The sequence below is a fragment of the Xenopus tropicalis genome, unplaced genomic scaffold (genome assembly GCF_000004195.4).
Source record: "Xenopus tropicalis strain Nigerian unplaced genomic scaffold, UCB_Xtro_10.0 Sca2, whole genome shotgun sequence".
In the NCBI taxonomy this organism is placed as follows: domain Eukaryota; kingdom Metazoa; phylum Chordata; class Amphibia; order Anura; family Pipidae; genus Xenopus; species Xenopus tropicalis.
In genome coordinates, this window is record NW_022279348.1 from 6,860 (window position 1) to 78,948 (window position 72,089).

A 72,089-nucleotide genomic window follows, 5' to 3' on the forward strand; every position below is an offset into this window, starting at 1 on the left:
TGAAGTGAAAAAACACCCATTTTGTGAGGAAAGCAATGCAGTGGAAAATAGTCACCATAGTAAAAGTCCATTGATTTCAATGCGTTTTGTAAATTTTTGGCATTTCAGTTTTCTAAAGAATCTGTGAAACAAGTGGAAAAATTTACGAAGCAGTGAAAATTCTCAAAAATTTCACTGCAAAATTTTGCAGATTCGCTAATGGCAATACAAAGAATTTCACAGCAAATCCAAACCTGGTGAAAAATATTGTTCATCGCTACTCATGGCAAGTTCTGAAGGATTTTCCCACTGCCAAGCTGGAACTTATTTCCAACTGATTTTAAGAAGTTGCCCTCTCCAGATTTCCATGAAGAGATGCTGCCACGACAACAGCACTTTCAGCCATGCATGACTCTAGGGGGCAGATTTAATAAATCTCTATCATTTCAATTTTTTTTTAATTATATTAATTAATAATATCAATCTAATATTCTAATATTTACTAAAAAAAAGTTGCAAGGAAAAGTCAAATTGTAGCCACGAAAATCCCGTCTTCGAAAAAGTTGAGTTTTTGGACAAAACCCAGCATCAAAAAAACAAAATCTCTAAAGAAAAAACTTTCAGGAAAGGGAAGGGACCCCTGCCATTGATTTCTACAAATTATTGAATTGCCGAAATTGCACAGCGGCATTTCTCTGGGACTATTTAAAAAAAATCTGAATTGATTTTAAAATCAGCAAATCTCAAAGTCTACAATTTAATAATTTAGTAGTAACAGCGCTCTTACATATACATCACTTCCAGAGGGTTTGAAAAGTTTTTCCTCATTTATTAAATAGTATTTTTTACAATAAAAGCTGCTCACCTTGTATGGACTCACTTGGTTTTATATACAAATTCAGCAGTGCATAAAAGGCATTCACCTATAGAATAAAGGGGAACATACAAATTCAGCAAAAGGCATTTTCTACAGAATGAAGGGTAACATCTTCCAAGGTTTACACTTAGGGGTATATTTATCATGCTGTGGAGTAAAACATCGGTGATGTTGCTCATAGCAGCCAATTAGATGCTTTGCTTTGGTTTTCTAACTGTTGAAATCTAATTGCTGATTGGTTGACCTGGGCAACATCACTGGTAATGCTTCACTCCGCATTTTACACAGCATTATAAATATACCCCATAGTCTTAATGAAAAAAATGCCAGTATATCCAATCGTTTGAAAAAAAATCTCCATATACTATAAATTATAAATTATAAGTCCTATATATAGTGATAATGGGTGAGTGCAGAGGATCTCTTGTTGTTGTTTCTATGTATTTTGTGGTCACAACCTCATTGCACCCCTGCCTAATGGTTTAAAATTTAGTGGTTGAGCACAACTTTCCCTTTTTTTGCTATAGCTTATACAGGAGCAGTGGCCAGTTCCATGTTGTAGCTCCCACCCTTCTCAGCTGCAGTCAGGTGATCCCATTGGAGCCAATAAAAGGGCAACCATTTGGGGGTTTTAACCTTGAAAGCAAGAAAGTTGCAGGTAAAACTTAGTCCCTTGGCTAAATGTATATTGAAGCAGTAGAATTCTTAATGAATCGCATAAGTCAGTGTAGGCAGTTGGCCAGCTTGAAGTATATTGCAATATATGGACAAACAATCCCTGTTTTGCTTAAAGGGAAGGGCATTTCTTAGTAGCTTAATGCACCGAATGTCTTAAAGTCCTATATATATTGATAATGGGTGAGTGCAGAGGATCTCTTGTTGTTGTTTCTATGTATTTTGTGGTCACAACCTCATTGCACCCCCGCCTAATGGTTTAAAATTTAGTGGTTGAGCCCAACTTTCCCTTTTTTTGCTATAAATTATAACAAGATATAAGCCCCAAACAGTTAAAAACATATTAAAAGGTAAAATAACAAAACCCGGCCAGGGATTCCTAACGTTTCATGCGTTTCGCATCTGGCAGTTGCTGCCTTGTGTGTGACGCGCCTATCACCCCTATGTGGGCGGGGTTCGGGGTGTAAATGACTTGAATTGTTGTTACAGTAGATGAAGGGCTGGTGTGCTTGGAACATGTGCTGTTAATAAACCCAGTTTGCAGTATCATTCTGCGCATGGTATAACTTTCCCTTCATATATTTGTGCTGTTTGGTAACTCCCACAGTGACACCGGCGCCAACAGGTACCGAAGCCAAAAATGGCAAAACATATTTAGTTTAAATAGAAAGAACAACAGAGTTTGCAGCTACTGTGATACAGGGTATGTGGGTCTAGTTTATTGCACTTCAGAAAGAACCTGGGGAATCTGCTTTCCCATATATTTCTATTCACTTTCTATTTACCAGAACACACATAGCATGAAATATTTTGTACTATATGGGGCACATTTACTAAGCAATTTTGAGAAAAAGTCTTTTTCTTTATTTTCAAGATTTATTAATTGGTTTTCGCCAGTACACAAATTTTCCGATATTTTTTTCCTCGAAAAAATTGTGTTTGTCAGAAATTTTTGTTGAAAAATTCTGATTTTGAGAAAATAACTCCCATAAATCATGATTTATTAACCTTTAGGTATCTTCTTTTTCTGGAGTACCATTGAGTCCTATGGAGGCTTAGAATAGTAGAGAAATAGGATAGTCAGTGACAGCCTGTCCTTGGCACATTTTCATGGGAGAATTCATAACATCATTGTTTTCTATTTCACACACTTTCAAGGGGAAGTTAATCCCATCGTTGTTTTCTATTTCACACACTTTCAAGGGGAAGTTAATCCCATCATTGTTTTCTATTTCAAACACTTTCAAGGGGAAGTTAATCCTGTCATTGTTTTCTATTTCACACACTTTCAAGGGGAAGTTAATCCCGTCATTTCACCTTATTTTAAGAGAAAATTAAACACATTATTGCTTTCGAATAATGATCGCTAATGTTCCTAAAATGGCTGCTGTAGCACTTCCTGTTTGGGAAAAATAAAGAGGATTCATGGATATTTACAGCCATATGTATATCAATATTTTCATTCCACCCAACCAACATTATCGTGACATTAGAAAAATGATTGAGTTTTATTAAAAAAAATACCAATTCAAGTTTATACGAGTTTCAAGGCCAGAAAAATTCTAGTTTTAGTAAATCTTTCCCTTAGCATTATAGTTTACAAAAAATGCATCCAAGTGATATTTCCATATTTACCAATGACTAATGTATGAGGGCAAAGGTTTTGCCAAACGTTAGGTTCTCTGATCTCCAGGAATGCGTTAGCCAGCTAGGCTGGGTCCTGTATTACAGGTGGGAGGGGGGAGCAGGTCCCTAAGCAGAGAAGATGTCAGGTCTCCCCCTAGGTAATAAAAAGGGAAGCCCTATGGGCTCTGTTGGGCTGCACACTTGCTGGGGGAGGTGGTGCTGGAGGGCCTGGAATGCAGGAAGGTTCTGGTACAGGAGAAGTAAGTGCTTGGATAGTTTTTGTAATAGTCACTCTAGGATTGAAAGACCGGATCAGGTTAGCTAGTTGGGGGGTGGCAGGGAATTAATGCTGCCCTAAAGCCAGCCTGGGTAAGGTCTGCTGCAGTACAACCGGTTATACTAATATTTTTCCTATATTGTTACTACTAATTATATAACATGTTTTGATTACCCCTGCTTATTATTGCAAGAACTTTGCCCCTCTTGTGCAAGCCATAGGTGGTCACTGTCCATCTGCTCACTGTTTCATGTATATACTCATGTATATCCAAACCTGTATAAAAATGAACTCTTCTCAGTATTGTAGCACAGTGACCCCAGGACATTATGACACAGTGACCATAGGAACATTATGGCATGGTGACCCCCAGTATATTTTGGCTTTAACCCCAGTACATTATGGAATGCTGACCTACAGTATTTTATGTCACAGTGATCCCTAACATAATAGGTTACAGTGATTCTCAGTGTATTATGGCACAGTGACCTTTAGTATGTTATAACTCAGTGATCCCTCTAGTAATATGTGTGGTGACTATGCATACATACCTGCAAGTGTATCATAGTAATATTATTTAATTGTATGAATGTACATAGGGCACAAAATATCTGTATAGATTTAAGCAGTTACTCAGTCAGATATTAAGTTGCTTAAGTTGGGAATGCTTTGAAGTGCCTGTGTGGTGGTTCCCTTGGGATTATATGGTGATAGGTGGGTGATCAACACCAAGATATCCCAGGAAGCCGTCTGGAGGGTCTTTTGCATTTCAAAGTGTAACTGTTTGTACAGTTGTTTATGGTGAGACAGTCCCTTATGGGAACTACCCATCTGACCAACACAATAAGACTCTGATACCTGATTATCTTGTCAGCCAATCAGAACACATCCCTACTTTGGTCAGTGAGATTCTAGGAGTATAACTTGTGAAGCTCTTATACTCAGACACACACATAGATATAAACATAGACACACACAACGATTAGATGTTAGGTCAGGGAGAAGTCCTCTGGAAAAGAACCGTAGTTGTTTCCTTTTACCTGGTTGTGGTAAATATTGGAATCTCCAGTATATTTGTAATAATATACTATATCTACATATATATCTACACTACACAACAATTCCCAACAGAGTTCATTATGGCACACTGATGCCCATACATTAGTATATTAATATTATTATTATTATTAGTAGTAGTAGTATATTATATATTAGTATATTATTATTATTATTAGTAGTATATTAGTGTGGCATTGACCCAATAACTTATGGCACAGTGATTCTGAAAAAATGATGGCCCCGTGACCCCAGTTTAGCAATATTATGACACAGTGAATTCCATACATTATAGTACATTAGCCTTTAGTATGTTCTTGCACAGGGACCTTAGTTCAGTGGCTCAAGTTGCTATGGCACAGAGACCCAGTACATCATTGCACTATGGCAGGGGAGAAGGGGTACAAAGTAAGGGAAAGGGGGGGAAGAGGACAATAAAAGTGGGAGAAGAAAAAATGACAGAAAATGGGGGTAAAAACAAGGGGTGTGAAGCAAATAGTGAAAGAACAGTTGGGGAAAACTGGAGATAGAGAAAATAATGAGGAAAAAACTAGAAGAATAGAAAGAATGATAGGCAAGGCATTGGAGGTGGAGGTGATTGGCTGTACTTATATAGATGACTGTGCCAATGTTGTACCTGTACCCTGCATGCCTTGGGCATCTAGCAGTTCCCAAGTGTAACTGTTGTGTAGCTGTCGTCTTGCCCTTGAGAGTGCCACACTTATTGTGTTGGGTTGAAAACCCCAACAGACTGTTCTTCGACTTTAGCTTATTCTTCCGCTTCTTCTTCTTATTCTTAGCACCCCCCATTTTCTAAACGCTACTCCTCCTACAGTTTTAGGGGTACAATACCCAAACTCCCCACACATCTTCCCCCTATAGCGGAGCAGGTTGCTTGTGCTTTTCTAAGCGATCCGGCCCCCCGTCTTTTTGTGGCACCGCTCCGAACCCCCCAATTTTCCCATTGACTTTGACAGGGAACATTTTCAAACTGCTGCCACACTTACAGCTTTGAAGCTACACCCCCCAAACTTGAATAACATAATCACGGGGTCACCCCGAATGAAGCAGCAACATTTGTTGGATGACCCCAAAGTGGGAGGGGCCAACAACAGCCAATCAAATTTTAATCATTGACTTTAATGGGGAAATTGAAACTGCTGCCAAACTTACAGCTTTGAGGCTACACTCCCCAAACTTGAATCACACAGTCATGGGCTCAGCCTGAATGAAAATAGGATGATTATTGGATGCCCAAAAGTGGGCGGAGATGTGAACAGCCAATCAGATTTTACCTATTGACTTGGCAGAAATCCAACCTGCTGCCAGTCTCACAGTAATAAGACCGGGTACCCCAAACTTTGCAGAGTTAGGCACCAGGTAACTGTGGTTCAAGGTAAGAAAAAGTGGGCGGAGCCACCAACAGCCAATCAGAGTTTACCTATTGACTTTCAATGGGGAAATTCAACCTGCTGCCATTCTCACAGTACTAACACCAGGGTGAAAAGTGGGCGGAGCCACCAACAACCAATCAGATTTCACCTATTGATTTTTATTGGTTTGTTGCCAGGCTTCCCAAACTTTGCATAGTCAGACACTGGGTGACTACGCATTTAAGGTTTTTTGTATTTTTGTAAGTGGGTGGAGCCACCAACAGCCAATCAGATTTTATCTATTGACTCTAAATGGGGAAATTCAACCTGCTGCCATTCTCACAGTATTATCACCAGGGTCCCCAAACTTTTCACAGTTGGTCACTAGAGGACTACAGTTTTAGTTTTGCAAAAGTGGGCAGGGCCACCAACAGCCAATCACATTTTACCTATTGAATTTTATTGGTTTGATGCCAGAGTTCGCAAACTTTGCACAGTCAGTCACTGGGTGACTTTGCACTCAAGGTTAGAAAAAGTGGGCGGGGCCGCCAAAAGCCAATCATTTCATTGTTTTCAGTGGGAAAATTTTAACTGCTGCCATTCTCACATGTTTAATGTCAGGGTCCCCAAACTTTGCAGTTTGTCACTAGGTGACTATGTTCCAAGTTTAGAAAAGTGGGTGGGGCCAACAATAACCAATTAGATTTCACCTATAGACTTCATATGTTTAAATTTAAACTGTGGCCATTCTTTAAATATTAATACTAAGGTCCCCAAACTTTGCAGAGCTAGTCACCTGGTAACTGCAGTTCAGAGTGGGTGGAGCCAACAACAGCCAATCAGATTTTACCTATTGATTTTCAATGGGAAATTCAACCTGCTGCCATTCTCACAGTATTAACACTAGGGTCACAAGGGACCTGCATTTTTAGGTTTTAAAAAGTGGGTGGAGCCACCAACAGCCAATCAGACTTCACCTATTGAATTTTTTTGGTTTATATTTAAAATGTTGCTTTGCTCACACTATTTATGTCAGGGTTCCCAAACAAGTGGGAGGAGCCACCAACAGCCAATCCATTTCCACCCATTAGATTTCATTGGTTTATATTTAAACTGATGCCATTATTTAAATATTAATTCCAGGGTTGTTAAAGTTTCCTGAGTTAGTCACTGGGTATTTGCCATTCAAAGTTAGAAAAAAGTGGGTGGAGCCACCAACAGCCAATCACATTTCACCTATTTACTTTGAATGGTGAAGTGTAAAATGCTGTCAGCCTCACAATTTTTATGCCTGAGTCCCCAAAATTTGCAAAGTTGGTCACTGGGGGACTGCAGTTCAAAAATAGGAAAAGTAGGTTGGGCCACTAACAGCCAATCAGATTTCATCCATTGAATTTTATTGGTTTAAATTTAAAATGCTGTCATTCTCAAACTATTTATGCCGGGGTGCCCCCTGTTTGTCACTGGGTGACTTCGACTCAAAGTTAGAAAAAGTGGGCGGAACCACCAATCATAATTTACCTATTGACTTTTATTGGTTTAAATTTTAATTGCTGCCGTTCTTTAACTATTAATCCTAGGGTCCCTAAACTTCGCAGAGTTAGTCACTGGGTAACTGCAGTTCCAGGTTAGAAAAAGGGGGTGGAGCCACCAACCGCCAATCAGACTTTCAGTGGGGAAATTTAAGTTGCTGCCATGCAGACACTATTAAAACCAGGGTCCCCAAACTTTGCACAGTGGTTTTTACTATATAACTGTGGTCCAAAGTTAGAGAAAGTGGGCAGAGCCCATTCAGTAACTTCATGTTTTTCAACCAAACATGAAGTTTGTTCTCAAACTTCCCTTTCTAGTTCTATACCACTTTTTCTCCTTTGCTATCACTTGGCCTTTAGGATTCTGTTATACTGATACTTGAGTTGTTTGCCCATTTCTTAAATGCCTTTGTCATGTGTCACTGAATTATATAGTAACATAGTAAGTTAGGTTGGAAATAGACACACGTCCATCAAGTTCAACCCTAATGCCCATATATATATATAACCTGCCTAACTGCCTAATATATGGCATATTCTTTTTTTACATGTGCCATAAAAAGTGGTCATTTGGGGTTTTCTGCACTTTGTGCCCTGCCTGTAACTGGTAGATCCCCAATAAGGGAAAGGGGGCAGGGAATGCCTTTGCAGCAAGAAGTAGGCATGTCATAAGCCAATGTGATGAACCAAGGCAGAATTTACTGACAGTAGCAATGACACAAACACTTCAGTTCCAAAACTGGCACTCGGGGTCTTTTCCCCAAATACTGACTCCTTGGTGGGAGAACAGAGTGTCCTCGCTGGCTACCCTGACTGTCTCCTAACTCACTGCCATAAATCTCCTAACTCACTTCCTAGCGCTGACAAGGTGCAGTCTCCTACCTGGTCTGGCTCTGTGGCTGTCAGTCTATTTGCTTGATGTATCAAAGCCCGTAGCTCCTACCCCTCCTTATACAGACTCCTGTAGGGGAATTCCCCAACAGGCCAACCTTAAGGGTGAAGACACACTGAGCTACTAGTAGTAGCTACTTTTTTAAGGCTACTGAACTCCAGAAAATCCCCTGCCATAGACAGTACTGAGAATTGCCTCTGCTAAACACACGTAGAGACAATTATCAGTAAATGATCAGCATTGTCTGTTTTAGTAGCCACAGCAAGCAGCTGCTACTAGTAGCTCTGTGTGTCTTCACCCTAGTGCCACATGCTGGCTGGACTGAATATTGCCCAACTATTTACATTTAAAATAAAATATATATTTCACCTCCTTACATGCCAGAAGAATGAAACATTGTCACAGGTCTCTGGAACTAGTGGGTGCAGGAACGGGGCCCTGTACTTACCATCTGCCCTATGGCAGGCAATAAGGACAAGACTGCACCTCGCACTGGATTGCTATTATCTGGTGTAAAGCGGGGATTGCAGCCAGAGACCAGACAGGAGGGATCTTTAGATGATCTCTGTGCCGTGCACTTTTGCACCTGAATGTTGACCTGTCTGTTAACAACACGTTGAGTCTAAATTTAGTAAAATACAGCCCTAACATTCTAAATATTCAAGCTCATGTATAATATTCAGTTAGAGTTACAATATATCCACTCTGCAAATAATCAGGCTGATATTTATTTATAAATGATAAAGGGACACTGCCCGTGGGTTAGAGAAATAGAGGAGCACTGGAAGAATCTGATTTTCATTATGGAGAAGCCACAGTCACTTTTCCCATATTTCCTAATACACACGTGTCTGTCTGCTCTCTTGCACAGTCAGAGGTCTGGGATTCTGTTCCCCTATATAAAAGCCCTGCAACCCGATGGTTCATTTGTATAAGAAAAGTAGGGATGATCCCCAATTATTCTTATGTTCCCAGGCATTAGCTTTGTGCTGGTGTTAAAGTGCCAGCCCCTACGGTTGCCTTTTAATATGTATAAAGGCAAAAAGGAAGGCTGAAAGGCCAGCAGTGAGACCAAGGCATCGTTAGGGAAGGTGAGTACAGAGCATTTCTTACCTACTTGGGCCCCGGCCAGCCTGAGATGTTACAGCCAGGCATGATGGGGTGATGCCTCTCCCATTTAGCCAATATATATTTGTGGGCAGAACTGATTGAGCTGCTCCCTCGGTACCTTGCGCTCAGCACTGAGGTGGGTTTGTGAGCTGATGCCTGAGGCAGCACAACGATGCCACCCCACCCTGCCCTTACCTCTATAATATGAATTAAATACACAGCAATGTATATATTTACCTTCTGCCAGTGACTCTCGGCTTCTCCTGAAGTCTCTGAATCAGAGCAATAATGTGTTGAGCTTTTTTTGAAAATAAACACTGACAGATAGAGATGTATTTGGCTGACTGGCCGCAACCTAAAGGAAGTGGAAGGTGGGCGTAGATCAACTGCAATCTATAAAGTCTGATGTATCCTGTTCAAGGCAGAGTTATTTGCAGACAATCATTTTGCTTGCTTTTATATGCTTGTCTCCTCCATGTACTGTTTATTTACACAGCCACTTAGAAGTCATTACAGCACAATATAGATAGGTAGTAGCATCTCACAGAATAGGCAGTACTCACAACAAATGGTCTCAATGACTCACTCCCTGCAGGGCACAATGGGTTACTCCCAGCTTTCAGGTTATGGCTTCCAGTGGAACCTGGGCTATCAACTATCTAGCCCTAGGTCTGTACACTGATAACCCTACTCTGAGCAGTATTGTACCTGGGATAATAATCCCTCTACAATTTCTTGTTGGAGCCAGAAGCTGCTCACTAGCTAGCCCTGCCTGTCTATCACACCTAGTGGGATCTATTACAGGAGCTGCCTGACCTGTCTGGGCCTACCTACACCCAGGTTCCACCACAATCGCCCCATCTGCTTACTTAGGGGGAGAGCTTCCACCAAAATGGCTTTCAGCCTCATGGCTGCTCAGCCTTTTATACTATACCATAGTGCCACCTTAACTGGCCAAACTGTGGAACTGCAAAAGGTCATGTAATGACCCAGGAACAGGGACTTACTTCCCATTACACAGAGGACCCTTTATAGCTGTCCAAATAACTAGGGAACTGCCAGTGAGAAAGGGCTCAATTTACTAGTTTCCTACAATGGGTCATCCATGATCCAGATTCAATGTACATTCTATAGGCTGAGAGTCCTAACTATCCTACAGGAATGACTCCCCTAGCAATAGCTGGGGGCAGCTACTAGTCTCATTCACTATGGTGGCCGAAAGAAATATATTAATTCCCAGTGCTCTGACTATGGGGGTCCATATATAGTAAGGAAACTCCCAGCACCCCCCTTGCACATATTAGCAGGAACACTTCCAACAGTAGAGAGGAATTCCAGGTAGTATCTCACAGGGTCGGACTGGGGGGTGCAGGGCCCACCGGGGCTCCCGCCCCAGGGGCCCTGCAGGTGCCCCAGTCGCGTCCCCTAACCCCCCCAGGGGCCCCCCTAACCCCCCCGAAGGGCCCCCGCCTGACGTCCTCCCCGAGCGCGTATAAATTGAACGCGTCGGGGAGGAACAGTCAGTAGCGGGGAGCGCCGGCAAAGGTCGGACTGGGCCGCTGGGGCCCACTAGGGCCGGGGCCCACCGGGATTTTTCCCGGTGTCCCGGCGGCCCAGTCCGACCCTGGTATCTCAGCCCCAAGGTGCTTCATCCTCTCATTCTTCAGGAAGTAGATCACTCTCCCTGTTACATATTGGGGTGCCTAAACCTCCTTCTAGACAGGTGACAGAGTCAGACAGGAACCTGCTCTTGCTGATTGGACAAAGCTGTGGCTCATACATATCTCACTGCAGTACATCAGCAGCCATGTTTTTGTACAAACAGTGTTGGCAAAAAATAAACCATGATCACAAATGATAGCTTTATATTAAAAATATATCCTTTCGGAATTTTTTTTTTACTAAAAAGTAGAAAGTTATGTTGAGCTCATCCTGCTGATTTCTGGGGGCTGCTTCAGTCAAGTGTTCCGGCAAATGATGGTGAGACCCAGTTCTGTGGTTCTGCAAAGTGCAGGAAATGCTGCACCAACTGCAGGTTCCCCTTAGTGTGCCAGTAAGTGTCAGTCGGGGAAGGACTTTACTCTCCTTGCACTTTAGGGCCCCTAGGTTCCAGTTCCAATAGGCCCTCACTGTAACTAGTGCAGATTTAGGGCCCAGTTAGGGATTTAGAGAATTGTTTTATAAGAACCAGAAGGTTCATTAGTCAGGTCCCTTCTCTGATCAGAGTAGGTTAGAGCCCCAGGTTCCCGTGCCCATTAGAGTCAGTCACCCCTGCTTAGTTACTGGCCCAGTTCTACCCAAGAGGAGAACCAGGACTAAATACTGGACACTGTAATCCCTGGGAACACTGGATAGATTCCCATTAACAGGTTATAAATCTAATGTACTGGATCTTATGGGCGTCACACCTTGGATTACAGGTAAGTGGCACCAACATAAAGGGGGGAATTCACAAAAGTGGAGAGAGACCTTTTTTGGAGTAAAAGTGGTGGAAAAACTGGTGGAAAACACTTTCTCCAGATTCACAAACAGAAATCCGCCTAAATTCCGACTCAACCGCCACTTTTCCATTTTTGGTGAAAGAAAGACAGTTTACAGACACTCTTGTGAATTTGTCATTAAAACAATACAATGTTTTAACAAAAAATTTTCCCGACATTTTCAAAATGGAGTAAAGCTCAGTCCAACTCTGTCAAATCAATTCTAAGCTCTTCTGTTTTGTTTTGTTTCACCCAGTTTCCATATCACACCTCTGGTGGGGGCCCCATTGGGGGGTCAGTAACAGGTTAATGGGGATTAGCAGACTATTGTTAGGGGGCAAGTCTCTGTCTAACCCTAGAACAATAGGTGCAAAAAGCCTCATTAACATTTTATAAACAAGTAAAACACTGATTCAAATTTTTTTAATTTATATCTTATATATAAAACCTTTTTACCTCACATTTGCATTGTTATGGGAGTTTTAGCTGAATGAATGAGGCAATAATAACATTATGAGTGAATATATTGTATACATTTTTATTTAAAGGAAAAGTAAAGCCTCCCAGGCAAATTTTAGATTTAGCAGCAGTGCTCCCTCTTTAATCCCTTCACTGACATTTGCCCCAACTAATCTGCGCCCCCATAGCGTGCCCAGAACTGCAGAGCTGCCCAACAGCATTGCCCCCCCCCACCTTTAGCTGCGCCTTTTGTTCCCAGCTGCCATCTTGGGGATCAGCAAGCAGCACATACACACTCGCCCCCAAACTGGGATATTGGGGTACAGGGTTGGACTGGCCCAACAGGGCACTGGATAAAGACCCGGTGGGCCCTAGTCCTGTTTTCACTGGGCATGTTGGCTGGGCAAACTAAAATTACCCCTCAGGAAATGCCCCCAAAGTGCAATAACAAATGACAAATGAAATGCCAAATCCTGCCGGTAAAATCCTTCCCCCGAGGCTCCTGTCGCTGTGGGACTGGGTTTGGTGGCACCGACAGATTTACTAACAGCTTAAGGCAAATTCATAAAAAAATGTCGGTAAAATGACAAAATCTGAAAACTGTCTGTTTAAAAGACAAATTCACAAAAGAGGAGATAGAGGTTTGTGAATGAGGTGGAAAATCTGACAAATCTGTCTCCACTTTTATTTTGTCTCAATATCACCTTACATTAGTTATATGCGGTGCCCCACAGGGGTTAATACATGGTATTACTGTATTGGTTTGTTCTTACTGACATTACTTGTACTTGTTCTCTTATGGTTTGTATTTACCTGTTCCAGTAAAACAGAGAGTTCAGCAGTTACTCTCACTATAAATTCAGCGAGTGGGTTCTCTCTACTTTGTACCCGGCTGTTCTGCCTCCCCATTCTGAGCATTGCAAGTGGGATCTCTGTAACTTATCAAGTTGCCTTGAGAGAGCAATAACGTACAACCCCAGTAGTGCTGGCAGACAGTTGACCCAATCAGAATGGCAGCTTGGAGATCATTGAGAAGTTTATTCCAAACACTCAGATAGGTCAAAAGATCATAATATGATCCACTCCAGCAAATATCTGTGGGTACTAAAATGGAGCCTAGAGATACTGCTGGGGGCGGAGTTAACATCACAGACAGAAAACTGAGGAAACTACGGGGGGAGAGATGGGAACAAATAAATGAAAGGCAAAGCATGAAACAACAATGCCTGTGTAACATGATACAGTTAAAGGAACCCATACCTTGCCCGGCCTCCCAGAAGGGAACAGGTAATTTGGTACAAAAATACATTTGCAGCAAGTGCATTACTAATAATGTGTTAAATATCCCATAACTTCTGATGGTTAAACTAATATAGAGGGAAGTAGAAAAGGACACCATATAGGATAATGGGGGACACCTGACACTGCAGGGCTTTGCTGCTAATTAGTGTTTATTAGTGGGTTCCACTACATGTTCCGGGCAAAGCTCTTTTTCAAGTGAACAACATAACATCTGAATAAATAACATTTAAATGGTCCCAAGACCCAAGTCCAACCCCCCTTAGCACCATTGGTTCCAAGCTGCCCAAGGGAGGGGTTACTGCTCCAGGGCACTCAGTTAGGAGCCAGAGCCCCCCAAAAAACCTTTCAAAGTCCAAATTATTTTTTATACATGGCCCAGGAACTACCAAGCAGTTGGTCTTCCACCACAGTGTAGATTTAATAGAAATACATATACCAGGCACAGGCACAATACAATTACTGCCCATCTTAACTGATAGCTATTTCCTACTTGGTGCCTTACCACATGCTGACCAAGTCTCACTGGGGCAGTTCATTTATATCTGTAACGGAACAGAGGTTGCCATTAGAAGTGTGTAGTGTACAAAAAACATTTTACACTCCGTGCATCATTTAAACCATTAGGCGCTAAACTGTTCAGTTTTTTATCCATACTGCCTCTTTTTGCAAGAGTTTTGTTATATTCCCCCCCTTGAGGGGTATTTAAATACCTCTAGCACCATCCAGCGCAGTTGTGATTGGTTATGCTTTAATTGGTGGAAATGTCTGGAAACTGCTGTATCGCTAGCGGATCTTTCTTTAAAATATATAATGTCCCCCTTATGTTCCTTTATCCTGGTCTTGACACGTCTATTAATTTGGCCAAAATACCCCTTGCCCCAAGGGCATTTAATCATGTAGATCACATTCTTTGTTTCACATGTTAAAAGGTGTTTCAACTTTATAACATAACCCTTTGTTGGATGGTTAAACTTATCACCCTTAATTACCCCAGAGCAGAATACACAATTAAGACATGGTGCTGTGCCCCACTTTGGGGTACCCAGGAATAACTGCTTTCCAACTTTCCTTTTATAATTACTTGGGCATAGGATATCCTTTAATGTACTGCCCCATTTATAGCTAAACATGGGGGGTCTCTATAGTAGTTACCATATTCCTTATCCCCCTGCACTATTGGCCAGTACTACTTAACCAAAGTTTCCAGTTTCTTGCTAACTTCCCAGTATTTGCTCACAATTTGGATCGCAGTTTGGTTTCTCTGCACATTTTTTGTTTTTCTAGTAGGGTGTCCCTTGGAGTTTTTTGTACCTCCTATGCTACTTGTATCAGTTTATGCTTATTGTAACCTTTTTCTTTAAAGTGACCTATCAGCTCCTTAGCCGATATCTTATATTTTTTATCTCCAGATGTTATTCTGCGTGCCTGCATAAATTGGCCCTTAGGAATGGCATTGATAACTGGCATTGATAATTGTTCCATCCCAGATTACTAGCACATCATCCACATAGCGCAGATATGATTTTATATAACCATTGAATCGATGTGCCATGAAATATTTCTGCTCAAAGGTATGTACAAAGATGTTAGCAAATAAAGATGCTACTGAAGAACCCATTGATGTCCCTTTGCTTTTGACAGAAATACTTTCCATTAAACCTGAAGTAGTTTTTACCCAACACAAGGTTAAGGCAGTCAGTTAGAAAGTAGACCATCTGGTGGGGAATATTCGTCTCTTGTAGGGCTTCTTCTACATACCTAATCCCCTCCTCTTGTGGTATAGATGCTCTCTATATCAATGCTGCATAGGATACATTTTTCATTAATCCCATTCATTTGTTTAAATTTATTGAGCAAAGTGGTAGCGTCCTTTAAACATGTGGGGATATCTGTTACTATTAGTTGCAGGTAGCTATCCACAAATTTAGATGTGGTTCAAGCACGGAACCTATACCTGCCACAATAGGTCTGCCCGGCAGGTTAGTTAAAGACATGGATTTTGGGTAAGAAATATAGTACTGGTATTAAGATAAATACAGTAGTAAAGAAATCCCTTTGCTTTAAGTTTATAATATAGGCCAATAGGCTTCTATCACCAGGTTATCCACTCCCTTTTTTATTGTGAATGTGGGGCCACAGTTAATTTCTCTATAGTGTTCTGGGATATTCAACTGCCTATTAGCTTCACCTATGTACATACTTGTGTCCATTACCACAATCGCTCCTCCCTTGTCAGCCTTTTTTTTTTTTTTTTAAAGTTTTTATTTTGCATTTTTCAATTTTAAACAACAACATAAGGGAAATTTCCCTTTGAGGAAAATAAGAAAAGAAGAAAAAAGAGATAAGAAGAGTCAGAAAAAGAAGAAGAAGAAAAGGGGGAGTGAGCTGGAGGGTTGCTATATCCAAGGTTTACATTTATACAAAGCCAAGATGGGGACCTTGTGTCTTTTTTGCTGAGTGTTTCAGGTCGGCTGAGGTGGTGCATCTGCCAGGAGCCATGTCCCCCATATGGCCTCAAATTTGTCCGGGCATCCGCGAGCTTGATACACTAGCTTCTGTTTTGGTAGGGAGTCATTAATGAGCTTTTTCCAAAAGTTCAGAGAGGGTGGTCCTGTAGATTTCCAGTGTAGTAACAATGCCTTTTTGGCATAGTATAGTAGTTGTAAGTAGCACAATTTGGCTGGAGGTCCCAATTGTAGGGTGTCAAGTATACCTAATAAGCATAAACTGGGTGACAATATATTAGGGAGTGCCAGTGCTGACTCAGCGTAACTGAGCACCTCTCGCCAGAATCCCTTTATCACTGGACATTCCCAGAAGAGATGGTAGAAGGTCCCCACCTCGTTGGGGCATTTAGGGCATAGATCAGAGGCCCCAGGATATATTCTAGCCACTCTTTGTGGGGTAAGGTACACTCTATTCAAGAACTTGATCTGTATGTATCTATCTCTACTGGAGATGGTTATTTGGGGTACCTGTTCTAAAGCGTCTTTCCACATCTCTTCCTCCAGGTCTGGTATGTTTTCACACCATTGTTGTTTAACCTTATGGTATTGGGGGGTATTTGTTTGCATTATTACTATATACATGTATGTCAATACTTTAGCCAGATCTGGCCTACGGAGATACCTCTCCAATGTAGTTTCAGTAATTGTTAGCGGCCTTGTAGGGAATTGTGACTGGAAAGCATGCTTTAGTTGCAGGTATTGAAATAACATGTTTGTTGGTAGCTGAAATTCAGCTCGAAGTGCATTAAATTGTTTACATTCCCCACCCACGGTGATGTCTCCTAGTGTTTTTATTCCCGCGGCTGCCCACCTAGCTATTTCAGGCACAGTTTGGAAGTGTAAAAGGTATTTGTTGCCCCATATAGGTGTCCATTTGGACCAGACAGGTTGTTTATTTTGAGCTACTTTGAGTGCTTTCTGAAAGGACTCTACCACAGTATTGATGGGAAGTGTTGTTTGATAGTATGGAGAAATGCCCCTATAGGGTAGTTTAGCTAACGCCTCTAAGGATCCTACGATGGCAGCCTCTAGTACTAATGCTCGGTTATCTAGCCTCGGGACAGTCCACCAATGCACATACACCAGCTGGCTGGCAAGAAAGTATTTTTCAAAGTTGGGCAGGGCCAACCCCCCGCCTGTCAATGGCGCTTGCAGCGTCTGAAACGACATTCTGGGTCTTTCCCCTGACCATATAAAACCTCTTATCACTGAGTCAAGTGCCTTAAAGAAGGTTTTGGGAGGCGCTACGGGTGCGTTATGGAACACATATAAGAATTTTGGCAGGAAGACCATTTTTAGCAAATTAATTTTCCCTGGGACTGAGAGTGGAAGGTTTTGCCACACTAGTGTTTTTTCCCTTAGTCGAGCTAGAACAGGGGAAATATTCAGCTGTCCATACCGTTTTAGTTCCTTATGGATTTGTATGCCCAAATATCTGAATTCTGATACAGTGTTCAGCTGCGTAATTGTACCTAATATATTTTGTGGGAGATTATCTATGGGGAAAACAAGGGACTTGTCATAATTCACCTTTAGACCGGAGTATTTACCAAAGTTAGTTAGTACTTGGATTAGCGCCTGAAGAGAGTTTTTAGGATCTGCTAAGTATAGCAGCATATCGTCTGCATATAAGGACACTTTCTCCTCCAGGTCTCCCAACTGGAGCCCTACTATTTCTTTGCTTTTGCGTATTTGAATTGCTAGCGGCTCAATCGCTAAGGAGAAGAGCAGTGGTGACAGTGGACAGCCCTGCCTGGTGCCCCTTTTTAGATATATAACAGTCGAAAGCATACCTGCTACCATGACTTTGGCTTGGGGGCGAGCATAAAGCGCCCTAATCCAGCCCACAAATCTGGGCCCTAGGCCAAACCGTTGGAGGACCTCCCACAGGTACGGCCAGTATACAGTGTCAAAAGCTTTTTCTGTATCCAGGGCTACTACTACTCTGGTACCCGAGTTTCGGTGACGTATACAGAGATTATTGAAAAGGCGTCTTATGTTTATATCAGTTGCTCTAGCGGGTATAAATCCTGTCTGGTCTGGATGTACCAAGTCTCTTATTACTCCCCGTAACCGTAGCGCTAATATTTTTGCAAAAATTTTCACATCACAATTGAGCAGAGATATTGGTCTATATGATTCACATTTATAAGGGGGTTTACCTTCCTTTGGGATCAATGTGATGTGTGCCTCATAGCAGGAGTCTGGAAGCAGGGAGTTCGGTGTAACCCCATTATATAAAGAGCATAGTTTTGGTGCAATAAATTCTAGGTGCTGCTTGTACCATTCAGGCGGAAGTCCATCTGGCCCAGGGGCTTTCCCTCCGGGTAGGCTATTTATAGCCTCCGTGACCTCTTCCGGTGAAATGTCCCTGTCTAATTCAGTGGCGCTTGGTTCTGCAAGGGTTGGGATGTCTATAGTGTTTAAAAGGGCGGCTAGTCCAGTGTTTGATTGGTCTGGTTGGAAGTCGTATAACGTTTGGTAGTAGCGGGCAAAGCGGTCTACCATTTCCGTCCTAAGGGTGGTCTTAGCCCCATCTTCCAGTAATAGTTCCCTAATGGTCCAGTATGGGGTTTCGCCTCTGGCTAACATGGCTAGTAACTTGCTGTTTTTATCTCCCTTATCATACCAGTGGGCTGCCCTGTACAATTCTGTTTGCGTGTATTTTTCCGTATAAAGTAAGTTTACATCTCTCTGGCATTCATTAAGTCTATGTGCATTTTGATCAGTGTCATCCTCTGCTATTGCGGCCTCTGCCTGTGTCAACTTATCCTGTGCATTCGTCAGGGACTCCTCACATTTCTGTCTGGCCTGTTTAATTAACGATATATACATGCCTCTAGAGTATGCCTTTCCCGCATCCCAGACGATATTAGGTTGGGCTGAACCATCGTTTGCGTCCCAGTACTGAGCTAGTAGTGGGGGGTGTTTTTCTGCTATATACTTGTGCTGTATCCACTTGGGGGACAATCTCCATCTCAAAGATCGAGTATCTCTATCCCATTGAAAGGCCGCCAGCAGTGGTGCGTGGTCTGAGCAGACTCGGGGGAGAAATTTACAGGATGTCAGGCCCTGCAATAAGTCTGGGGTTACCAGTACCAAATCTATCCGTGAGAGGGCAGCTGAGGCTCTAGTATAGCAGGAGTACTGCCTGGCATCTGGGTTACGCCAGCGCCAGGTGTCTGTCAGGCTCAGGGCAGAGGCCCATTGAGCTAGTGCCAGGGTGTCTCCTACGTGGGGTCGTAGGCGATCAGTGTGTGGGTCCATTACCATGTTAAAGTCTCCTGCCCAGAGTGTGGGTATGTGTCCAAATTGAGCTACCTTCTGAGTAATCTCATGTAGGATAAGTATGTCTGCTGGGGGGGGTAGGTATACGTTTACAAATAGATATGGCCTCCCCTCTACTTGCCCCTTAACCAACAGGTATCTACCCCCTGGGTCTGTGATTAATTGTTCCAAGCAAAAGCCCAAAGATCTGCGTATCAATACTGCCACGCCTCTTGAGTATGATGAGTATTTTGCGTGGTACATTATTGGTACCCAGTGTCTCTTTAGTGCTCTAATTCGCTGGCCTATCAAGTGTGTTTCCTGCAGCATTATTATATCGGCACCCGATTTTCTAAGTATGTTCAATACTATGGACCTTTTGATTTTATCGTTCAACCCTCTAGTGTTCCAGGATACTACTGTAAAACCTATTTGTGACATTGCATATCCAAAATACCATATCATGCATTAGTCTTGTTGAGAGGCCACCCGGGAGCCGCTGCACATTTTGGGTTGGTAGATGTGCTTCAGGCTCAGAGGTGCCCTCCCAGCTTCCCAGCCATAGCATACAATTTGCTCTAATTCCCCCCAGCTCTAAAGGGAAAGTAGGAAACAGAAAGAAAAGGAAAGCATAAGTAACAACCCCAACAATCCCCCCACCCGGTATCCTTCCCCAACCTTGAAGATACTTTATCCCAAGCATAACTTGTCTGTGGAAATTCTCCACATTCCCAACCGGGGAATGCCGGAGGTAGACGAGAAAAATACAGAAAAATAAGAAATTAGACCAAGTAGCAACTGCTAGATTGATCCAGCATATAGATGGGGTAGTTCTGCTGCACTTAAACTGGAGTGCTGTACCAATAGCTGTGTATTATTCCGTGCCGGTTCGTGCCGAGTGGTGTGTATCATAGAGCCGAAAACAAAGTGTACATATGATCTGCTCTTTTGGATAAGACCTCTTTGTCTATTGCTTTGTAATCCGTATGTCTCCAGGTGTGGTGTAGGGTTCACCTTCACCATCCCTTGTCGGGTCTGTCGTTGTAATCCGTTAACAGAGGGGTGTTTGTTCCATCGAGCCACCTGCCCGTGAGGCTTGAGCCAGGGTGCCCTGTGGGTTTGCCATCTGTGTAGAGTCGCCACCCTGTCCGGCAATTAGGTGCAAGCGCACCATGAAGTGTATGGCACAGAGAATTCACTGGATCGGGTTCGTGGTCTGCTCTTTTTCTTTCAATGTTGTGCCCTTGGTGGGCTTCGGGCATTGCCAGGCCTCTGTTCCAACCATTCGAGTGCCTGCTCCGGTCTCTCAAAGAACATGGCTTTGCCGCCCTCCATAATTTTAAGCTTGGCTGGGTATAACATGGCGTATTCTAGGCCCAGATCCCTTAGCCGACGTTTGATTCCAACGTATGAGCTACGCTTTTTTTGCACCGTTGTGGAGTAATCTGGGTAGAGTGAAATCTTGGCCCCAGAGTATTGGAGGTCTCCTCTCTTTCGGGCCTCTCTCAGTGCTGTGTCTCTATCCCTGAAGTTGAGCAGTTTGATTAGAAATGTTCGTGGTGGGGCTCCAGGGGGTAGTGGTCTCATTGGGACTCGGTGCGCTCGTTCCACTACATATTGTGGAGAAAATATTTCTTGGCCCAGGAGCTCTTTAAGTAGTTTTTCTGCAAAGATTTCTGGTTGGGTGCCTTCACTACGCTCTGGGAGGCCCAGTATTCTGACGTTGGATCTGCGCTGTCGGTTCTCCAGGTCATCTAAACGGTCAGTCACCGCTTGGAGTTGTATTTTAATTTGGTTTATGTTTTGGGGCAGATGGGCTGTGCGGTCCTCCACTGTTCCCACTCTTTCCTCGAGCTCCCCTGTCCTCTCCCTAATGTTTTGCATGTCCTGCTTAATAACTGAGAGGTCCACCTTTAACTCCTCGACTTTGGAGGTGAACATAGAGGTTAGGGTTGTTTGGCAGTTCAGGATGGCTGTCATGAGGTCTGCTGGGGTTGGTATAGTTTGGCCCTCTGCCGCCAGCTCCGTGGCTGTCGTCTGTGGAGGGGAGGCATTTGGGGAGTGCGGAGAGGAGCTTGCAGCTTCTTGGTTACTGTTGCGGGCATATTGCTCTAGCCGCGCTGCCGCATCCGATTTCACTTTGTGTGTGCTTTTGCCCATTTTTTTTTTTTCCCCCCCAAGCAGTATAGTAGGCACTGTTACTGTCTTGTGTAGCTTTGATTGTAGACCACTACACCTGATTCATGTATTCAGTACAGTCATATAAAATAATAATGGCTGATGCAGCACCTCCCCAGGATCATTGGCAATTACATGGTGCTAGTATGTCCTGACCCTTTCTGGGATTATCACCACCCTTGTTTTACTTTCTCAATAAGTGCACTGGTGTGGTTATGTGGCGTTGGGCCAAATGCAGTCTCTCTAGTGGCTCAACACTGCAAGCTTTGCTGTGTATATAGCTTGTCAGCCTTTTTAATAGTTATTTGTGCATTATATTCCAATGCCACTATGGCCTCCTGCTCAGCTTTGGATAAATTGGGGTAAGGTACATACTTTTTCTGCTTCAGTAAGCACGACCTGTTCAAACGTGTCCATATTAACACTGGTTACTGTGGGCATATATGTACTTTTTTTCTTGAATCCCCCCCATAGTCTCTCCTATTTTACAAAGCTTATTACCCTGTGGGAAACACATCTTTACTCTCAGCTGCCGGGTAAACTTGCGAAAGTCAATCTCCCAAGGACTTTGGAAGTTGAAAATGAGTTAAGGCGGCCATACATGGGCTGATAAAAGCTGCTGACACTTTCCTGTGTATGGTACCCGCCAACAGGCCAGCCTGACCCATATCTGCCCAAAAATCATCCAGTTTTAGATCAGGCTGTAAAAAGACTGATGCATTCATGTATTAATATAGGAAATGCCTTTATATGCAACCCTTGGAGTTGACAACTATGTGACATTATTTTTACACTAGAGGGCGCTGTATGCCAGTTATTCCCATTCTGCTCATGGTTGGGATGCTGACAGGGATGCTGGGTAACATTTGCAAGTCTGGATTCACCAATGTGGGTAAGATTTATAAAGACAGTTTTCTTGAATTTTTCAGTATTTGAATTTATACCCTATTATTACAAGTTATAGTTTTTGGTAAATGTGTTCTCTTGTTTTACTGGGAAAGCTGGGTTATAGCAACAAGAGCTATAGAATATTTACAGGGATAGACCAGTCTGTAGACAAATAAAAACTTGTTCACACAGCAAGACCAACTTTAGGGCAATTTCACACATTGGCATAAATACAGATTGGATTGTGTGTGTCTGAAATACCCCCCATGTGCTCAGTGACCAATAGTCTCCTGAGACTGATTTTGTCCAATTGTCCGGTTCTTCATCAGGACATTTGGCCAGTGGACTGGGGGGGGGTGAAGTTTGGTTATAAGTTGTAATTATTGTCGGTCTGAGTTATGTTAATTCTTTCTTGTGAAGTTTTTAATAAAAAACATAAAAACCCTGTCTGTTCATGCACATAAGGAGCGAATGGGGGACATGTCTGCATTTTCCCCACTGGTGTTTTGCTGGCAATGTGTGCCATTAGCTTTAGCCAATCAGATAAGGTTAACTTACAGTGGGAAAAATCAGAAAAGCTTCTAGAATTTCCAACTACACAGGCCACTGTTCTAACAAAAACATATTAGATCTTTCACATTTACATTATATTCATTGCTTTACTTTTGGCTCTGCACACAGATCAGGGACTGCACTCTCTGGAGTAGAAGACTCAAAATTCTGATTTAAAAATTGGAATTTCTGCTCTTAAACTTACCATAAGTGCCAGCATGGTTTTATGCGTAACAGATCTTGCCAGACTAATTTAGTCGCCTTTTATGAGGAGGTGAGTAGGAACCTTGATGCTGGAATGGCAGTTGATGTCATCTACTTGGACTTTGCTAAAGAGTTTGATACAGTACCTCACAGAAGGTTAATGATCAAATTGAGGAATATTGGCCTAGAACATAATATTTGTAATTGGATAGAGAACTGGCTGAAGGATAGAGTACACAGAGTGGTTGTAAATGGAACATTTTCTAATTGGACCAGTGTGGTTAGTGGAGTACCGCAGGGGTCAGTCCTTGGGCCTTTGCTTTTTAACTTGTTTATTAATGACCTGGAGGTGGGCATAGACAGTACTGTTTCTATTTTTGCTGATGACATTAAATTGTGCAAAACTATAAGTTCCATGCAGGATGTGCCGCTTTGCAGAGCGATTTGACAAAATTAGATAACTGGGCAGCAAACTGGAAAATGAGGTTCAATGTTGATAAGTGCAAAGTTCTGCCCTTTGGTAGAAATAATATAAACACAAACTATGTACTGAATGGGAGTGAGTTGGGGGTATCCTTAATGGAGAAGGATCTGGGGGTTTTTGTTGATAACAAGTTGTCTAATGCCAGGCAGTGTCATTCTGTGGCTACTAAAGCAAATAAAGTGCTGTCTTGTATAAAAAAGGGCATTGACTCAAGGGATGAGAACATAATTTTGCCCCTTTATAGGTCCCTGGTAAGGCCTCACCTTGAGTATGCAGTGCAGTTTTGGGCTCCAGTCCTTAAGAAGGATATTAATGAGCTGGAGAGAGTGCAGAGACTGCAACTAAACTGGTAAAGGGGATGGAAGATTTAAACTATGAGGTGAGACTGTCAAGGTTGGGGTTGTTTTCTCTGGAAAAGAGGCGCTTGCGAGGGGACATGATTACTCTGTACAGGTACATTAGAGGGGATTATAGGCAGATGGGGGATGTTCTTTTTTCCCATAAAAACAATCAACGCACCAGAGGTCACCCCTTTAGATTAGAGGAAAGGAGCTTCCATTTGAAGCAGCGTAGGGGGTTCCTCATGGTGAGGGCAGTGAGGGGGTTGGGGAATGCCCTTCCTAGTGATGGGGTAATGGCAGATTCTGTTAATGCCTATAAGAGGGGCCTGGATGAGTTCTTGATCAATCAGAATATCCAAGGCTATTGTGATACTAATACCTACAGTTAGTATTACTGGTTGTATATATAGTTTATGTATGTGAGTGTATAGATTGGTAGGTGTGGGTTAAGTGTGCTGGGTTTACTTGGATGGGTTGAACTTGATGGACACTGGTCTTTTTTCAACCCTATGTAACTATGTAACTATGTAACTATAAGTGGCTTTTCCTGCCCCTGTAACTTGCAGGGAGGGGCCGCCTGGGGCGAGTTTCTCAGCTCATGTCAGCAGCGCCCCTGAGTGGGTGGAACCCCCAAGTTAATAAATTGAAATTGCTTTATATTCTTATATCACACTAGGGGGCACATTTACTAATCCACGAATCCGAATCACGAATGGGAAAAAATCGTATTGGGAACGAAAATTTCGTAAGATCGCAAATATCACAAAAATGCTTACGAAAAAATCGTATTAGTCACGATAATATCGTATTGGCGATCCGAAAGTCACAAAATTTTTGTACCAAACAATTGTAAACAGTGGTAAAACTTTAACGATTTTTCCGTGCAAACGTCCGAAAAAGTCGTGCGCCGTACGAAAAAGTCATGTGGACGCCCGAAAAAATCAACGAAAATACGCTCGGAGCGTTCGCATGAACGCTCATGCGTTCGTGCTTTTGTAAATGTGCCCCTAAGTCTGCACGTGAGATTATTTTCCTGTGGTGGAAAAGCAAGTCATTTGTGTCCATTGGGCCCTTGTGCACTCAGGAACCCTATAACCCCTGTAGTGCCAGCCATGCAGGTATAAGTCCCGCAGTTATACTATAAGGATATCTCCTCACAGACATTTAGCTCTTTCTCTGACTTTTAATAGTGAATGAATATTCATGGTCAGATCTCAGTCTGAGCCCAAGCTAGTCCTGCTTATTGTTTTGCCTAAAGAGTAGTTGCTGGCCCTGCTCCATGTTGGATCTTCCCTACAGTATTGCCCATTTGTTCTACGGGAGATTGCCACCTAGCAACAGCTATTGGGTTATGCGGCAGCCTCCCGAAGATACGCTGGAGAAATGTATTTAGCACTACAGCCGCGTTTCTGCTTTCCCCTTCTGATGTGCTTGTGCCTTTACTATGTGGGAGGGAGCACAGGTCTGCTCAGCGCTGATTGGCCAGTATAGAGCAGGAAGGGGAGGAGCTGAATGGGGATTTTTTACCTCAGCGTTCATTGAGGATGCAGTTTCTTTATCTGCTACAGACTCCATGACGTTTCCCCCTCAGTTTCCTTCCAAACACCACAAAAACCAGAGAGTGTAATCTCCTTTATATTTTTAATATGAGGAAAGACTTTTTTTCTCTGTTCTGAATAAAAAGAGCGACGTTAGACTCTGCTTTCTCCCCCTCATTTGGCTGCCCCAGGGGGGGTTCTGTCAGGGTTCAGCCCCACATGGATATTCCTAAGGTTAAACAAGGAGTTTTTAAATGTAAAGATATCTCTTCTCCGTTTGGAGTTAAACTAAGGGGCACATTTACTAACCCACGAACGGGTCGAAATGAGTCCGATTGCGTTTTTTTCGTAAAGATCAGTATTTTGCGATTTTTTCGTATTGGCAATGATTCCCAGGAGTGTGACGCAGGCTCCTCCCATTATTGTTTGGGAATCTGTATGGAATACACTGCAAAGGGCCAAAGTGAGTTTGTAGGTGTAAAAGAAAATAATGACAAGACGTCAGCGGCTCAAGAGAACGGAGCAATCAGTTATGTTCCTGAGTGAGTTGCAGGACTGATACCTTTCTGTTATTGCTCATGGAGGAGGCAGTTTCTTTCACTGCAACAAACTCTATCGCTTTATCTTTTCCCATCTCCCTGATATAGGAAGATAATGTAATTTACACTTGTATACTTGTATTCCTGATATGCCGAAATGAATTGCTCTTTACTTTTACCCACCTCCCAGGGGTGTAACTGCAGAGACAGCAGGCCCTGCCATTGCCGGGGAGCCCAGGAGGGAACAATCGGGGGACACTTCCCTACAGGTTGTACTTGTATAACTGTGTATGTGACAAATAGAAGGAACAATCTATTTTCTATCTGCAGGGATCAGTACTAGGCCCTTATTATTGAGCAATTTTAATATACTGTATTTTGGCAGAATAGATGAACTTACCAATGTCTGTGGCCCTAATATGAATTTGCTATGAGGCCCAGTAACATCTACCTGCTCCACTGCCTCTGTCGGTCGGCATTTTGAGTAATCAGGCCTTATAAAACAAATATAATGGCTTAATTCCTTTCCACCATTCAGTTCAAAGTGACCAATGCTATTGGTCTGTCACCACTTTTAGTCAGTGTGTACCAAGAAGGCCTAGATAATATGTTAATAATATGTTATTGCCTTGAATCTCTCTTATTGCTTCCTAATTGGCTCTAGGGAGCATCTCTATTTATTGGCCAAACCTTCAACCATGTGACCAGCCTAAGAAGGTCTCACCACAGCGGCACTGACTGACTTTAAATCTGCCTTAATGTTCCTCCCTCCTGCATGTTTGGCCTCACTTTACTGTCATAAATATGGATGTTTCGACTTCATAATCCATAATCCATATAAACAGGGCTACTCTGCCTACCAACACCAGTACAAGTATCTGTATTGTATACCCACAGAGATAATCTTTTAAGATGGTTATACTATTTTAGAAGCAACTCACTCTGACTGGGGGCAAGCACTGTCTATCCCCCGGAGCTATTTCCAGTCTCCCACAAAGCTTCACTTCTGTGCAGAGATTTTTCATTTCTCCTGAACTTTCTACTGAAGGAATGAAACTCAAAAAAAAAAAAAAAGAATTTTGAAACAAAACAAGAAACAAAACCTGACAGTTCTCTTTCATCATAGAACAACTCCTGGGCCTAGTAATCCCAACCAATTTATTGTTCAGTTTAGAGGAGTCTCACAACACCAGAACAATGAAAGGGTTCTGGTATCCAATATAGAACATTACCATGTACATTTACTAGAGCTCATGCAGTTTAACTGTACTTGCCCCATATCTAGTCCCAGTACTTCAGATGACCAACAGGAAAGCCATATCACCATTCCATATATTGCTAAGAGCCAGTTTAGCTTCAGAGACAGGCCCTTCACAGAAACATATTGCTCAGAGCTAAAAACATTCAAAGAATGTAAAAATGTATAGCGGACAGAGTAACTCTTCAAGGACATGTAGTATCTATAGAGTATACTATGTGTAATCTCCTACCATATACATCTATTTTGGGATTTCTTAAGCTTCAGAGAAATAAATATAGCCATCCCAATATCATTCCAATCTAACAAATTTGTTGAGAATTTTGCACAAGGGGCAAGTACAGAGGCCTTGGTGCCTCCCTTAGCATGGATTCACAGAGCACTCGGGAACATACTTCAAGACGGGGCAACACATGACCTTATAGTATTTCCATTAACTTCTCAAAATGTGGAATATTTTCTAACAAAGGTTTCAAGGTCTTCTCTTTTTCTCTAACTAAGGGTGTAATTGTGACACAATATATCCAGTTGGTGTAACCTTAATATTTTAAATGGATCTTGATTACAGTTTCCTGTACATTGCTTTTACAACAAACTGTAAGGGGGGCCTTCTCTACAGAGGCCAGTCCATTCTCACTATGAATACATGTAGGGCATCAAACTCACGTTGTCATTCCTATGAAAGGTGCCTGATAACTCTCCTGAGTAGCGCTCAGTATTAAATGAGCATGTCTAATAGCCATGGCTTTCTCAGCTATAGGAGAAGAACTCTCTCTTATACACTTTTCTGACCCTCGGTTGTGTATGACATTATCCTTGAGGGGGTCACAAAAATGTATTTCTGCAGTGTGGTTGAATTACACGCAATATAAGTCACTGATCCTTCCTTGGTCTGTTTAGTTAAAGGACTCTTGATTTTTTACACAGAACTTACTCCTTAAGAGGAACTATTACCCATTATTAATAACTTCCAGATAATTCTGTTTACTATAAAAATGTAATATTATTACTGTCCAGCTTAAGAGACCTTTGGAGGATCCACAACAACAAAGGTTGCTCCAAGATGTCTCTACCTTTCTGTTATAATGAACGTCCCCTCATGGTTTCTTCCAGAACCTTTCTAAACACCATGACATAAGGGGCATTCATAAAAGCAACTTCTAGGTGTGGGCTTCTCTCCCATTAGCTGTTGCTAGGTGGCAATCTCCCATAGAACAAAGAAGTGTTTGCAGGAATCTATGACCTAGCCACCTAGCAACAGCGCCCACCCTTGTCCCACCCTTACATTACATCATGCAATTCTTTCCAGAATTCCTAGCAGTTGTGATTTCCTAGTGAATTCTTCTTCTCCTTCATGTCTCTCTTGGCTTACACCAAAATTCTAGGAAGGATTTGGATTATCGATCCAAACCCAAAGGAGAACTAGGAAGGATGCTACTTTTATCATTCTGAAGGTACTGGATTTCTCTTCCTTCAATGTGGTTTCGTTAATTTTACAGTGAATGTTGTGCTATGGGTAGTTAAATGCTATACAGATCTATTTCAAGGGGCAATAGCCTTATCTGTCACTTCTTTTATTCTAAGTCCATTTCTAAGACAATTACAAATTGTCATCGTCATCTTTTATCATTTCTTTAAAATCTCGGTTCCTTTCAAGGACACTCCTCTATTTTATGCATTGTCATCCAGCAGACTCCCGGTAAAAAATCTAACTTCCCCATTCAGCTCCTCCCCTTCCTGCTCTACACTGTCCAATCAGCGCTGAGCAGACCTGTGCTTGCTCCCACATAATAAAGACACAAGCACATCAGAAGGCAGAAAGCAGAAACGTGGCTGTAGTCTTTGAGAGGCTGCCGCAAAACCCATTAGCTGTTGCTAGGTGGCAATCTCCCGTAGAACAAATGCTGTTTGTAGGTCATAGATTCCTGCAAACACTTCTTTCTGCTCCACTACCACGATGACTAAAGGTCTCTGTAAGGGTTGAGCCTGGCAGATGTCGGTGGGCACAGGTGATAAAACTGTAATGTTGTCATTGCCTGGAAACCAATATTTAGTACGTGACAAGGGGCCAGAAAGTTCTCTGTTAGGTTCCACATGAGAAAATGGGTTTTTAAAGTATCCCTGGGGTGAAAATTCAAGTTCAGACCCTGCAAGAGGGGGGAGTTACTGCCATTGGTTACTGCCCACAGGCAAATTTGCCCAGTATTGATAAATGACCCCCAGGGAGTGGGGATTTATACATGAGTGGGTAGGGGGATGCCTGTGGGTGGGGGGAAGGGTTTGCTGCGCTGTGCTTGGATTTTTTTGCTGGGGGGCCAGACGCAGAGTAGTTACACCACTGCCCATTTCTATTTAGCTCCCATGCATTGTTCTCACTGGATGCTTCCAGGGGTTCCATCCAGGATAGAAAAGTTAGAAATATATACATAATATTCATACAATCCCCACACTGTCTCACTGTTTATATATATTTAGGGCCCAGAAGTGAGTATTCAGTACAATAGGAAATTACTGTCCCGGTGTCTGACAACAAAGCACAGAAGTCTCTATTTACAGTAATCATGTGATTTATTAGGAATATATTCCTGTTGATTCATTTATATCTACACAACTTGTATCATATTATATTATTCGTTAGTTGAAAACATGCAATTAAAGCCTTAAAACAATCCCAAACCATATTTATTATGGCACAATCACATACAAACAACACATTAGATAAATCTGATAAATCTTTAGTTATTAAAAACAGACACTGAAAATAAAAAAATAAAAATAAAAAACAGAATAAGGTATTAGAATAATTCTGTATACGACAGACTAGAAGTTAATGTTAAAGTCAACAGTTCCTTATAGATGTGTCGTATTGTATTAGATTATAAGATAAAAAATCACAAAACATCTCCTTTAAACTCTGTACTAGATTTTCAGTTCAGCAATGGCATCACCCTTGGTATATTTACTCCACAGTTCAGGGATGGCTCCCAGACCAGAAAACTTTTTATTCTTATGATTCTCTAGATCTTCCTTGAATCGACACACAAACCATTTCCAGTAACATTGCTCTGAGTTATCTGGTGTAATGGACCAATCAGAATATGGGGGCCCTGCTGCTTTGTAATTGTTGTATGGGAAGAGATCATCAGTGGTGGCATCCCGGCGAAATTTCTTATCACTCACTACCTGAGTGGTGCAGATGTCAGTGGCAAACTGGTCTGTATCATGAAAGTGCCACCCAGCTAATGCCTGAGGGCGGTGAAACGGGACACTATGGTCCCCATCATGCCCAGCTATAGTGTTAGTACAAATAGCTTTACAGAAAGGGCACTGGTGCCAACATGTATCAAACTGCTCAAATAATATTTCATGGGGCTTCGTTCTGAAGTTTGTTAAACAAGACTTAGAAAATTCCTCCTTTAGGCTCTGAGTGCCAGTTTCCAGGGCCACAGTAACTGCCTCTTGTAGGAAGCCGACATCTGTTATGTTCTGGTACTGAAGGCTTTTAAAGTCACTCTGTGAAATTTTAATGTCACCAACAAGCTCTTTACAGAATGTACCGACCCATGAATCAATATCACCGCCAGTGAGTGTAACGGCCTCAGTTGATTTCTCAATAGTTCCCTGTATAAGAGATTTGAATTTATCAAGATTTCTGATTAAAATGTTAAAAATCTTTGAATTATCCCTTTGACAATATTCAGTAACAGTTTCCTGCAAAAACACAGTAAATGCAGTTTTGGGATGATCAATATACTGAGTGTATGCTGGGAAATCTTCCTTTTCAGCCAGAGACTTCAAGAGGTGAAGCTCTAATTGAGATCTGTTCCCATTAAGAGCCGGGTGGTTGCATTTCATTTCACTGGCTAAGCCAATAGCTGCCTGGGCATATACTTGTTCCTTTATAGAATCAGTCAGTTTATCACTTAAGATTTCAGCCAGTGATGCAATCGATGCCTTTTCTGCAAAAGAATTTTTAAAGATTTTTAAGAAATGGTTCTTTTTTGTTTCAAAATGGCTGACTGGGTCATTTCGTTTTCTAAATTCATGAGAAATGTGGGTAAATCTCTCTGCTGCTTTTCTGCACAAATAAAGAGAAACAAATACAGTGAATTCCTTCCTGAACCTGAATTTTGGGTGCAGCCTGGTGCTCAGTTCCTTCTCTATGATGCGCAGGATTTCATGAAAGTAGCTGCGCTGATAGTCCATATCATCCCTCTCCTTCTTATCAATATAACTATTAATTCTGTTTCTTAGTTCTTTTGTTTCTCGTATTATTTCAATTATTTCAGTCTCTTTGAGTTTCTCAGATCGTAATCCATGCCACTTTGGTTTTGTCTGGATATAGTTAGAAAACTCCAGATAGAAATCGGTCCATTTATAAGAACTCCTAATGTTGTTGATCAGATCTGTCTCTTGTTTAAAGTAATCTAGAAGGATATTTTCTATGTCCACATTAATGTTAGGTGGATCAAGTATGGGCCTGGAAGCCTTTACTTTATCAATCCAATCACTCCACAGTTTATGAAAATGTTCTTCTATCTCATTTTCATTTGATGCTTGTTGCTTCAGACATAAAGCCAAATCTCTGCTTTTACTTAACAGCTCAACTTCATATTGTTCTTTCATTTGTTCAGTTTCTCTCTTGCTTTTCTTTATGTGAATCTGCTCAGCTAAGTTTTTCTTAACCTCTTCTATGAGATCATTTTTAACTCCTTCAAGTCTGATCTCAGTATTTGCTTTCCACTGGATCAGTATATTGCCCTCTTTCTCATCAGTGAAAAAATTATTTAGGTTGTCCATAATTTTGCTATAGATCTCTTTAAGACTCTCATGTAGAGAAATTCTATCTATACTCTGTAGTTCATGGTTTAGAATCTGGTTTTTGAGTTTGTTCTGCAGATTAAGCATATGTTCTCTCATGTCCCATGTCCATTTACAGTATTGTGTTTCTAGCTTGTTGTAGGCTGCAATCTCAAGAGAATTCTTGAAGCTGAAAACAAAGTTCTCATTCAGCAGAGCATTCCACAAGTCAGTTACACAAACCTTGAAATCTGAAATTGATGAAATATTGCCTTGTGCTTTTCCATGATCAAGTATCATTTTTTTAAGCGTTTGCACATTCTGGCTGTAACTTGGATTGGGCGGAGCCATTGGTGGGTCACCTTCCCAGAGGTGGGCAAAGTACAAAATATGAGTGTTTACATCAAATTTGATCACATCATTAAAGCAAGTAATGTCTGAATGTTCCTGTTCTGCTGCAATTCGTGTCATTTCATCCAGTTTTTCCTGAAGTCGTCGTCGTCCCTCCATATTTTTCTCTGTGGCTGTGATTTCTCCAACATTCTGATGAACAAATAGACACCCTGGCTTGAGATTTACTGATTTCATTCTCAGGAATGCCTGAACAGCTATCTGTAGAATGTCCTGCATTTCAGAAGGATTTTCCCCATAAATGTTAATCAGTGTGATGTTGCCCAGGCCAATTACAAATGTAGCCAACTCATTGTCATGGTTTAAAGTTGTTTCATTGGACAGTTCCATGGCTCTTAAACCTTCAGTATCTATTATAAGTACAAAGTCAAAGTTCATCTCTTGTCTGAGTTTCTCATCAACCTTCACAAGCTGCATGAATGCCCCCCGGGTGCATCTACCTGCACTTACTGCAAACTCCAGGCCAAACATGGCATTAAGCAGAGTAGATTTCCCAGTACTTTGTATTCCAAGAATGGAAAGAACAAAAACCTTCTTATGTCCAAGTATTTCCACCAGTTTATCTAAAACAGCTCCTATCCATCTCAGAGGCACATGTGCAGCATCCCCATCCATCAGTTCTACTGGGTACCCAGAGACCATGAGATTGGCAGCAATTTCTGGTAACAAGTGAAAACCTTTATCATCTTTAGAATCTGTTACTAAAGCCTCATAGATCTGTCCCACTTCTCTGAGGACGTGTTCAAGTCCAAATGTTGAATCATTTATCTGCTTTGATAGACTGTTCAATTTCCTTTCCACTGACAGTTTGTCTTTCTCTTCTTTCTTTTTCTTCTGAATATCTGACCATAAGTCATGAAATCTCTGGTTAAGTTGTGGGAGATTCTCTACAGTTATTTTGTCTAAATGCATTTTAAACCACTGCAGAAAGTACATTTTTGAAAAATCTGAGTGTGACTGTAATATTTTTAGAAAACATGTGATAAACACATTGAGTGGAAATGCTCTTTGTAGCTGATTCTGCCTAATTTCACTCTTCTCTGACTCAATGTTACTGCGTTGCTGCTCGATGCTTTCATTACTGTTTCCTTTATGGCGATTGAGCTCTTTGTCTTTCTGACACCATTTGTGCCACAGATCCCCTTGTAATGGAAGAAATTCTCTCTTTATTTCTACAACTTCTTTCTCTCTTAACAAAGACATTAGAGTCTGAGCTTGTTGTTTTGTAGATTTACATATTTTACTTTCTACATCAACAGTGATACCGTATCCTTTTGCAAGATCCACACAGTCATCCAGAGAACGAGGCCTCTCTGTGTTCCCTATCATGCTTGTAATTGTTATTTTTAGTTCTTGTAGTAATTCTGCCTCATTTTTATTCTTTATACCAATTTTTAATTTATTACCAGCATCTGATAAGATATGTTCTTTGTCAGAAAACAGACATATTAAACATTTAGTAGACTGATAGCATTTCAGTAGAAATTGTCTGCTCTTTGCATCTTCCATATCAGCCTCTGCTAAAAATATGACAATGACGGAGGCAATGCCCAGTAAGAAGCTGACTTGCTTATCATGCTCTCGTAGATCCCCATGGAGATTTGTAAAAGCGACGCAGTCATCAAACATGTCATCATCCCTCCCCCCCGGACAATACCAGGCAATCTCTGCAACACCTTTCATTAGTACCGAGGTCTTTGTGCTGCCTTCACACTGTCGATGGTAAAAGATATCATGTTTTCTCTTACTCATCAAAGAGTTAATAAGTTGGGACTTTGAGGTGCAGGATTCACCAAACCGAAAGAAACTTACAGTGGGTATTTCTGCTTCATTTATATATTTCTCATTGGATTTTTTTATCTGAGTTTCACACTTCTGAAGTTTGTTCTGCCATTTCTTCTGTACATCACAGAATGCCCAGAGTGGGAATTCTACATCCCCAGTATGAGGATCAGGCACCAAGAGGGGAAGGGCAAACTGACAAAATGAAAGTTTTCTGTAGATGAATTGTCTGGTTATATGATCAGCGCAGTGTAAAACTGCCATCTGGAGATCCATAGGGTGGACAGGGTGTGTGTTTGTATTCAGTGTGTTACATTGCACCTCAGTGAGTTTTAAAAAATTGTCAAAACTAGTCTCGCCTGAGTCAGTAACATTCTCTTTGGTTGGTGTCTCTGTAAAATTCACTGGGGTTGTGGGTAATTTTCTAGATTTATCTTCATAACTGTATACTAAATACCTTGCCCGGTAATCAAAACTTAGCAATTTTTGCAAAAATTGGAACGCAGGAGAATTATGAGCAATGTTACGGATGCTATGAAAGTCAGATATATTCAGCTTTTTTGGATAGTATTTTTTAAGATCAGTTTGTTTTAGTAAATTCTGGAAATCCACATTTGTGTGCTCTGGGTTCATTTCAGAAACTATTTCTTTGCAATAAGTTTGACCAATATGTTCCAATTCCTGAAACACTCGTTCTACATTTAATTCTGCATCATTGCTTCTGTTTTGTGATGAAATTAATACCTCAAGGTCTTTTTCCAGACCACTGAAATCTGAATTTTCATAGTATTTTTTTAGACTTTTTGTAATAATATCAGAGAGTGAATTGCCCAGGAATTTAACCATAAAATGAAGACGTTGCATTTTGTCTGTGAATGATGGGTGATCACTGTTTCCCACAATAGTCAAACCAGCAAGCAATACATGGGCCTGGAACTTCAGTTTACTTTGCTTTCTTAGTTGTGTATATTTACGATAGGCTATGTGGATACATTCTTCCATATGTTCTATATCGTGCAGTCCCAAAATGCCTTTAAAGGCGTAATTCTGTAAACAAAACCCTGAATTGTTAGCAGTACAAAGCAACAGAAGTTCTGCATCAAATTCCTTATTGTCTCTCTTGGATTTTAGCAATGAACACAATGCACGATTAATCTGTATTGTTGCTCTTACCCTGGCTTGGTGTGTCTCCTCTGCATTTGGATGATGAATACAGAGCACCCCAAGAATATCTTCCTTTGATTTTTTTACTTTGTCAGTAAATACAGAAACAGAAATATCCTCAGATTCATTTGATTTTGAATCATGGATCCACTTTAAAATAAATGACTTATTTGGAAAATTTTCACAAGAATAAATGTCAGGCTCAAGAAGCTCACGAAAGAGCAATTTTACCATGGGATTCTTAGGGGAAGATTTATATTTCTCAACAACTTTCATCACAAAATTCTGAAAGTCTCCATCAGATAGGCACAGGCCTACCCAAGAACTAGAGTTATTTGTTGCTTGATTTACTGCATGTTTATACTGAAGAAGAGCCATCAGGTGCTCTGTGGCATTGTCCACTTCCCATAACTTCATGCCTTCTAAGACATTAATACTTTTATCCATATCATACAATAGACATTCTCCATAAAATGTCTCTATGGGGAGATTAGTCAGCAGTTTGTATGAATTAGCAAGACATGTTGCAATTGTCAGACAATCTTTAAAATCCTCTTTGTGATTGGACAGAATAATTTCCCATATGGGCATCAGCTGGAGACCTCGGTCAATAACACTCCATGTTTTACTATTGTTTACAAGACCCGCCCTCCATTGTTGTAGAGAATCTGTTATTGGAGGACCTCCAGTTTTCATCACAAAGATTTTTTCAAGAAATTCTGAAATGTTTGATTTATAAATGGAAACTGGGACATTTGAACTTGCCACATCCAGGTTTGCTCCCCACCCATAGTAAGTAGCTGCCACAAAGCCATCAAGGGCTTCAGATATTGTTTTCTTGGCTTCCTGCAACTGTGCAGCCTGAAATCCTTCACTTAATGCTTTCCACCACAATATTCCTCCAAACTGTATAGGGCCCAAGCTGACATGTGACCCAAACCTCTTATAAAAATTTGCACAGTCATTTGTTATTGTTTCTTTGTCTGTGTTAGATTCAATAGTTTTACTCTCAATTTCTTTTAAACATTGCAAAGCTTCTTTAGAAAGTCTGATTTGATCCTTTGTGAAGTAACAGGAAGCGAGAGGAACGCAGTTAAATCTAATTACGGAAACATAAATCTGCTCATTGAGTGACTCACTGCAGTTTGTGTTGCCTTCAGCACCAAGATCCAAAAACCCACCTGGGATGGAACAACTGAGACTTAATCCAAGTTTCTCAACTGACTTTTGAAAATCATTTTCTTTATTAATGGATTCAAATTCTCTCTGCCATAAAACTGGATCTTGTTCCGGCCCAAAAAGCTTGAAACCCTGAGGAACACAAATTAATTTCTCATGTTTTTGAAGCAAATCCTTCCTGTTTTCTGTTATATAAATCCCCTCGAGTGCTAACCCCCCAGATGCCAACTTTAGGATGTCTTCATCTGACAGATTTGTTTTTTGCAAAAATGATTCCTCTATCAGGTCTATTTGCCTCTGGAAGGAATCTATGAAATCAGCGAATCTTTTCCCAGGGGGCGGTAGGTGTTCAGCAGGGATCTGCAGGGCTTTCTTCAGTTCCTTCTCAGTCTGTCTGACACTTTCATCATCTTGACTCTTTCCTTCATCATTTAACCCTTTCAGTTTCTCCAGTATCTCAGCAGCATGTTCATTTCTTGCTTTCAGCATTTTTGAATGAATTTGTTGGGTTTCGGCTAAGTCCGTGCTGCTATCTGGCAGGTTAAAGAGTTTCCGCAAAGCCTTTCTCTCCCAGGGATATTTGACTTTGGCTTCTAGTTCTGTATAATCTTCATAATCACAATATTGTAATGCGTGAGAACTCCGAAGCCCAATCTTTTCTGTAATTAGGGAAATCCAATAATCAGTATCCAGACGAGTGTCACTGAGCTTCTTTGCAAGTTCCTTGCTTATGTGCTTATTCTCCTCTTCCTCCATTGATTTCCTAAAAGAGAATAGGAATTTGCATCAATCTTAAAAAGTCTAGTGTGGTAAATGCAATACCCTGTCCTCAGCGCTCTGTAGCTGATGATGTTCAATAGATAAATAAATAAATAAGGTGATAAAAATGTGATCTTGCTGCTCCTCCTCAAGTCACCCCTTTGACTGGGTCCCAAACGTACGTAGAGAATTATGGCAGGAGCGCATGTGATGAATAAGAACAAAAAACCAATAATAGTGTAATACTGTTAAAACAAATGAAGGGTCAAGTAATAAAGAAACCAAGTCCCAGAGTAAATACGTGAAAGGCTGGTTTATTTTGTGTATCACCACGTGCTATAATACTTTATGCTCACCAGATGGCAATATTGAGTAGGCCAAAGAGATATCCAGAATCAGCTTGCAGCCGTCTCCTCGCATATAGGCACAAAATAGGAGAGAAAGCGGCAGATAGTGCAAATCGTTTATTTAAAAAGTTACCAAATAAAAGAATCTACTTACAAAGTGTAGATAATATACAGGCTTTCAGAAAACTCGACGCGTTCCGCATACTGACAATGGTACGCTTTCTCAAGAGTATTTACAGTATGGCCCCTTTAGGGCCCCTTTTATACAATCCTACAATGTGGGGTAAGTGCCCATCCCCCTCGCAATCAGTGCGGCTGGCATTGATGACGTCACCGCTAGCATGTTACGTTGCCCTTACTAAGCATAAGCGCAATAGCGCTACCCACAGATGGGAAGTCTAGAAGATCTGTCCCTCGCTTAGTTATTGGTAAAGGTCGCGCTGGGATCGGCAAGCATTGCCGTAGCAATGCATCACTAGGTTAAACTGGAAGACATTGTTAATGGATGCCATGGAGGGTCACTGTGTCACAAGAAAAAAGAAAGTGCAGACCATAGTAATAGAAATCTACCGAGCGCTCTAGCGCTAGTCGGGGAGGTATCAAGAATGATACGTGTTGCCGTAGCAACGCGTCTATACTCACATCAGGCCGTGGCAGTTCGTAACTGCATGTAAGGGAGCCTAATGGGGGTGGATGTGCAATAGCCGTCTGAATAATAAGGCTGTGAATGTATAAATTGTAGAGCATACGAGAGTCAGAACTCTCCCTGCACAAGTACACTGTGGGCGACTCTATCCAGCACTCTAGTACTGGTAGTGTAGTATGTCCAATGGGATCGACACGCGTTGCCATAGCAACGCCTCTCACATTAAAGCATAAGTATCTAATGGCATTTTATCAGAGAGATGAGTAACTAATAACAGTGAGTGTGTACAGGTACTGACTCTCTCCAAAAGGTAGGGAGGGTTATATATAGTAGAGATATATATATAGTTATGGTGACCTATATCTAATATGTACATATTTAAAAAACAAAAATGGATATTATAAAAAGATGAATACAGTTAGAGTTAAAATTTAAAACAGTTAGAGTTGAATACAGTAAAAAAAAATAAAAATGAATACTATTATTAAATGGATATTAAAAACAAAAATGGATATTATAAAAAGATGAATACAGTTAGAGTTAAAATTGGATTTAAAATGCCGCTAAATCTAAATCTACATTGAGTCCTTCAGGATGCAATGTATTCAGTTTAAAAATCCAAAAGGTTTCGCGTTGTCTTAATCTAGTGAGTCTGTCTCCCCCTCTTAATTTGGAAGAGATATTCTCCAGTCCCATAAAGAATATCCCTTTTGGATCACTATTGTGAAACAGTTTAAAATGTCTCGATACTCCATGGTTCATTCTCCCTGCTTTAATGTTACGAACGTGCTCATTGACCCTAGTTCCCACCGATCTTATAGTCCGCCCCACATAAAGTTTGTTACAGGGACAAATGAGAACGTAAACCACATATAGTGTGCGACAATTGATGAAGGTCTTGGGGGTGGAATATCCCTCACAATGTGTTTCTTGGGCATAACATAGGAACAAGATGCGCAGAGTTTTTTACCACATTTGTAGGTGCCAATAAGGCCAAATGCATTTTGTCTAGTATGTAAATGGTCTCGACCCCAGACCTTGGAAGGTGCTATTATATTACTGATCGTTCTGGATTTCCGAAAACATACCTTAGGGGTTTGTTTACACATATTGCCCAATAGTGGGTCTGCCGACACAACGTTCCAGTGTCTATGGGAATCCTGCGAATGTGATGAGCAGAGGTGTTATATTTGGTATAAAAATTAAAATTAGAATTGAAATCTTGAGGAGGGGACCCCCCACTCTTAGGCCCATCCTTATATTGCTTATCTAACAGGGTATCTCTATCTTTGTTGGTTGCTAATGATTCCGCCTCACTTAACCAGGAGGGTTTGTATCCCTTTTCCAAGAATCTCTCTTTTAAAACCTCACATTCCTTCAAAAAAATCACCTGGTCTTGAGCAGTTTCTCTTTGCCCTTAAATATTGGGCATATTGGGGATATTTTTTATGCACTGTTTGTGATGACTGCTAGTGGCATGAAGCAACCCATTCCGATCGGTGGGTTTACGGAATAGTTTTGTTTCTATCCTATCACTGGCAATAAAAAGCGTAAGATCTAAGAAATCTATTGTTGTGGTATTGATGTTAGCAGTGAAACTTAAATTGAAAGTATTAGTGTTAATATGATTAATAAATAAATCAGCCAATTCCTTAGGGCCATCCCAAATCAAAAGTAGATCATCGATGTGTAGGGACCCATAGGGTTAAGCTCCCTATGGCTTTACTTCCCTACTTTTCCTTATCTGTACTGTTATTGGGTAGACCCCTCTATGCTCAGGTTACAGTTTATTAAGCTATCCCTTACAGGTTTAGTCCAGGTTGACCACTCCCCTTGGTAGACTATATAGTGTCTTGCACAAGGGAGTGTCTTCCTCTCTGGCTGTTGTTGTCTCAGGCTTCACGTCATTGAGCCTGAGGCACACGGTCTCAGTAAAAGCCACCTGTATCATCTTAAGTCGGGGACAGGGCCCCGTGAGGATAAGACAGTATAGCAGTATATTTCATAGCACCCTCTAGTAGTGGTGAGTTCAGACAGAATTATATAGAAAGAGCAGCCATTTGCTCCATCCAGGACAATAGCAAAGGAGTAGTCTTCCTAACAGGCATTACTGGCCTTAGATTAGGGACACAGAAGTGCTAGGGAAATAGGTTAGCAAATATGCCTTGCCCTAACCTCCAAAAGAGCATGGGACTATGCCGGTGAGCTTTCCTACCTATCACTCTGTTGTTGTTCTACCTGCCCAACCTCTTGATGAGAAGGGATATCCAGGGGAGCATCATATTTCTGCTATTGATCCATCCTTACATCAATTGTATAACTGCATACTGTATACCATCTACTGAGTGAGTATTGATAACCCTGTCTACCATTGTCTGGGACAATAAAGCCTTTTTCTAGTTCATTCATAAGAATCCTCTGGCGTCCTTTTCTATCTATTGCACCACACTACTATAGCTAGTTGTAGTTCAACAACACCCTCAGCTCCATTAATTCCTCCCATATAGCGGAGGCCCACTCCTGTGCATTAAGGTCGCATGTAACACATGCTCTACAGCACGCTACTAGCCTGGGTTGGCCCTATCACAGCCAAATAGGTGTTACAGATGTATCATGTATAAAGAATAATGTGTTGATTGAACTTTGATGAACCCCAGATGTGTATGTCCTCCCAAAAGGACATGTATAAGTTAGCATATGAGGGTGCAAATTTGTTCCCCATTACAGTGCCTTGTTTTTGCAAGTAGAATATGTCATTAAAAATGAAATAATTATGTGTAAGAATATAAGCTATACTATCTGTTAGAAAGGATTGAAGAGTTAGAGGTAAGTCACTGTCCGTGTCTAGTTTGGATTTAATAGCCTCAATACCTTTCATATGTGGAATATTAGTGTAAAGGGCAGATACATCGCACGTAATCCATGTATATGTATTTTTCCAGTTGATGCTCTTTAGTTTGTTGAGCAAATCAACTGGATCCCGCAAATAAGATCTTTGCTTGATAACCACCTCCTGTAGGAAATGGTCAACAAATTCAGAAACGTTGCTGGTAAGTGAGTTGATACCAGAAATAATGGGCCTTCCTGGTGGCTCAAGAGGATTCTTGTGTATTTTAGGAAGGTGATAGTAAATGGCGATCCTAGGATGACGTGTAAATAGGAAATTGTATTCCTTATCCTGAATAGTATTGGCTGACCTGGCTGTTCTCAATAAATTATCCAATTCCTTAGTAAAGGAATTAGTGGGATCTAGTGCGAGTCTTTCATAGACTGACATCCCCTAGGATTCTTTCTGCTTCTTTATAGTAGTCACTAATGTTCTGAATAACTATCCCACCTCCTTTATCAGCTTGTTTGATCACTGTGGTTCCGTAGGGCAATCGATTCCTCATGCGTGAGGTTACTTTTAGGATTGAAAAGCGCGACCTTTACCAATAACTAAGCGAGGGACAGATCTTCTAGACTTCCCATCTGTGGGTAGCACTATTGCGCTTATGCTTAGTAAGGGCAACGTAACATGCTAGCGGTGACGTCATCAATGCCAGCCGCACTGATTGCGAGGGGGATGGGCACTTACCCCACATTGTAGGATTGTATAAAAGGGGCCCTAAAGGGGCCATACTGTAAATACTCTTGAGAAAGCATACCGTCAGTACGCGAAACGCATCGAGTTTTCTGAGAGCCTGTATATTATCTACACTTTGTAAGAAGATTCTTTTATTTGGTTACTTTTTAAATAAATGATTTGCACTATCTGCCGCTTTCTCTCCTATTTTGTGCCTATATGTGAGGAGACGGCTGCAAGTTGATTCTGGATATCTCTTTGGCCTACTCAATATTGCCATTTGGTGAGCATAAAGTATTATAGCACGTGGTGATACACAAAATAAACCAGCCTTTCACGTATTTACTCTGGGACTTGGTTTCTTTATTACTTGAACCTTTATTTGTTTTAACAGTATTACACCATTATTTGTTTTTTGTTCTTATTCTTCACATGCGCTCCTGCCATAATTCTCTACGTACATTTGCATCAATCTTACTGCACATTCTGTTTGTTTAGTTAATAATAAATATAAAATGATTCATTTTGCCTGAAATAAATTAGTTCTGATTAGGGATGAGTAAACTTTTTCACCAAGTATGGATTAGCAAAAAATTCAGTTTTTCACAATTTTGTAAAACTGGTCCATAAAAATCAACCATAGACTATTTTGTGAGGAAATCAATGCAGTGAAAAAGGTCACCATGGTAAAAGTCTATTTATTTCAATGCGTTTTGTGAATATTTGGCATTTCAGTTTGCTAAAAAATCTGTGAAACAAGTGAAAAAATTTGCAAAGCAGTGAGAATTCTCAAAAACCACTGAAGTTAATGGGGGGTTTTCAACCTGTTTTTGTTTTGTTTAAAACGTATTGAAGTCAATGGGCGTCTTTTAAATTTTTTTCTTGGTCTTTTTTCATATGGCAAAAAATTGCACAGCAAAATCTTGCAGATTCACTGATGGCAATACCAAGAATTTCACAGCAAATCCAAACCTCGGGGAAAATATTGTTCATCGCTTCTCATGGCAAGTTCTGAGGATTTTCCCACTGCCAAGCTTATTTCCAACTGATTTCAAGAAATTGCACTCTCCAGAACTCCATGAAGAGATGCTGCCATGACAACAGCACTTTCAGCCACGCGTGACTCTAGGGGGCAGATTTACTAAAACTCTATAATTTCATATTTTTTTTTAAATTTTCAAACTCAACTAAACTCATTTTCCCAAATATTTACTAGACAAAGTCACAAGGTAAAGTCAATTTGTAGCAGCGAAAATCTAAAAAATTTTTTGGAAAAAACCCAGAGTCAAAAAAAAATCTCTAAAGTTTTGAGACAAAAGAGAAAACTTCCAGGAAAGGGAAGGGACCCCTGCCATTGATTTCTACGTGGTCTCAACAAGTGAAACCTGGCAATTTATCGAATTGTTGAAAACTCGGAAAAAGTTTTTGAAAAAAATCTGAATCGATTTTAAAATAAAGAATCGATAGTAAATGAGCCCCTAGGTCTCTGGAAACCTAAGGACCCACTGGCCACTTTTTTCCTTATGTCAATTGCCTTCTTTCCAATCAACACACACTGAGGGTTATAAAGGCTATGGGGCTGATTCAAAAATAACAAAACATAGTACTAGGTAAATGAGGTAAAAATTCTTTCCTGTTATAGTAGAGGCTCCGGGTGCTTATGCCCCAGACCTTCAGCTTCAGGGAGCCAATCAAAGGAAATTAAAAAAGACAGGCAGGCACTCCAAAATAAAGTCTTATGTAGCTCAATAAGATGAAGTAGTATAGTTTATTTAAACTTACACATAATGCTACAAAGCCTTACGCGTTTCGTACCTAAAGGGTACTTAGTCGTAGGCTAAATAACAATCCACAAATACACATTATTTAAAGCAAAAATAATAAGCGCAATTCAATTTTATTGTGCTAATTAGGCACAATAGTTGTAGAAGAATGGTATCCTTCATTAAACAGCAGTGGTTTTAGAAGAATGGTATCCACTATTAAGCACAATAGTTTTAGAAAAATGGTATCCACCATAAGAAAAAATCATTTTAATTTCAGAAAAATGGTATCTCCCATTAAGTACACAGATTTTAGACAAATGATGTCCACTATTAAGCGCAATCATTTTAAAAAAATGGTATCCACCATTAGGCTGTGGAATGCCCTTCCTAGTGATGTGGTAATGGCAGACTCTGTTAATGCCTTTAAGAGGGGCCTGGATGAGTTTTTGAACAAGCAGAATATCCAAGGCTATTGTGATACTAATATCTACAGTTAGTACTAGTGGTTGTATATATAGTGTATGTATGTGAGTGTATAGATTGGTTAGTATAGGTTGTGTGCTGGGTTTACTCGGATGGGTTGAACTTGATGGACAATGGTCTTTTTTCAACCCTATGTAACTATGTAATGTAACTATGTAAGTAAGTAACTATGTAAGGCACAATAATTTTAGAAGAAATGGTATCTATGATTAGGCATAATAGTTTTAGAAAAATGGTAGTGCTGTAGTGAATGAGATGATACTTAATTGTTTAATTACAATGATAATTTCATCACTTTTATTCTTAAAGCTATACACTTTTTGTTAACCCCAAAAATTTTTCTTTTTGATAGAAAATATAATTTATAGAGCTGCGGTATGGCTATGGGTGCAAAATGTGCACCCTCGTATGCAAATCTCTCCTTAAGATGGTGGGAGGAACAGCACATTTTCAATAATAACTAGTGATGAGCGAAACTGTCCCATTTCGCTTCGCCATAAAATTCACGGAACGGCAAGAAAATTTGCAAAACACGATTTTTTTGTCGCCCGTGTCTTTTTTGCCACCCGCGTCTATTTTTTGGTTGCGCGCTTTTTTTACGGGACCTCGCCCAATTTTGATGCGACTGTGCCCAATTTGACGCAACAGCGACCAATTTGATGCACAACAAAAAAAATCTGTGCAATGAATTTTTCCGCAGCGAATTTTGGTGGAGGTTTCGCGAAACAGTTCGCCAATGGCGAAATGAGGAAATTCGATGCAAATCCATGCCTGGCAAAAAAAATTTGCTCATCACTAATAATAACATATATTTCGATCACATCCAATATTACGGACGTTTCATAGATGATACCATTATTATATGGTCTGGTTCCCCCGACCAATTGAAAGAATTCATCACAACTTTAAATACTAACACATATAACTTGAAATTTACATTTGAGTTAAATTTTGATTCTCTCAATTACCTAAATATTACTTTATCCACTGATAATGAGCACATCATTACCATGATATTTGGAAAGGAACGCTCAGCAAACACTATTTTAAATGCTAAATCTAGCCACCCTCAACACTTGATCCGTAATATTCCATTTAGTCAATTTCTACACCTAAGGCGTATTTGTTGAAAAGAAGAAGATTTCATACCGAAATCAAAACAGTTATTTGAGAGACTAAGGGACACATTTATTAAAGTCCAATTGTTTCTGAATACAAAAAAATCGTAATTTTTCAACGTTTTCATACTGTTTGTATTTTTTCAACTTTTTCGGTAATTTGCCCAGCTTTTTTGTACTTTGCGACAATTTGTGCAAAAGTTTCGGATTCATTCAAGCTTCGGTATGGTGACTTTCCTTGGGCCGGGTTGGAGCTGCAGAGTGCCATTGAGCCCTATGGGAGACTTTCCTTGGGCCGGGTTGGAGCTGCAGAGTGCCATTGAGCCCTATGGGAGACTTTCCTTGGGCCGGGTTGGAGCTGCAGAGTGCCATTGAGCCCTATGGGAGACTTTCCTTGGGCCGGGTTGGAGCTGCAGAGTGCCATTGAGCCCTATGGGAGACTTTCCTTGGGCTGGGTTGGAGCTGCAGAGTGCCATTGAGCCATATGGGAGACTTTCCTTGGGCCAGGTTGGAGCTGCAGAGTGCCATTGAGCCCTATGGGAGACTTTCCTTGGGCCGGGGTGGAGCTGCAGAGTGCCATTGAGCCCTATGGGAGACTTTCCTTTGGCCGGGTTGGAGCTGCAGAGTGCCATTGAGCCCTATGGGAGACTTTCCTTGGGCCGGGTTGGAGCTGCAGAGTGCCATTGAGCCCTATGGGAGACTTCCAAAAACATGCACTGAAGGTTCAAAGTCAGAAAGGTTTTCCCGCGGTTTGCGATCATTCGGATACGAAAATTTTGTGACTTTCAGAATGTCATTACAATATTATTGTGACAATTTTTTCGTAAGCATTTTCGTGACAATTTTTTCGTAAGCATTTTCGTGACATTTCCGATCATCAGAAATTATCATATCTAATCTGAATTTTACCCACTTCGGGATTCAAACTCGTACGTTGATGAATCTGCCCCTTAGTGAAAGAGGATATGCATCAAATATTTTGAATCAAGGTTTCAAAAGAGCAGAAGTAGAAAAAGATCAAATCTTTTCAAAAGATATAAAACTGACTGTGTTAAACAGCTTTATCTCACGTTGATAAAGGAAATGCTCAAAATTTAAGAGAGGAAGCGAATGATACTTCCATAGCTTTATCTTGTATACTTACCTATAGTCCTCAATACAATGAAATAAAGACTATTGTTGATGGAAATGTAACTATTCTCAAAACTAATTCCACCCTGAGAAAAATCTTGGACAGAGTTTATAAGTTTGTGACTAGAAGGACTGAAACTTTAGGAAACAGATTGTCTCCTAGCCTCATCCAGTCTAACAGACCAACTGAAACTTGGTTACCTACTAAGCGCATGTCTGGATGCGGCTCGAGGCAATGTATTACATGTAACTTTATAACAAGAACTAAAGTATTATCGCATGCATTAAGTCGCATATTGCGTGCGTTAAATAGCGCGCAACCGAATGCGTTAATTTTAATGCATTGTGTAAATTCTCGCGAAGAAATAATACTAACGCCTGATTCACAAACACTTAGACGCGCTAAATATCGCATTAGTCTGTGCGAAAAATAACCCCTACTTGGGGCAGGCGATAATTATAGAAAAGTACAGTAAATGAGCTTTTGGCAATAAAATATGGACTTTGCAGTGGGATTTATTCAAGTCTGTGTTGGCCCCAGAGTGACGCAGCCGCCAGTTTGCAGGGAAATGGTCATTTTCAGAAAAGTAGTTTCACAAACATAACGGTGTGTATGGCTAATATGGCATGCACGTGAAAAGTGGCGCACGTGCGCGCGCAACAAGTAGTGTGCTGCATTACTTAGCGCGCATTGCATCAAATACTGCACGAAAATAGTCTTCGTGACTTAAATCACATAAACAGCGTCTGTTTGCGCGTCTAAATTAGCACAAATAAACTTTTAGTGAATCGTGCGTTAAACCAAGAAAAATTAGATGCAATAAAATGCTATAAATAGCGCTCGTTTTAACGCACTTTAGTGAATCAACCCTTATGTATCCGAGAACATATTTTGAACATTACAGATAAAAAATGTAGTACAACTGTAGCTAGACACTTTTCTGTATGTTCTAATAGATCTTTGTCTAATCTAATGGTTACTGGCATAGATAGAATAACCCCAGATCTTCAGGAAGGAAATATTATCAATGCCTTAATAAAAAAAGAAACTAAGTGGATCTTTTACTTACATACGGGACAACCGGAAGGTTTCAATTACGATTATGAAGTTTATTGTTATGTATAATTGTTGTATAACTGAGTGACCATTTTTAGGAATTACTGTGCCTAAATAGTAGATACCATTCTAAGACTATTATACGTAATGGCGGATACCATTTTTCTAAAACTATTATGCCTAATCATAGATACTATTCTTCTAAAATTATTGTGTCTAATGGTGGATACTAATTCTCTAAAAATATTGAGCCTAACAGTGAATACCATTTTTTCAAAAACTAATGTGCCTAATGATAGATACCCATTGTTTTGAAACTACTGTGTCTAATGGCAAATACTATTTTTCTAAAATTCTAAAACTAATGTGCCTAATGGTGGAAGCCATTTTTCTAAAACTAATGTGCATAATAGTGGATACCATTCTTCTAAAACCACTGCAGTTTAATGAAGGATACCATTCTTCTACAACTATTGTGCCTCATTGGCACAATAAAATTTCGTTGCGCTTATTATTAGATGTCATTCTATCAGAATATACTTTGTTTAATCGTGGATTCCAAATATTCAAAGAAACTTATGTGCTTTTCCTTTACAATTAACCACAATTGTTATGTAATTAATCTTAATTGTACAGTATGTACATAGTGATTGGTCAACCTTTTTGAAATGTGATTGGCTATTTTTGCTTTAAATAATGTGTATTTGTGGATTGTTATTCAACCTATGACTAAGTACCCTTTAGGTACGAAACGCGTAAGGCTTTGTAGCATTATGTGTACGTTTCAATAAACTCTACTGATTTTACTTCAACTTATTGAGCTACATAAGATGTTTATTTTTAGGACTGACTGCCTGTCTTTTTCAATTTACTATGGGGCCGATTCACAAAAATTTGTTAACACTTAACCCATAGTTTTATGGATTAAAAAGTGATCGCATGTGTTACTACTCATATCGCATGAGCAAAAATCTCAATTATGGCAAAGCGTTATGTCCATCGCATTGAGGTAATTATCTAATAGAAATAATACTAACGCATAATTCACAGACATATTTTAAGCATTAAAAGCATGAAATATTGCTATAATTAGTGCTACTAGGAGTGGGTGTTAATTAAAAACATTGTGGTTCGTGAGCGTTTGTGAAGACAAGATGGAGTTTGCAGTTGGATTTTTGTTGGATTGGGAAGAAGAGAATCAAGTTTATTGCACTTCAGAAAGAACCTGGTGAATCTGGTTTCCCATTTATTTGTATTCACTTTCTATTTTCCAGAACACACATAACATTAAATATTTTATACAATTAGGGGCACATTTACTAAGCAATTTTGAGAAAATATCTTTTTTTTTAACCAGTATAACTCATAAATTGTGATTTATTAACATTTAGGTCTCTTTTTTTTTGGAAAAAACATTCGGCAGGTTTGATCTGTCGAGTACCATTGAGTCCTATGGAGGCTTAGAATAGTAGAGGAAATGACAGCCTGTCCTTGACCCATTTTCAAGGGGAAGTTAACCCCATCAATGTTTTCTATTTCACCCAGTTTCAAGTGAAAATTAAACACATTATTGCTTTTTAAGAATGAGCCTAAAATGGCTGCTAGAGCACTTCCTGTTTGGGAAAAATAAAGAGGATTCATGGAAATGAACAGCCATTTAAATTTAATGAATTTCTCTAATTTTTTTGGCTACAAAAAATCGTGATTTTCAGACAATTTTCGTTAACCCTACCAACATTATTGTGACATTAAATAAATGATCGAGTTTTATTCGAATAAAAAATACCAATTCCAGTTTATAGAAGTTTCAAGGCCAGAAAATTCTAGTTTTAGTAAATCTTTCCCTTAGCATTATAGTTTATAAAAGATGCATCCAAGTGATATTTCCATATTTACCAATGACTAATGTATGAGGGCAAAGGTTTTGCCAAACGTTATATTCTCCCATCTCCGGGAATGTGTGCCAGCCAGGCTAACAGTCACCCCAGCTCAGCTATATTATGACACAGTGAATTCCATACATTATAGTACATTAGCCTTTAGTATGTTCTTGCACAGTGACCTTAGTTCAGTGGCTCAAGTTGCTATGGCACAGAGACCCAGTACATCATTGCACTATGGCAGGGGAGAAGGGGTACAAAGTAAGGGAAAGGGGGGGAAGGGGACAGTGAAAGTGGCACAAAAACACTTCAGTTCCAAAACTGGCGCACAATTGTCCTGGGTCACTTCCCCAAATACTGACTCCTTGTTGGGAGAACAGACTGTCCTTGCTGGCTGCCCTGACTGTCTCCTAACTCACTTCCTAGCCCTGACAAGGTGCAGTCTCCTACCTGGTCTGGCTCTGTGGCTGTCAGTCTATTTGCTTGATGTATCAAAGCCCGTAGCTCCTACCCCTCCTTATACAGACTCCTGTAGGGGAATTCCCCAACAGACCAACCCTAAGAGGCCACCTGCTGGCGGGACTGAATATTGCCCAACTATTTACATTTAAAATAAAATATATATTTCACCTCCTTACATGCCAGAAGATTGAAAAATTGTCACAGGTCTCTGGCACTAGTGGGTGCAGGAACGGGGCCCTGTACTTACCATCTGCCCTATGGCAGGCAATAAGGACAAGACTGCACCTCGCACTGGATTGCTATTATCTGGTGTGAGGTGGGGATTGCAGCCAGAGACCAGACAGGAGGGATCTTTAGATGATCTCTGTGCCATGCACTTGAATGTTGACCTGTCTGTTAACAACACGTTGAGTCTAAATTTGGTAAAATACAACCCTAACATTCTGAATAATTAAGCTAACTTATAATATTCAGCTTCAATATATCCACTCTGCAAAAATCAGGCCAATATTTATTTATAAATGATAAAGGGACACTGCCCGTGGGTTAGAGAAATAGAGGAGCACTGGAAGAATCTGATTTTCTTTCATTATGGAGAAGTCACAGTCAGTTTTCCCATATTTCCTAATACACACGTGTCTGTCTGCTCTCTTGCACAGTCATTTATATAAGAAAAGTAGGGATGATCCCCAATTGATCCCAGGCATTAACTTTGTGCTGGTGTTAAAGTGCCAGCCCCTACGGTTGCCTTTTAATATGTATAAAGGCAAAAAGGAAGGCTGAAAGGCCAGCAGTGAGACCAAGGCATCGTTAGGGAAGGTGAGTACAGAGCATTTCTTACCTACTTGGGCCCCGGCCAGCCTGAGATGTTACAGCCAGGCATGATGGGGTGATGCCTCTCCCATTTAGCCAATATATATTTGTGGGCAGAACTGATTGGGCTGCTCCCTCGGTACCTTGCGCTCAGCACTGAGGGGGGTTTGTGAGCTGATGCCTGAGGCAGCACAACGATGCCACCCCACCCTGCCCTTACCTCTATAATATGAATTAAATACACAGCAATGTATATATTTACCTTCTGCCAGTGACTCTCGGCTTCTCCTGAAGTCTCTGAATCAGAGCAATTTCTGAACTGTGTGTATATATATATATACATCTATTGGGCAGTTATTGCTTTTACTTTCATTCTGAATGGTGTTTACCAGAAACCACACCATTGTCAGAATGTGATAAACTGGTTGGAGTGGATTCTCTGTCAGGCTGGATGGGTTCCAGAATAACTGATCATCTAACAAGTCAACTGTAGTCGCGCACGTCTGAAAATAATGGAAACTACATGAACTATTTGCCGTCCAACACAGCGCAGCCGTGTCCTAAAAGTCTAAACCATTTGTTTCTTAATGAAACACTTAGTTCTGTTGGATACAGGTGCATGAAAACAAGAAAACACGTTTCTTTATCTGATCAGGATCAGTTTGCTGTTGCGTGACGAGATCCTGTCAGACAGGTAAAGTGTAAATGTGACACAAATCTCCTGTGTAGCTCTGCCCTTAACCCTCTCTGAGATTGCAAGGCTGGGGCAAAGGGAGGCTCCCTGACATACTAAGGAACCCAATGCGGGTGTCATGAAGGTTGACGGTGTAAGCTTATGATAAATTAGCTTCTACTGTTTACCACAAACCACACCCTATTTCACCCGGGTTGGGACTTATTCCCTCAGGTGTGAGTCTTCACTTGAGTTGGAGGCCAGGTAGTTGTGTTACTGTAACTCTTACGAAATGGGCACCAGTGGTTCTTAACGTTGAACAATGAACTGTTTATTTACACAACCACTTGGGAGTAATAACAGTATTATACCCGGGATTATAATCCCTATACAATACCAGGTTGGAGCCAAAATCAGAATCCCGAATGGGAAAAAATTGGATTGGAAACGAACATTTTGCGATTTTTTCGTAGCCGTTTCGACTTGCGCGAATTGTCGTGACTTTTTCGTATTGAGCGCCCGCAAACGGCGGGCAAACTTTTGCGACTTTGCATGATTTTGAAAGCCTCCCATAGGGCTCAATGGGACTCTGCAGCTCCAACCCGGCCCAAGGAAAGTCTCCCATAGGGCTCAATGGCACTCTGCAGCTCCAACCCGGCCCAAGGAAAGTCTCCCATAGGGCTCAATGGCACTCTGCAGCTCCAACCCGGCCCAAGGAAAGTCTCCCATAGGGCTCAATGGCACTCTGCAGCTCCAACCCGGCCCAAGGAAAGTCTCCCATAGGGCTCAATGGCACTCTGCAGCTCCAACCCGGCCCAAGGAAAGTCTCCCATAGGGCTCAATGGCACTCTGCAGCTCCAACCCGGCCCAAGGAAAGTCTCCCATAGGGCTCAATGGCACTCTGCAGCTCCAACCCGGCCCAAGGAAAGTCTCCCATAGGGCTCAATGGCACTCTGCAGCTCCAACCCAGCCCAAGGAAAGTCTCCCATAGGGCTCAATGGCACTCTGCAGCTCCAACCTGGCCCAAGGAAAGTCACAATACTGAAGCTTGAATGAATCCGAAACCTTCGTACTTGGCGCAACAGTACGATTATTTCGCAACAGCGCCGAAAAAGTCGCGACAACGAAAAAGTTGTGACAATTCGCGATGGCGACAAAAAAAATCGCAAAAAAATGATCATAAGAAAAAACGCATTTGGACGCTTTTCGGATGTTCCTGGATTAGTAAATGTGCCCCCTAGTGTGATCTATAACAGGAGCTTTCTGAACTTAATAGTATCTCTTTATACCACAGTGCCACCTTATGGCCAAACTGTGGAACTGCACAAAAGGTCATGCTATGACCCAGGAACAAGAGACTTACTTCCCATTACATTAAGGAACATTCATAGCTGTCCAAATACTAGGGAACCCAGAGTTAGAAAAGGTACAGTTTACCAGTTCCCAACACATGTCCTGAACTTCAGAGCTGCTTAACAGCATTGCCCCCTCAACTTTAGCTGTGCCCCTTCTGTTCCCAGCCGCCATCTTAGGGATCAGCAAGCAGCACATGCACACTGCCCCCCCAAACTGGGATATTGGGGTACAGGGTTGGACTGGCCCAACAGGGCACTGGATAAAGACCCGGTAGGCCCTAGTCCTGTTGGACCTCTATTCGCCGGGCATGTTGGCTGGGCAAACTAAAATTACCCCTCAGGAAATGCCCCCAAAGTGAAATAACAAATGGCACCGACAGATTTACTAAGAGCTAAAGGCAAATTCATAAAAAAAATGTCGGTAAAATGACAAAATCTGAAAACTGTTTAAAAGACAAATTCACAAAAGAGGAGATAGAGGTTTGTGAATGAGGTGGAAAATCTGACAAATCTGTCTCCACTTTTATTTTGTCTCAATATCACCTTACATTAGTTATATGCGGTGCCCCACAGGGGTTAATACATGGTATTACTGTATTGGTTTGTTCTTACTGACATTACTTGTACTTGTTCTCTTATGGTTTGTATTTACCTGTTCCAGTAAAACAGAGAGTTCAGCAGTTACTCTCACTATAAATTCAGCGAGTGGGTTCTCTCTACTTTGTACCCGGCTGTTCTGCCTCCCCATTCTGAGCATTGCAAGTGGGATCTCTGTAACTTATCAAGTTGCCTTGAGAGAGCAATAACGTACAACCCCAGTAGTGCTGGCAGACAGTTGACCCAATCAGAATGGCAGCTTGGAGATCATTGAGAAGTTTATTCCAAACACTCAGATAGGTCAAAAGATCATAATATGATCCACTCCAGCAAATATATGTGGGTACTAAAATGGAGCCTAGAGACACTGCTGGGGGCGGAGTTAACATCACAGACAGAAAACTGAGGAAACTACGGGGGGAGAGATGGGAACAAATAAATGAAAGGCAAAGCATGAAACAACAATGCCTGTGTAACATGATACAGTTAAAGGAGCCCATACCTTGCCCGGCCTCCCAGAAGGGAACAGGTAATTTGGTACAATAATACATTTGCAGCAAGTGCATTACTAATAATGTGTTAAATATCCCATAACTTCTGATGGTTAAACTAATATAGAGGGAAGTAGAAAAGGACACCATATAGGATAATGGGGGACACCTGACACTGCAGGGCTTTGCTGCTAATTAGTGTTTATTAGTGGGTCCCACTACATGTTCCGGGCAAAGCCCTTTTTCAAGTGAACAACATAACATCTGAATAAATAACATTGAAATGGTTCCAAGACCCAAGTCCAACCCCCCTTAACACCATTGGTTCCAAGCCATCCAAGGGAGGGGTTACTGCTCCAGGGCACTCAGGAGCCTGACCCCCCAAAAAAACCTTTCAAAGTCCAAATTATTTTTTATACATGGCCCAGGAACTACCAAGCAGTTGGTCTTGCACCACAGTGTAGCTTTAATAGAAATACATATACCAGGCACAGGCACAATACAATTACTGCCCATTTTAACTGATACTTATTTCCTACTTGGTGCCTTACCACATGCTGACCAAGTCTCACTGGGGCAGTTCATTTATATCTGTAACGGAACAGAGGGTACCATTAGTAGTGTGCAGTGTACAGAAAACATTTTACACTCCGTGCATCATTTAAACCATTAGGCCCTAACCTGTTCAGTTTTTTATCCATACTGCCTCTTTTTGCAAGAGTAGTTTTGTTATATTCCCCCCCTTGAGGGGTATTTAAATACCTCTAGCACCATCCCGCGCAGTTGCGATTGGTTATGCTTTAATTGGTGGAAATGTCTGGAAACTGCTGTATCGCTAGTGGCTCCTTCTTTATAACTTCTAATGTCCCCCTTATGTTCCTTTATCCTGGTCTTGACACGTCTATTAATTTGGCGAAAATACCCCTTGCCCCAAGGGCATTTAATCATGTAGATCACATTCTTTGTTTCACATGTTAAAAGGTGTTTCAACTTTATAACATAACCCTTTGTTGGATGGTTAAACTTATCACCCTTAATTACCCCAGAGCAGCATATGCAATTAAGACATGGTGCTGTGCCCCACTTTGGGGTACCCAGGAATAACTGCTTTCCAACTTTCCTTTTATAATTACTTGGACATAGGATATCCTTTAGTGTACTGCCCCATTTATAGCTAAACATGGGGGGTCTCTATAGTAGTTACCATATTCCTTATCCCCCTGTACTATTGGCCAGTACTACTTAACCAAAGTTTCCAGTTTCTTGCTAACTTCCCAGTATTTGCTCACAATTTGGATTGCAGTTTGGTTTCTCTGCACATTTTTTGTTTTTCTAGTAGGGTGTCCCTTGGAGTTTTTTGTACCTCCTATGCTACTTGTATCAGTTTAAGCTTATTGTAACCTTTTTCTTTAAAGTGACCTATCAGCTCCTGAGCTGATATCTTATATTTTTTATCTCCAGATGTTATTCTGCGTGCCTGCATAAATTGGCCCTTAGGAATGGCATTGATAACTGGCATTGATAATTGTTCCATCCCAGATTACTAGCACATCCATCCACATAGCGCAGATATGATTTTATAAAACCATTGAATCGATGTGCCATGAAATATTTCTGCTCAAGGGTATGTACAAAGATGTTAGCAAATAAAGATGCTACTGAAGAACCCATTGATGTCCCTTTGCTTTTGACAGAAATACTTTCCATTAAACCTGAAGTAGTTTTTACCCAACACAAGGTTAAGGCAGTCAGTTAGAAAGTAGACCATCTGGTGGGGAATATTTGTCTCTTGTAGGGCTTCTTCTACATACCTAATCCCCTCCTCTTGTGGTATAGATGCTCTCTATATCAATGCTGCATAGGATACATTTTTCATTAATCCCATTCATTTGTTTAAATTTATTGAGCAAAGTGGTAGCGTCCTTTAAACATGTGGGGATATCTGTTACTATTAGTTGCAGGTAGCTATCCACAAATTTAGATGTGGTTCAAGCACGGAACCTATACCTGCCACAATAGGTCTGCCCGGCAGGTTAGTTAAAGACATGGATTTTGGTTAAGAAATATAGTACTGGTATTAAGATAAATACAGTAGTAAGGAAATCCCTTTGCTTTAAGTTTATAATATAGGCCAATAGGCTTCTATCACCAGGTTATCCACTTCCTTTTTTATTGTGAATTTAGTTAGTTTCTCTATAGTGTTCTGGGATATTCAACTGCCTATTAGCTTCACCTATGTACATACTTGTGTCCATTACCACAATTGCTCCTCCCTTGTCAGCCTTTTTAATAGTTATTTGTGCATTATATTCCAATGCCACTATGGCCTCCTGCTCAGCTTTGGATAAATTGGGGTAAGGTACATACTTTTTCTGCTTCAGTAAGCACCACCTGTTCAAACGTGTTCATATTAACACTGGTTACTGTGCGCATATATGTACTTTTTTTCTTTAATCCCCCATAGTCTCTCCTTGCTTACAAAGCTTATCACCCTGTGGGAAACACATCTTTACTCTCAGCTGCTGGGTAAACTTGCGAAAGTCAATCTTCCAAGGACTTTGGAAGTTGAAAATGACTTAAGGCGGCCATACATGGGCTGATAAAAGCTGCCGACCCTTTCCTGTGTATGGTACCCGCCAACAGGCCTGCCTGACCCATATCTGCCCAAAAATCATCCAGTTAATAAAGGAAATGCCTTTATATGCAACCCTTGGAGTTGACAATTTTGTGACATTATTTTTACACTAGAGGGCGCTGTACGCCAGTTATTCCCATTCTGCTCATGGGATGCTGGGTAACATTTGCAAGTCTGGATTCACCAATGTGGGTAAGATTTATAAAGACCGTTTTCTTGAATTTTTCAGTATTTGAATTTATACCCTATTATTATAAGTTATAGTTTTTGGTAAATGTGTTCTCTTGTTTTACTGGGAAAGCTGGGTTATAGCAACAAGAGCTATAGAATATATTTTGCCCAGTCCTGCGCTTAAGGGCAAATGCCCATACCTGATGCACTCTTACCTTCCAGTTTGTGCCTGTATTTTACCCAACCACTCAGATTGTAAGCTCTACGGGGCAGGGACCTCCTTCCTACTGTGTCTCATACCACATGGCACTTATATATATATACATATATGTATTTATTGTATTTATTTATTATATCACTTGTCCTCCCTGTGTGTAATTTTGTATTCTGTAAGACTGTACAGCGCTGCGTACCCTTGTGGCGCTTTATAAATAAAGTTATACATACATACATACATACATTTACAGGGATAGACCAGTCTGTAGCCAAATAAAAACTATTAACTTATTCTCATAGCAAGACCAACTTTCACACATTGGCATAAATACAGATTGGATTGTGTGTGGCTGAAATACCCCTGATGTGCTCAGTGACCAATAGTCTCCTGAGACTGCTTTTGTTCAATTGTCCGGTTCTTCATTGGGACATTTGGCCAGTGGACTGGGGGGGGTGAATTTTGGCTGTAAGTTGTAATTATTGTCGGTCTGAGTTATGTTAATTCTTTCTTGTGAAGTTTTTAATAAAAAACATAAAAACCCTGTCAGTTCATGCACATAAGGAGCGAATGGGGGACATGGCTGCATTTTCCCCACTGGTGTTTTGCTGGCAATGTGTGCCATTAGCTTTAGCCAATCAGATAAGGTTAACTTACAGTGGGAAAAATCAGAAAAGCTTCTAGAATTTCCAACTAGACAGGGCACTGTTCTAACAAAAACATATTAGATCTTTCACATTTTCATTATATTCATTGCTTTACTTTTTGCTCCCCACACAGATCAGGGACTGCACTCTCTGGAGTAGAAGACTCAAAATTCTATCTTTTTCTGCCCCTGTAACTTGCAGGGAGGGGCCTCCTGGGGCGAGTTTCTCAGCTCATGTCAGCAGCGCCCCTGAGTGGGTGGAACCCCCTAGTTAATAAATCCAAATTGCTTTATATTCCTATATCTGTACGTGAGATTATTTTCCTGTGGTGGAAAAGCAAGTCTTTTGTGTCCATTGGGCCCTTGTGCACTCAGGAACCCTATAACCCCTGTAGTGCCAGCCATGCAGATATAAGTCCCGCAGTTATACTATAAGGATATCTCCTCACAGACATTTAGCGCTTTCTCTGACTTTTAATAGAGAATGAATAGTCACGGTCAGATCTCAGTCTGAGCCCAAGCTAGTCCTGCTTATTGTTTTGCCTAAAGAGTAGTTGCTGGCCCTGCTCCATGTTGGATCTTCCCTACAGTATTGCCCATTTGTTCTACGGGAGATTGCCACCTAGCAACAGCTATTGGGTTATGCGGCAGCCTCCCGAAGATACACTGGAGAAATGTATTTAGCACTACAGCCGCGTTTCTGCTTTCCCCTTCTGATGTGCTTGTGCCTTTACTATGTGGGAGGGAGCACAGGTCTGCTCAGCGCTGATTGGCCAGTATAGAGCAGGAAGGGGAGGAGCTGAATGGGGATTTTTTACCTCAGCGTTCATGGAGGATGCAGTTTCTTTATCTGCTACAGACTCCATGATGTTTCCCCCTCAGTTTCCTTCCAAACACCACAAAAACCGGAGAGTGTAATTTCCTTTATATTTTTAATATGAGGAAAGACATTTTTTTTCTCTGTTCTGAAGAAAAAGAACAACGTTAGACTCTGCTTTCTCCCCCTCATTGGGCTGCCCCAGGGAGGGTTCTGTCAGGGTTCAGCCCCACATGGATATTCCTAAGGTTAAACAAGGAGTTTTTAAATGTAAAGATATCTCTTCTCCGTTTGGAGTTAAACTAAGAGTATCTGACGGTTCCACTCTCAGTAAAGAGACCCGTTTGGGCTGCTCTAGTGGGAACCCTGCACCCTGTATGGGCTCTGTCTCTACAGGCAATGATTCCCAGTGACACAGGCTCCTCCCATTATTGTTTGGGAATCTGTATGGAATACACTGCAAAGGGCCAAAGTGAGTTTGTAGGTGTAAAAGAAAATAATGACAAGACGTCAGCGGCTTAAGAGAACGGAGCAATCAGTTATGTTCCTGAGTGAGTTGCAGGACTGATACCTTTCTGTTATTGCTCATGGAGGAGGCAGTTTCTTTCACTGCAACAAACTCTATGGCTTTATCTTTTCGCATGTCCCTGATATAGGAAGATAATGTAATTTACACTTGTATACTTGTATTCCTGATATGCAGAAATGAATTGCTCTTTACTTTTACCCACCTCCCAGGGGTGTAACTGCAGAGACAGCAGGCCCTGCCATTGCCGGGGGGCCCAGGAGGGAACAATCGGGGGACACTTTACTACAGGTTGTACTTGTATAACTGTGTATGTGACAAATAGAAGGAACAGTCTATTTTCTATCTGCAGGGATCAGTACTAGGCCCTTATTATTGAGCAATTTTACTATACTGTATTTTGGCAGAATAGATGAACTTACCAATGTCTGTGAATTTGCTATGAGGCCCAGTAACATCTACCTGCTCCACTGCCTCTGTCAGTCGGCATTTTGAGTAATCAGGCCTTATAAAACAAATATAATGGCTTAATTCCTTTCCACCATTCAGTTCAAAGTGACCAATGCTATTGGTCTGTCACCACTTTTAGTCAGTGTGTACCAAGAAGGCCTAGATAATATGTTTTTGCCTCAAATCTCTCTTATTGCTTCCTAATTGGCTCTAGGGAGCATCTCTATTTATTGGCCAAACCTTCAACCATGTGACCAGCCTAAGAAGGTCTCACCACAGAGGCACTGACTGACTTTAAATCTGCCTTAATGTTACTCCCTCCTGCATGTTTGGCCTCACTTTACTTTCATAAATATGGATGTTTCAACTCCATAATACATAATCCATATAAACAGGGCTACTCTGCCTACCGACACAACAAAACCTCCATCCTGCCATTCTCTCCTGCTCTATAAAGGGAATCAGGGAAGGCAATGCTTTGGTTAAACATAACATCAGATCCCTGGTATTCAGGGCAGTTAAAGGGTCTTTGCCTTTCTTTACAGATATTACCTGTACAAGTATCTGTATTGTATTCCCCTCATCCAAATAGACCAGACGCCTTATTAAATGCCCTTGAAGAGAAGATGGGTCAGTTGGACAGGTCACATTCAGCAAGTGCTGAAGACAAACATAAATATATTTATAATTTTACCTGCACTCAGGCAAGCTGTTGGCTATTGGACCTGTTATGTGAATATGTATGTATGCACTTCAAAACAAAACGATTAATAGATCTTCCAACTATTCTTCATGCTGGCCAATAAGCAATATAAATAAACTTAGAGGACACTTGCCATTAGGTCCCTAGGTTACCCTTCCCACAGGGAGCTACTAAGCTTCTTTTAGAGTACATTTCTTTACAGATGGTATATCATAGTATTTGGCATCTCAAGTGCCCTATGCTTTCTCAAGAATTATGAAAGCAGCAGTGAGCACCTACACCACTGGGCATGTCTTGTCTGTGTTACTTGGATAATCTTTCAGTAGTAGATCACACTAGATGGTTCTTGATAACTGTGGAAGATCAGATACTTTGCCCATTAGCAGATGTAGTGGTTTAATAAACTCAAATTGAATCAGTACTAGATCTCAGTACTGGACCCAGACCAACAAAAAAAGTCAAGGAATGTAAAAATGTATAGCGAACTGAGTAGCTCTTCAAGGACATGTAGTATCTATAGAGTTTACTATACTGTATGTAATCTCCTACCATATACATCTATTTTGGGATTTCTTAAGCTTCAGAGAAATAAATATAGCCATCCCAACATCATTCCAATCTAACAAATTTGTTGAGAATTTTGCACAAGGGGCAAGTACAGAGGCCTTTGTGCCTCCCTTAGCATGGATTCACAGAGCACTCGGGAACATACTTCAAGACAGGGCAACACATGACCTTATAGTATTTCCATTAACTTTTTAAAATGTGGAATATTTTCCAACAAAGGTTTCACGGTCTTAAAGTTTCCTCAGGTTTATAACAGAATTCCTTCAGGCCTAGGAGTTTCTACAGAAATGAATCTACCCATTGGGGTTGTTAGACCTTATAATGGTGAGAGATTTCAGCTCTTCTCTTTTTCTCTAACTAAGGGTGTAATTGTGACACAATATATCCAGTTGGTGTAACCTTAATATTTTTTAAATGGATCTTGATTACAGTTGCCTGTACATTGCTTTTACAACAAACTGTAAGGGGGGCCTTCTCTACAGAGGCCAGTCCATTCTCACTATGAATACATGTAGGGCATCAAACTCACGTTGTCATTCCTATGAAAGGTGTCTGATAACTCTCCTGAGTAGCGCTCTGTATTAAATGAGCATGTCTAATAGCCATGGCTTTCTCAGCTATAGGAGAAGAACTCTCTCTTATACACTTTTCTGACCCTCGGTTGTGTATGACATTATCCCTGCAGTGTGGTTGAATTACACACAATATAAGACACTGATCCTTCCTTGGTCTGTTTAGTTAAAGGACTCTTAATTTATTTACACAGAACTTACTGCTTAAGAGGAACTATTACCCATTATTAATAACTTCAAGATAATCTTACATGATTATTAGTTGATTTCTGCTTACTATAAAAATGTAATATTAATACCATCCATCTTAAGAGACCTTTGGAGGATCCACAACAACAAAGGCTGCTCCAAGATGTCTCCACCTTTCTGTTATAATGAACGTCCCCTCATGGTTTCCCCCAGAAGCTTTCTAAACACCATGACATAAGGGGCATTCATAAAAGCAACTTCTAGGTGTGGGCTACTCTCCCATTAGCTGTTGCTAGGTGGCAATCTCCCGTAGAACAAAGAAGTGTTTGCAGGAATCTATGACCTAGCTGTAGGGAGTGTGTGGGGGGTCATAATATTATATCTCATAATTTACTGTAGGTAATGTTTAACACAAGGAGAACACTATACAACTGTGCAAACAGTTGTGTCATTACATGGTAAATAGCTTACAACTTACATTGTCAGGGGGGTTGCATGCATTTGTATAAAACATAAACATAAACATAAACAAAAAATTTTCCCATGGAAACGGTGGATAAGAGAGCCTGAATGTTTGGACTTAGTCAGAGAGACAGGATTGAGGAACAGCCTTGTAACATCTTATGCTGGTTCCCTATGCTTCTATTTTATGTAACTGTACCTATGTTGTATATAGTTCATTGAACAAGGAATAAATATATTTTTCTATAAATACTACGAGCCTAAAGATTATCATTGTACCCCTAGACACACAAGTGAGTCGGCACTTGTATTAATAGTTTTATACTGCTAAACTGGTAAGCAGTACCAGTAACCACTTCCGACACTAGCCACCTAGCAACAGCGCCCACCCTTGTCCCACCCTTAAAGTACATGATGCAATTCTTTACAGAATTTCTAGCAGTTGTGATTTCCTAGTGAATTCTTCTTCATGTATCTCTTGGCTTACACCAACATTCTAGGAAAGATTTGGATTATAGATCCAAACCCAAAGGAGAACTAGGAAGGATGTTACTTTTATCATTCTGAAGGTACTGGATTTCTCTTCCTTCAATGTGCTTTGGTTAATGTTACAGTGAATGTTGCACTATGGGTAGTTAAATGCGATACAGATCTATTTCAAGGGGCTATAGCCTTATCTGTCACTTCTTTTATTCTTAGTCCATTTATAAGACAATTACAAATTGAACTGCATCTTCATCGTTTATCATTTCCTTAAAATCTCGGTTCCTTTCAAGGACACTCCTTTATTTTATGGATTGCCATCCAGCAGACTCCCGGTAAAAAATCTAACTTCCCCGTTCAGCTCCTCCCCTTCCTGCTCTATACTGTCCAATCAGCGCTGAGCAGACCTGTGCTTGTTTTCACATATTAAAGACACAAGCACATCAGAAGGGGAAAGCAGAAACGTGGCTTTAGTGGTAAAATACATTTTTCCAGTGTATCTTCGGGAGGCTGCTGCTGCTGCTGTTGCTAGGTGGCAATCCTATCCCTAGAACAAATGCTGTTCCTGCAAACACTTCTTTCTGTTCCACTACCACGATGACTAAAGGTCTCTGTAAGGGTTGAGCCTGGCAGATGTCGGTGGGCACAGGTGATAAAACTGTAATGTTGTCATTGCCTGGAAACCAATATTTAGTAGGCGACAAGGGGCCAGAAAGTTCTCTGTTAGGTTCCACATGAGAAAATGGGTTTTTAAAGTATCCCTTGGGTGAAAATTAAAGTTTGAGGGTGCATTTCCAGTGGCATAATAATAAATGAAGCAGACCCTGCAAGGGGGGAGTTACTGCCATTGGTTACTGCCCACGGGCAAAGTTGCCCAGTATTGATAAATGACCCCCAGGAAAGGGGGATTTATAAATGAGAGGGCAGGGGGATGCCTGGGGGTGGGGGGAAGGGTTTGCTGCACTGTGGTTGGTACTGGGGGTTTTTGCTGGGGGGCCAGGCACAGAGTGGTTACCCCACTGCCCATTTCTATTTAGCTCCCATGCATTGTTCACACTGAATGCTTCCAGGGGTTCCATCCAGGATAGAAAAGTTAGAAATATATACATAATATTCATACAATCCCCACACTGTCTCACTGTTTATATATATTTAGGGCCCAGAAGTGAGTATTCAGTACAACAGGAAATTACTGTCCCGGTGTCTGACAACAAAGCACAAGAGTCTCTATTTACAGTAATCATGTGATTTATTAGGAATATATTCCTCTTGATTCATTTATATCTACACAACTTGTATCATATTATATTATTCGTCAGTTGATAACATGCAATTAAAGCACTAAAACAATCCTAAACCATATTTATTATGGCACAAACAACAAATTGGATAAATCTGATTAAAAACAGACACTGAAAATCATATTATGAAGGATTCTCCAATCTATGAGCATTTCGTGTATGAATACAACTCCCAGCACCCCCTGACAGCCCGAGGCCATTATATCCCCGCCCCCCCCAAGTACCAGGTACCATGATCCCTCCTGCTGCCGGAGCTGCTGTGCTGCCTGTGCTCACAAGAGGTGCATTTGTCACTGATGTGTCACTGAATCAAATACATATAAAGGAAGAATAAGGGCACAGAGGAAAGAATCAAATACATATAAAGGAACAATAAGGGCACAGAGGAAAGAATCAAATACATATAAAGGAACAATAAGGGCACAGAGGAAAGAATCAAATACATATAAAGGAACAATAAGGGCACAGAGGAAAGAAAAGCTGTAGATGATAAACTCACTGCCCGACTGTAATACTGTAACTATTGCTCATAGCCACACGTGTAACGGGGATAAACAGAGAGATGGGATCATTACTCCCCTCACCTTCTATTTATTCTATAAAGATCACACACCTTTCAGCCCCAAGAGCAAAGTGCGCCACCTAGGGTCATATTTACTACTCCACGAATTCGAATCCCGAATGGCAAAAATTTGGATTGGAAATGAAAATTTCTGAACTTTTTCGTCACCTTCGCGACTTTTTCGTATTTTTCATGACTTTTCATTGCAAATTTTTCGAATGATGTCGGTGGGCACAGGTGATAAAACTGTAATGTTGTCATTGCCTGGAAACCAATATTTAGTATGTGACCAGTGCACTTGCGCAACGAACGTTCTTTCGTTGAATTAAAACATTTCGCTAAGGTGACGAAAAGTCGGGGATAACACGAAAAAGTCGCCGCGGCGACGAAAAAGTCGAGGAAAATACGAAAAAGTCGTACGGCGACAAAAAAGTCACAAAAATACAGATTATTGCGGGGGAAAAAAGCATTCGGACGTATTCGGAGCGTTCGTGGATTAGTAAATGTGCCCCCTAGTGTCTGAAACTTCCATGATAACATTATAAAACAGTAATAGATATTAAAGGAGAAGTTGACCTCTAAATTAACTTTTACTGTACAAATTTTTAAATGGTTTTCATTAGTTTTGTTTTTTTTCTTTAATTCTGGGGTTCCTGCTTGATTTCCAGCCTGCTAGTGAGAAAAATGGTTTTCAGGGTCACCCTAACAACCAAGGATGGTGGCTAGGGTAATTAAGCCCTAGCAGCCAAATTTGTAAGCCTCATAGCTGCAAAACAAACATCATTTTAATAATTTAAAAACCACAAAAAAATAACAAACAGAGTAATGTAATAAAATAATTCTGTATACGACAGACTAGAAGTAAATGTTAAAGTCAACTGTTCCTTAAAGATGTGTCGTATTGTATTAGATTATAAGATAAAAAGTCACAAAACATCTCCTTTAAACTCTGTACTAGATTTTCAGTTCAGCAATGGCATCACCCTTGGTATATTTACTCCACAGTTCAGGGATGGCCCCCCGACCAGAAAACTTTAGATTGTAATGATTCTCTAGATCTTCCTTGAATCGACACACAAACCATTTCCAGTAACATTGCTCTGAGTTATCTGGTGTAATGGACCAATCAGAATATGGGGGTCCTGCTGCTTTGTAATTGTTGTATGGGAAGAGGTCATCAGGGGCAGCTTTCCAATCTCTGTAAAATTCCTTATCACTCGCTACCTGAGTGGTGCAGATGTCAGTGGCAAACTGGTCTGTACCATGAAAGCTCCACCCAGCTAATGCCTGAGGGCGGTGAAACGGGACACTATGGTCCCCATCATGCCCAGCTATAGTGTTAGTACAAATAGCTTTACAGAAAGGGCACTGATGCCAACATGCATCAAACTGCTCAAATAATATTTCATGGGGCTTCCTTCTGAAGTTTGTTAAACAAGACTTGGAAAATTCCTCCTTTAGGCTCTGAGTGCCAGTTTCCAGGGCCACAGTAACTGCCTTTTGTAGGAAGCCGACATCTGTTATGTTCTGGTACTGAAGGCTTTTAAAGTCTCTCTGTGAGATATTAATGTCACCAACAAGCTCTTTACAGAATGTACCGACCCATGAATCAATATCACCGCCAGTGGGTGTAACGGCCTCAGTTGATTTCTCAATAGCTCCCTGTATAAGTGATTTGAATTTATCAAGATTTCTGATTAAAATGTTACAAATCTTTGAATTATCCCTTTGACAATATTCAGTAACAGTTTCCTGCAAAAACACAGTAAATGCTCTTTTTGGATCTTTAATATACTGAATAAATGCTGGGAAATCTTCCTTTTCAGCCAGAGACTTCAAGAGGTGAAGCTCTAATTGAGATCTGTTCCCATTAAGAGCCGGGTGGGTGCATTTCATTTCACTGGCTAAGCCAATAGCTGCCTGGGCATATACTTGTTCCTTTATAGAATCAGTCAGTTTATCAGATTTCAGCCAGTGATGCAATTGATGCCTTTTCTGCAAAAGAATTTTTAAAGATTTTTAAGAAATGGTTCTTTTTTGTTTCAAAATGGCTGACTGGGTCATTTCGTTTTCTAAATTCATCAGAAATGTGGGTAAATCTCTTTGCTGCTTTTCTGCACAAATAAAGAGAAACAAATACAGTGAATTCCTTCCTGAACCTGAATTTTGGGTCCAACCCGGTGCTCAGTTCCTTCTCTATGATGCACAGGATTTCATGAAAGTAGCTGCACTGATAGTCCATATTATCCCTCTCCTTCTTATCAATATAACTATTAATTCTGTTTCTTAGTTCTTCTGTTTCTTGTATTATTTCTATTTCTTCAGTTTTTCTGAGTTTTTCAAAGCTTAGCCCAAGCCACTTTGGTTTCATCTTGATATATTGAGAAAACCCCATGTAGAAATCAGTCCATGAATAAGAAATACTGATCTTGTTGATCAGATCTGTCTCTTGTTTAAAGTATTCTAGAATGATATTTTCCATATCCACAGTGATGTCTGGTGGGTGAAGTATGGGCCTGGATTCCTTCACTCTCTTCATCCAATCACTCCACAGTTTATTAAATCTCTCTTCTATCTCATCTTTATTTGGTGCTTGTTGCTTCAGACATAAAGCCAAATCTCTGCTTTTACTTAACAGCTCAACTTCATATTGTTCTTTCATTTGGTCAGTTTCTCTCATGCTTTTCTTTATGTGAATCTGCTCATCCAGGTTTTTCTTAACCTCTTCTATAAGATTATTTTTAACTCCTTCCAACCTAAACTCAGTTTTAGCTTTCCACTGGATCAGTATATTGCCCTCTTTCTCATCAGTGAAAAAATGACTTAGCTCCTCCATAATTTTGGTATATATCTCTTTAAGACTATCATGAAGAGAAATTCTCTCTATACTCTGTAGTTCATTGTTTAGAATTTGGTTTTTGAGTTTGTTCTGCAGATTAACCATATGTTCTCTCATGTCCCATGTCCATTTACAGTATTGTGTTTCTAGCTTGTTGTAGGCTGCAATCTCAAGAGAATTCTTGAAGCTGAAAACAAAGTTCTCATTCAGCAGAGCATTCCACAAATCAGTTACACGAACCTTAAAATCTGAAATAGATAAAACATTGCCTTGTGCTTTTCCATGATCAAGAATAATTTTTTTAAGAGTTTGCACATTCTGACTGTAACTTGGGTTGGGCGGAGCCATTGGTGGGTCACCTTCCCAGAGGTGGGCAAAGTACAAAATATGAGTGTTTACATCAAATTTAATCACATCATTAAAGCAAGTAATGTCTGAATGTTCCTGTTCTGCTGCAATTCGTGTCATTTCATCCAGTTTTTCATGAAGTCGTCTTTGTCCCTCCATATTTTTCTCTGCGGCTGTGATTTCTCCAACATTCTGATGAACAAATAGACACCCCGGCTTGAGATTTACTGATTTCATTCTCAGGAATGCCTGAACAGCTATCTGTAGAATGTCCTGCATTTCAGAAGGATTTTTCCCATAAATGTTAATCAGTGTGATGTTGCCCAGGCCAATTACAAATGTAGCCAACTCATTGTCGTGGTTTAAAGTTGTTTCATTGGACAGTTCCATGGCTCTTAAGCCTTCAGTATCTATTACAAGTACAAAGTCAAAGTTCATCTCTTGTCTGAGTTGCTCATCGACCTTCACAAGCTGCATGAATGCCCCCCGGGTGCATCTACCTGCACTTACTGCAAACTCCAGGCCAAACATGGCATTTAGCAGAGTAGATTTCCCAGTACTTTGTATTCCAAGGACAGAAAGAACAAAAAGCTTCTTATTGCCAAGTATTTCTACCAGTTTATCTAAAACAGCTCCTATCCATCTCAGAGGCACATGGGCAGCATCCCCATCCATCAGTTCTACTGGGTACCCAGAGACCATGAGATTGGCAGCAATTTCTGGTAACAAGTGAAAACCTTTATCATCTTTAGAATCTGTTACTGAAGCCTCATAGATCTGTCCCACTTCTCTCAGGACGTGTTCCAGTCCAAATGTTGAATCATTTATCTGCTTTGAAAGAATGTTTAATCTCTTTTCCATCTTTTCTACTGACAGTTTGTCTTTCTCTTCTTTCTTTGTCTTCTGAATATCTGACCATAAGTTATGAAATTTCTGGTTTAGTTGTGGAAGATTCTCTACAGTTATTTTGTCTAAATGCATTTTAAACCACTGCAGAAAGTACACTTTTGAGAAATCTGAGTGTGACTGTAATATATTTAGAAAAAATGTGATAAACTTATTAAGTGGAAATGCTCTTTGTAACTGATTCTGCCTAATTTCACTCTTCTCCAACTCAATTTTACTGCGTTGCTGCTCGATGCTTTCATTACTGTTTCCTTTATGGCTATTCAGCTCTTTGTCTTTCTGACACCATTTGTGCCACAGATCCCCTTGTAGTGGAAGAAATTCTCTCTTCATTTCTACAACTTTTTTCTCTCTTAAAAAAGTCATTAGCATTTTAACCTGTTCTTTGGTAGATTTATATATTTCACTTTCTACATCAACAGTAATACCGTATCCTTTTGCAAGATCCACACAGTCATCCAGAGAACGAGGCCTCTCTGTGTTCCCTATCATGCTTGTAATTGTTATTTTTAGTTCTTGTAATAATTCTGCCTCATTTCTGTTCTTTGTGCCAATTTTCACTTTATTACCAGTATCTGAGAGAATATGTTCTTTATCAGAAAACAGACATATTAAAGGTTTAGGAGACTGATAGCGTTTCAGTAGAAATTCTCTGCTCTTTGCATCTTCCATATCAGCCTCAGTTAAAAGTATGACAATGACGGAGGCAATGCCCAGTAAGAAGCTGACTTGCTTATCATTCTCTCGTAGATCCCCATGGAGATTTGTAAAAGCGACGCAGTCATCAAACATGTCATCATCCCTCCCCCCCGGACAATACCAGGCAATCTCTGCAACACCTTTCATTAGTACCGAGGTCTTTGTGCTGCCTTCACACTGTCGATGGTAAAAGATGTCATGTTTTCTCTTACTCATCAAAGAGTTAATAAGTTGGGACTTTGAGGTGCAGGATTTACCAAACCGAAAGAAACTTACAATGGGTATTTCTGCTTCATTTATATATTTCTGACTGGAATTTTTTATCTTAGTTTCACTCTTCTTATGTTTGTTCTGCCACTTCTTTTGTACATCACAGAATGCCCAGAGTGGGAATTCTACATCCCCAGTATGAGGATCAGGCACCAAGAGGGGAAGGGCAAACTGACAAAATGAAAGTTTTCTGTAGATGAATTGTCTGGTTATATCATCAGCGCAGTGTAAAATTGCCATCTGAATGTCCATAGGGTGGATAGGGTGTGTGTTTGTATTCAGTTTGTTACATTGCACCTTAGTAAAACTCAGAAAATTGTCAAAACTATTCTTCTCTGAGTCTGTAACATTCTCTTTGGTGGGTGTCTCTGTCATTAATTTTTCAGATTTATCTTTACAACTGTATTTAAAATATCTTGCCCGGTAATCCAACATTAGCAATTTGTGCAAGAATTGGAACGCAGGGGATATATGAGCAATGTTACAGATGAGGCGAAAGTCAGAAATATTCAGTTTTTTTGGATAATAATTTTCAAGATGAAGCTGCTGAAATAAATTCTTGAAATCTGAATTGTTTGTGCTCTGTAGTTTCGCTTCAGAAACATTTTCTTTGTGATGTTTTTTATCTTGCTTGATATGTTCCAGTTCATGGAAAACTTGATCTACATTTAATTTAGCTTCATTCGTCTTGTTTTGTGACATTACTAATGCTGTCAGGTCTTTTTCCAAACTGTTGAAATCTAGGTTATTATCACTATATTTTTTCAGAATCTCATTTATTGTAGCTGAGAGTGAATTGCCCAGGTAGGTTTTAGTGAAACTAAGACGTTTTATTTTGTCTTTCAGTAATGGCTGCTCGTTGCTTCCTACATGGGTCAAAGCATTAAGCAGTACATAGGCCTGGGATCTCTGTTTGCTGAGCTTTCTCAGTTTTGTGTACTTCTCATAGGCTGCCTTGATACTATCTTTCATGTATTCTATATCTCTCACTCCTAAAATGCCCTGAAATGCGTAATTCTGTAGGCAAAATCCTGAATTGTGAGCAGTACAAAGCAACAGAAGTTCTGCATCAAATTCATTGATATTTCTCTTGAATTTCAGCAATGAACACAATGCACGATTAATCTGTATTGTTGCTCTTACCCTGGCTTGGTGTGTTTCTTCTGCATTTGGATGATGATTACAGAGCACCCCAAGAATATCTTCCTTTGATTTTTTAACTTTGTCAGTAAATACAGAAACAGAAATATCCTCAGATTCATTTGATTTTGAATCATGGATCCACTTTAAAATAAATGACTTATTTGGAAAATTTTCACTAGAATAAATGTCAGGCTCAAGAAGCTCACGAAAGAGCAGTTTTATCATGGAATTCTTAGGGGAAGATTTATATTTCTCAACAACTTTCATCACAAAATTCTGAAAGTCTCCATCAGATAGGCACAGGTCTATCCAAGAACTAGAGTTATTTGTTGCTTGATTTACTGCATGTTTATACTGAAGAAGAGCCATCAGGTGCTCTGTGGCATTGTCCACTGTCCATAACTTCATGCCTTCTAAGACATTAATACTTTTATCTGTATCATGCAATAGACATTCTCCATAAAATGTCTCTATGGGGAGATTAGTCAGCAGTTTGTATGAATTAGCAAGACATGCTGCAATTGTCAGACAATCTTTAAAGTCCCCTTTGTGATTGGACAGAATAATTTCCCATACAGGCATCAGCTGGAAACCTCGGTCAATAACGCTCCATGTTTTACTATTGTTTACAAGCCCTGCCTTCCATTGTAGAGAATCTATTATTGGAGGACCTCCAGTTTTCATCACACAGATTTTTTTAAGAAATTCTGAAATGTTTGATTTATAAATGGAAACTGGGACTTTTGAACTTGCCACATCCAGGTTTGCTCCCCACCCATAGTAAGTAGCTGCCACAAAGCCATCAAGGGCTTCAGATATTGTTTTCTTGGCTTCCTGTGACTGTGCAGCCGGAAATCCTTCGCTTGATGCTTTCCACCACAATATTCCTCCAAACTGTATAGGGCCCAAGCTGACATGTGACCCAAACCTCTTATAAAAATTTGCACAGTCATTTGTTATTGTTTCTTTGTCTGTGTTAGATTCAATCATTTTACTGTCAATTCCTTTTAAACATTGCAAAGCTTCTTTAGAAAGTCTGATTTGATCCTTTGTGAAGTAACAGGAAGCGAGAGGAACGCAGTTAAATCTAATTACGGAAACATAAATCTGCTCATTGAGTGTCTCACTTGCTTTTCCAGACTCACTGCAGTTTGTGTTGCCTTCAGCACCAAGATCCAAAAACCCACCTGGGATGGTACAACTGAGACTTAATCCAAGTTTCTCAACTGACTTTTGAAAATTATTTTCTTTATTAATGGATTCAAATTCCCTCTGCCATAAAACTGGACCTTGTTCCGGGCCAAAAAGCTTGAAACCCTGAGGAACACAAATTAATTTCTCATGTTTCTGAAGCAAATCCTTCCTGTTTTCTGTTATATAAATCCCCTCGAGTGCTAACCCCCCAGATGCCAACTTTAGGATGTCTTCATCTGACAGATTTGTTTTTTGTAAAAATGATTCCTCTATCAGGTCTATTTGCCTCTGGAAGGAATCTATGAAATCAGCGAATCTTTTCCCAGGGGGCGGTAGGTGTTCAGCAGGGATCTGCAGGGCTTTCTTCAGTTCCTTCTCAGTCTGTCTGACACTTTCATCATCTTGACTCTTTCCTTCATTATTTAACCCTTTCAGTATCTCCAGTATCTCAGCAGCATGTTTATTTCTTACTTTTAGCATTTTTGAATGAATTTGTTGGGTTTCGGCTAAGTCCGTGCT

The 72,089-nt window shown here is 40.6% G+C and overlaps 2 protein-coding genes across 2 annotated transcripts in view; both read right to left on the reverse strand.

The window, feature by feature from the left end:
• Positions 1-30,313: 30,313 nt before the first annotated feature.
• LOC101730827 (interferon-induced very large GTPase 1-like) lies at positions 30,314-37,486 on the reverse strand. The gene has a single exon (XM_004918378.4). It carries the CDS (start codon positions 37,484-37,486, stop codon positions 30,314-30,316), a length of 7,173 nt encoding a protein of 2,390 aa, XP_004918435.1.
• A 27,639-nt stretch (positions 37,487-65,125) lies between these two features.
• LOC101730895 (interferon-induced very large GTPase 1) overlaps positions 65,126-72,089 on the reverse strand; it is a 7,168-nt gene continuing 204 nt past the window's right edge. Inside the window, exons 1-2 of the mRNA XM_004918379.3 lie at positions 66,312-72,089; positions 65,126-66,166 (exon numbers count right to left, since the gene is read on the reverse strand). The exon at positions 66,312-72,089 is cut by the window's right edge and continues 204 nt beyond it. Of these exons, the coding sequence (XP_004918436.3) occupies positions 65,126-66,166; positions 66,312-72,089 (6,819 nt within the window). The remainder of the gene's footprint in view (positions 66,167-66,311) is intronic.

Coding starts and splice junctions, on each gene's coding strand:
- LOC101730827 (XM_004918378.4), bottom strand. CDS start 37,486: ATGGAGGAAGAGGAGAATAAGCACATAAGCAAGGAACTTGCAAAGAAG.